Source organism: Clytia hemisphaerica, unplaced genomic scaffold (assembly GCF_902728285.1).
Source record: "Clytia hemisphaerica strain Z4C2 unplaced genomic scaffold, Clytia hemisphaerica genome assembly, whole genome shotgun sequence".
NCBI lineage: Eukaryota > Metazoa > Cnidaria > Hydrozoa > Leptothecata > Clytiidae > Clytia > Clytia hemisphaerica.
Window position 1 is genome coordinate 1,194,592 of NW_027104441.1, and position 72,089 is coordinate 1,266,680.

A 72,089-nucleotide genomic window follows, 5' to 3' on the forward strand; every position below is an offset into this window, starting at 1 on the left:
AAATACACTCATTTTTTATAAGCATAATGTTTATAAGTATACTTTAGGCTCATAGTCGGTAAAGAATAAGTATAATGTTAAGCATACATTCAAGCTGAAATACAAAAAAAGTTCGTGTAACTTTTCTAAAGCTCTGATCTTTTTAGGGTTACTTTTAAAACTGTTAGAGCTTTCTTAGAAGGTTTTCGCACGTGACGCCAAATTACAAAGTTCCGACTTAAAAATTTTCACGAACCTAAAGAAAGTCAACAAATCGAGCATATAAGTAAGCATAAATTAAGGCTTAAAATGAGATTTTCCTAAGCATATTGAGCCTCGACCCGATTTTCCCGTATGCTTATAAAAGAAAAAGAGGGTATCAGTACTCATCAGTAGGGTAAAACTAGCCTGTCTCAGGACGCTCTCAATCAAGCCCTTTTTACGTTCCTATCGAGTCCACTCTTTTCCACTCTAGTTCTATCGATCATAATACCTTATTTAGTTCTCCTGACCTTTACTTTTTCCTGCTTCTTCAGGAGTTTCTGGTGGTTTTGAAGCGGATAGCACAAACAGCAAACATTATGCAAAAGCTTGTAATGAAATTGCTGAAAAGTTTCCAGACGTCCTATTCATTGATTTGTACAAGGAAACTTTGCTGAATGAGGTAAGTTCTATCTTTTGATTATTCTAAGATCTTACAATACACGGGTTGCAAAATTATATCAGTACAGGCAAAACATGTGATTACTCGAAAAAGTTCACATGATTTTATTCCCATTTTACTTGCTTTACAACTTACAGCTGATAACTTTATTAGTGTCAATGAATTTGAACCAATCAGAAATAAATGTCATGTAACATGCACATAAAAATATCGAGTAAAAACGTGATTTGTCTTCAAACTTTAATTTGCAGCCTGTGTACAATTAAAAATTTTTTCAGTTATTGAAAGTGTTGATTTTTGGCGCCATACGACATGTTTTTCGCCAAAACGAGGCCAAAACTTTGGGGGTGTCCTGGAGACTTAAAGTATGGTCTGATTTTGTTGAGAGTTTGTACTTTTGATCATGACAATGCGTTTTGTTTGTTTTTAAAACTTCATTTTTATGTCCTGGGACGATTTTTATTGTCAAAACAAGGAAAGGCTAAAATCTAAGCTTACTTATAGATTCTGAAATTGGAAGCTAGGGCAGTGCGTTTGGTATGTTCTAAAGTGAGAGAGTAGCTGGTTTTGGTCTTGTAACGTTGTCTGTGATTCAATATATTTACCTATTTTCTTGGCTTATCTTTCAATAAACAATGTTTACAATCCTAAAATGATTTCTTTTCTTTCGAATACTTTTACTTTTAGTGCAGTCTAAATGTGCCAAAAGTCATTAACATTGTGCACAAAGGCGTACAAGCATGAGACTTTGCACAATTGTAGTTTAGGGGTCAAAAATGGATTTAAATCTCAGACCCAAAAATTTGGCACTATTTCACTTTACTTGACAAATAACAACATTTTCCTCACTTATCAAACCGATTATTTCAGTTTAGAGATCTTTGAAATGATGCCTTACTTAGCCTTTTCTGTGCCAGTGTAGGCTGCTGGCATCCACTAACGGATTCGTGCTCCTCATAGAGGATGCTTAATAAGCGATATTTTCTTTGTCCAGAGATTTGCCGCCTTTAGCCGATGTACGGCTAAAGACATTTTTAGCTGGCGAGTGTCTACAAAAATAACATTACGTAATGTTTAAATTTTCTGTGAGGCACCAAATCATAGATTGGAAAATATATTTGGATTTCGAAAAAAAAGTAGGCGGAAGGAAGTTTGCTTCTTTTTCTTCCTCCTTTCTTGTTTAATGTGGAGATTTTGTAAAAGATTAGAAATTAGATTTATCAAATGTATCTTCTGTGTGCACCAACAAAATTTTGATTCATAAAACTACATTTTGATGCTTGAATTTGGACTTGTAGGAGTGTATAATTTTTTGCCACACTGGATTCGTTGATCACTTTGGCTCCAGATAATTGTTTTGTCAGTTCTACAGATATGTTGCAGATTATTTCATGGTATTTTAGTTATGTATATACAGTACATTTTGGGGGCTATATTGAATATTTATACATTACTTCTTTATGATTCTACAAAAGGGAGTGTTGTTATTCCCTTGTTAAATGTTAAAACAAACAAAAATCTTTTCTTCAGCTTTGGCATTTCACTTTTCGATACTGTTTGGCCTTTGTGTTTATCTTTTTCATGTACTCAGCTTCAATTCTTTTGAAGAGATTGGAGTGTTTTTGGTTGTTTCCTTTCACTTTTTTGTTCATACTTGTATTTTTGAGTTTCGACCGAAGGGCTGAAGGAAAAGTTTTGATAAATTTACAGACCAGATATCTTATAAAAGCAAAAGTCAAAAATAAATTTACAGACTGTAGAAAATGCGCGCATCAGATTGTTTGTTATCTTTTTTTCTGTTTTGTTTTTCTGGTCTGGGATTCGAATTTCGAATGTAAACATTCTATAAACGTCCGAAACGATCGTTTTTGCGCGCACATCAATGGCAATCAAATTATTAACTCGCCAAAATTCTGTAAAATACATCGAATTAAAAAAAAACCGAACCTGAAAGCGGTTGGTAGGTCATTAAGCAGACCTATACTACCTGGGGTTTTGTAGAGGTCTGCGATTCAGACTAGTGCCAGTGTCGATGTTATTGAAGAAAGCGAAGTCATTCAACCATAATTTTGTCTTAAAGACATTCTGACTTTTTGCACAAAGATGCGTATTAGCAATGCCCAAAACATGGCCTATTCTGATTTTTGAACAAATTTTTTTTCCGGCCGAAAATGCCAGAAATATGCCGGAAATTATTGTTTTTGCAGGTTTTCATTGGACTTTTTCCTCATATTTTTTTATTTTTTTTTTCACACAAAAACATTATTGATAATAATGTCCACCATCAAGCATGATTCAATTGTCGATAGAACTGATTTTTGCATCCGGAACTTTCTATTTTTTCCCTACTACTCTTCCCTCTCCCCCAATCAACAATCAATGATAAAATTTCATGAGTTATGCAATATCGCTAAACGCTATACTTCAGAGCTGATTGTTTTCATTTTTCTCCTTATTGCTATCTAATTTTCATCATCAGGTAGGTCCATTCAGCATCTAGCTTGTTTGTTTGAAATTTACAGTAATGTCTCTTGCTTCATACTCTGTACCCGAGTGTATCTCACGTTTATCGCTTCGGCAATTAATTTTGAAATAAGCCATAAATACTGAAGGTGTTTCATGGCTCAACAAAAAAGAATTTGAAAATTGGTCTGCTCTTTTACCAATTTGGATATCTTCTACTAGCCTCTGCCCTCTAACGATTTCATTTGAACCTTCATTCCTTGTATTCCTCCATCAAACAAGGCACTTATTATAACAAAGAGAAGACTCTAAGCTATTGTTGTAATGGACCTTCTAATTTCTAGTTAGATATGCATACCCAGACGGCACACAACGTCAAAACAACGTCCATGTGACATTCATAACGTCCAAATAACGTTATTTGAACGTTAAAACAACGTCGTGTGCCAGCTGGGTATGAGAGTTTACTGTTTGAATTGGTGAAGATTTCTAGGGCACTTAAAGGGTCAATGGGTACGTACGTTACACTCACATTTTATAAAATATGCTTTGGGACTCGTTCATTTAAAAAGGGTTTATGATTCAAGTCTTATCATCATCTTGTCACGCGTGCACGGGAAGCATTTAGATTAATTTTAACATCCATTGCTGTTAGCGCAACACAGCTTATATAATACAAAACAGTTCTTATACAAAGTTTTCAAAAACTTTAAAATGTGTCAAAGGCTTTCAAAATGTGTATTGTTCCTTTAATATGAAAATTTTTTTCAAGAATGTTATAAATTTTTTATTTGCTAATAGTCGACGAAGTCTTCTTGGTCAAAAGCTCGAACGTGCGTGCTTTCTTTTTTTGAAGCAACGGTAAAATACTTCTATACGATTGTCTATAAACGCGACTGGATGCTCCATAGATAAAAACATTTCCAAGACTGTTCAAATAAATAAAAGAGGACAGAATAAACCATAAATTGCCATGCCAGCATTTGTTGGTGAGATTGGGATTTGCCATAAAGATAATTCTGTAGGTAATAGCTGGTGTCCAGAGTAATATGAAAGTCGCCGTGACATATAAAAAGATAATGTTTCGCTTGTGGTTACGGTTTTTCTCTCTATGCGAACTGACGTCACTTTTCACTTTTCGTACTGTTAGCTTTTTAATGGTTCTCAGATGATAGTACACTTGTGTTAGAATGTAAAAATACACTGATAGATTTGTAATTAATGGTAAAAACACACTTACAACAAGCCGAGATATGTCGAACCATATTTCTATTTCTTCCTTGAAAACAACTTTATAACTGCCGAATATTACGGTTGAGTACATCCAAATAAACACATAACAAAGCAAGATTGTTTTCTTTCTGACCATGTTCGTTTTATACGGGAATCGAACGGTGATAAAGCGCTCAACGCTCATAAGCATTAACACCAAATTAGGGATAGGAAGTATTGCCCTCCATAGATACCTGAATGTGAATATTAACTCTTGGTTCGAACAAGCGGCTACTTCGTACTGCTGTTTGTTGCAAGCGATCAAATCAAAGGCGTCAAACGGTACCAAAATGACGGATACGGTTAAATCAGATATGGCTAAGAGAAGTATCAGTAAGTCTTGATTAGTTTTATAAATTCCGGTTTTTAACATGGCTATACAGATAAAAATGTTGCACAATGTTGATAAGGTTGCCAACAAGGCGAGGAAAGAACCTAATATGATTTCGATGGTTGCTTGAGAACCTCCCGTAGCACAGTTCAAATAAGTGTCGTTAAGAATGTGGATAAATGTTTCGTTAATTCCTGACATCAATCCACTGGTTGTATCATTGTAGTCATTGTAGTACTCTTCTGGCAATGAAATGCCAAATGCTGATTCACCACCTGTTGCTATCGAATATCCATCCATTTTGATTGTTGCTGTTATGTTATAATTTTTCCCTAATGCGTAGATTACAATATATAGAGTTTGATTTTCGATCTTGAAAAGCTCCTTTGAAAGTCCTTTTTTACCAGAAAATACCAAATAAAAGAAACTTACTTAGAAAATAGAGTCTTTTCATTATTCTTGTTGCTATGGTATTAGAGACAGCATCAGATTTTCTGTTCTGTGTGTTTTCTGTTACAGATTGTTTGAAAACTCGTTCCTGTACAGGGCGTACAAAGGCTTTTTACAGTCAACTTTCTCTAATTCGAACGTCTACTATTCGATTCTTTCTGTAATTCAAACTAAAATATTATGGTTTAAATTATTCTCTGTAATTCAAATCCTTCTCTAATTCGAAGAAAATATTTGGAAGATTGAATTAGAGAGAGTTAAAACTGTAATGAAAGGTCTTAAATCTTTAAAAGTTTCAATTTTTTTACGTTTCTTAGATTTCAACGACCATTTAGGTCATTATCGAAACGTTTTCTCTCCATCTATATCTTTATTACCTTCATGGTCCTTCCGCCCAGATATTTTCCATTTGATTTGATTAGAAGTGAACTTTTTGAAGCTTGTAAATAGTTCTTCATTAAAAATTAATAATTCAAAACATTAGTTCAAAAAGAAAACTTAATTCTTTTTCGGAATAAAGTTTGGACAGCTTACTTAATAATCTATTTGAAGTTGATGTGAAAATCAAACAGAAAATGTCACATCTTTTAAACTAAAAAACTTAAGCGATTTGCTTGGATAAAAGGCGGATTTTAAATGAAAGAAATTAATTTTGAAACATTTGATTTAAGAGAAGACACTGTCGTACACGTTTTTTTGTAAGAACATCCAAAATTTTTGAAGCCTTCGGAAGTTCTTAACTTTTTGGGGTTTCAAGCCTAAAGATGCTCTTAATCTCTTAACATGTTATTTAGCTTATTTTTAAGTCCATAAAACCTTAAAATGTTCTTAACTTGTTCTTAACATTTAGGCCGTGTTTCGAAGCCTTATGTTCTTATATAGTTTGTTCTTATAAAAGAAAAACGTGTACTTTAATCAATCAATCAGTTAATCAATTAAAGCAAGCTAAGTAAAGTTTTTCTCGACTTTCTCGAATCTTCATAAACTAGATTGATGATCAAAGAGAATTTTAAACAAAAACAAAAAAGCTAAAATTTCAGAATACTCCTTATCTTTATAATTCCTGATCTTGTTCATAAAGATGTTTTTCAAACATGGTAAAAGATAAAATTGTAAGAAATTCTCATTAAAATTGTAAAATGTTTCTCAGAAGACATTCATCAAACTCTTAGGCTCCAAATAAACGGCCCCCCGCTTGTTAATTTTTCGAAAATTTTCCAACTCCCCAGACCTTATTAGCCCCCCCCCTCATTAATTTTCAAGAATATTTTCAGCTGCCCTAAATAGCCTGATTTTAGCATATATTTACCTTAATTTTTTAGAAGTGCAATTTCCAACCCCCCCGGCAATTAGACCCCTCGTTTATTCGAACCCCCCCCCCCCGCCGTTTATTTGGAACCTAAGAGTACCCCAATAGTTACAATAGGTGGAAAAAGCAAAACACAAACTGATTTCGATCTGACGTTCTGCGAAACGATTGTGTTTAAAAACCAAATAGATATATTGTACGACCGCCTATTTGTTTGCTCTTTTTAAACGTTTTCTTCTTAATTTCTTCTGTAAATCTTGGAAGATATGGAGTTTTTACAAGCTTTTATTTGATTTGGTTGGTCGTCAACCAGTAATAAAAACAATTTTGTTACTTTTTCTAAAGAACGCGTCATTTTTATTACTTCAAATGACCAATTATTAAAGTATCTTATAAAAACTCCATCTGATCATCTGGTAAATCTACCTCGCTCTGAAGATATCTGTTTGCCTAAAATTATTATTACTTTTTCCAATTGTAGGCATATTGTAGACTACGCTATTGTTTTAATTTTCAATTTCAATTTCCAAAAGATACCAAGTATTCGAAAATTGCATTCATCTTAGATTCTAAACAAAACATACCATGCTAATGAAAAAAAGATATTTCAATTTTGAAAATTTTGAATATAATCGATATTTATCAATCATTGTTAAAAATAGACGTAAAAGACGAGTTAACATGTCAATTCTACTTGCCAATAGCTTGCTCTCTGCCGGATAATATTCAAACAAACCCTGAGTGTGAATAAATTTAAAAGCTTAACCTGGCATCATAGGTCAAATTAGTATTTACACATATATCGTTACCATTACATGTTGCATTTTTTCAGAAAATTTTCTGAAAGGAAAAATTTACCACATGATCCCCTTTAAAGTTGTCCTGATAGCGAGTGAGGGAAAGACTGACTTCTATGGGGGATCTGATCCCAGTCAAAGTTTAGCAATGGATACTTCCGGAGGGTTATTTACTGCATCTTGTAATTGTTTATTAATGAAAGTTCATTCGATTTAAGACGCTAAATAGCACTGTTTCTTTCACCCGACCCGATGAGGATGTATTAAATTGTTTTTTTGTAGACGGGCCCTACTACGGGGGACCATGATGGATTACCCTTAGGTGCCTAATAAACCCCCCCCCCCCCTCGCTCGTTAATTTTTTGATTTTTTTCAACCCATTCCCCGGACCTTATTAGAACCCCCCCGTTTACAAATTTTTGAAAATATTTTTAGCTGTCGAAGGAACAGAACAGTCCCTTATTTTGCTCTAATAGTCTATAATTACTTTATTTTTGGAGTGCTTAGAAGTACATTTTCCAGCCCCCTTCCCGGCAATTTTGTCCTCCCCATTTATTTAAGTTTTACGATTTCCAACCCCCCCCCGGTTTATTCCGATCCTCCCCGTTTATTAGGCACCCGAGAGTAAGGGAAATGTGCCTACCTAATCATGGTAAAGGACGAATCTTCAAAATATTACTAAAATATATGTCTTTTTTGACCAAATAAGGCCAAGTGTAAATGGTGAAAAGTTGTCAAAAAGTCGATTTTGTTAGAAAGATGTTGGCATTATTTAGACTATTTTGGTCAAAAATATCCATGAAAGTTTTATGCTCGTCAAACCATATTTTCCGCAAATATACGAATTTCCTATTAGCAAGATCAGAGCAGATTCATGTAAAAAAGTACGAAAAACGTCGAGTAAATCTCTGATTGGCTGAAACATGCAAAGATTACCTCACACTCTGGACATATAAAATATGTTTACGTATGAAATTTGCAGCCAATTTTTATACTCACCGTTTTTCCGTGACTTTTTTACATGAATCTGCTTATAGGAAATTCATGCGTATGTAACCAGAAGTCTCAAAACCCTGTTAAATTTTTGTTTAGAATTGGAAAGATCTTTTTTACGATGGCTTACACTTCAGCGAATCAGGGAACCAATTTGTATTCGAGAAAATCAAAGAAAAAATCGACCCCATTATGGAAAGATTACCAATGGTTTATCCTGACTGGAAAAATATCGATTTCAACAACCGAGAAGCAAGTTTACTATAAAGATTATGTGGCTATTCTACTGTAAGAAAACATTTTTTAACTTGATGTTATAAAATTGGGACTTCTTATCTGTTTTGTTATCATAACTTGGTTCTTTCTTGACAAGAGTTTTAGGCTCACTTTATATTATTGAAACTCTTTGTAGTTTTTTAATCGAAACATGAAATGATTCGGGTAGCCTGATGCTGGACAGATGATCCGAGATCTCGGTACTCTGGACAAGACATTTATCACTAACATTGGAATTACAAAAGAAGCAACTACACAGGTTGAAAAATAAAGTTTGAAGTCAAATCACGTTTTTACTCGAAATTTTTATGTGCTTGTTACATGACTTTTATTTCTGATTGGTTCAAATTTAATGACACTCGTAAAGTTATCAGCTGTAAAGAAAGTAACATGGGAATAAAATCACCGTGAACTTTTTCGAGTAATCACATATTTTGACTGCACTTTTATAATTTTGTAACCCGTGTATTACTAAAGCTTGTTACTTGAGGTGAATGAACTTTTGCCTTTTGGGAAAAGGTTTTCTTGGTTGGATTTATCACATGGAAAGTTTTGGTATCTTTCTGGTTGTTTTTAATACAAACTAGCCAACTTTGGTTGATTCATCTTGGATATAAGTTGTCAAGAATTCGTTTATTATGGGTATAATACAGATTTTACTTTTTAAAAGAAAATTTTTTATCACTTAGGACTTTTTTAGCTCCAGGTCTAATTTCCAGCTCATTTTCTGAGAAATTCTCAAGGCTTGAGTAGCAATCTGGCTGCTAGGAAATTATATGAATATTTTGAAATAACTTATTATAAGAATGTTTTACTCCTGACGCACAAAGATTCTCCAATATCAATTTTATGAAACAAACAACATGGTCTGCTTGCCAAAAGTTTTTGTCAGCTTGTCACGTCCAAATCTTGTTCATGCACAAAGTCATAAGTTTTTTATGCATAAATCGTTGTAGTATTATGGCTGAATAACCAAAGTATATCTTCACCTTGTCTTTCAGAACTGAAATGAATCAATTAAAGTAGTGAAATAGTTAGTGAAACAATGTTTACATGTATATATCCTTAAGTCTGATCGAACGCAAAAACGACTCCGCCGATTGCAAATACTAATAAACCAGCCGAGGCTGGAAGGTCAGCCAATAGAGCTTAGCTAGATAGCTTTAATAAGTGGGTTAACAGATGTACGAGATGCACTGAAACAGAGTAGACTAAATATGTTGAATAATGTACAAAATGTGAAACATTTGATAACTTGATTTAAAATTATGTAAAACAAGCCTGAGAGCTCCTCCAACCCCCCCCCCCCCCACGAGAAGCTCAAAGTATACTTCTCTTTAGCATTGTCCATATAGTACGTACGCAAAGATTTTCCAAATATTTGACACCCTCTCCCCCCTTGTACGCAGAGAGCAATAGAAATGACTTTGTTTAAACAATAGATGTACGCTTTTGCTAAACCCCCTCTCCCCCCCTTCACTGTGTACGTACTATATGGATGGCCCCTCCAGTCTGGGTAAATAAATTTTGTAGTTTAGTACCGTCAAGTTACACAACATGCACACAACCATCTTGAAGACTTTGCTGGTCGCAAATGATAATCGAAGGCAAAACTTAAAATTCATAACTATGCGGGGAAGCTCATTTTTCCCCCGTTTTGCTTTAAACTCGCTTTTGATTGGTCTATGAATTTGGCCGATTGATTTACCGCCTTGGCGGAATAAACACACAACCATAATAAATAAATTCAACAGGGCAGCGGTGTAGCAATTATTTTCAACTGGGAGTCCTCTCTTCTGTGCCAAGCACTGGCAGTGTTTTTTAAACTTTAAAACAATGTTAAATGAAGACCAGATTGATCTGTTTGTTATGGCTGTGCAAGTTGTGACGAGAGTGTGCATGTTGTGTAACTTGACGGCAGCCCGCTTTCTGCAAGTCTGATAAGAGATATCTATAAACTGTTATCGTCATTCATTCCATTCCATCATTCAGTCAAAATGTGCGCCAAGTTTAGAAAAGGTTAGAAAAACACAATCTGCGTCCGGAACTGCGTGAAAAATAGTTTGATCAATTTCAACAAGAACTGTATATATTAATATTAATATAAATGATCAAATTCCAAAGACCATTTGTTATAATTTTGCAAGTCCAATAATAGGAGATGTGATGTCATCATTTGGTTCCCGTCATCTGATTTACGGTCAGCAGGTAGAGCTGGAGAGTAGGAAAGCTTTTCTGCTGCTTTGCTGGATTTCCACTGTCGACCTCTGCACGCTCTGTGTTTACAAGTTTTCAAATCGAAGTAGCGCGCCGCATGCTAATGGAGAGTAAACCGAAAACATCAGTTTATCCACGGTTTCTCAATTTTAAAATTCCCTTTCAACAAGATGTATAGCTGCTTCTTAACAGAAAAATATTTTCGACTGACTGGCCAAACGACTCCCACTTTTTAAAGTAGAAATGATGGGAACCAAACAGTTTTTTGCGATTCGCCTTTATCACAAACACGTCCAAGTCCAAAAAAGCACGATTGCATCCAGTCTTTATATCAAATTTATACAGTAGCTGTACTTTTGTAAACTTTATCAAATTCCAATAACATTATAACACCATCAATCCCCCTAGAGGCAAACAAGAAAAATATGTTTTTATTGCAAAAACTATTAAAAAGCAGCAATAAAAAGTATCAGAAAATTCAACATAAACAAAAACTTGAGCAAACGGCTTTAAAACTTCAAAGGATGTAGAAAAAGAATCCCCTTGATGAAAATCATGTGTTTGATTTGCCGAGTTAAAAGAATAAATGACAGAAATCGAAGCTTGCTACAGATTTACACTGGAAATACTTTGGTACAACACTGACTTATCACATCTGACTTATCGCTTGAGCCGCCATCTTGAAACTACATTATGATCTGTAAAAACAACGCACGCTAAAAGTACCCAAATAGTTAACCCGATCGGAAGAAAGTTTAGAAATCAAAGTGAGATCGGAAAATCGGATTTTCTTTTTTGCCGTCTTATGGTGGAAGAAAATTTTACCTATTTGAATGCTCAGCTTAGGCTGACCAAAAATGCAAATCATAGCATCAGCCCCTCTTATTTTTTTTTTTTTTGGGGGGGGGGGCTAAGAAATATTTTGGCCTTTAAAGAGCCTGGGGGCTAAAATTACCAAAATATTTGGGGGGACCTAGATTGTTGGGGGGAGCCTAGATGATCTGACTGAGACTCTGGGGACTGTTCAGCTAATTTCAAAATATCTCTTATCTCACTATTAAATCAAATATAAAAAAAAAATATTTGTAAACATAAATATTAATACAAGTAAAATTGATTTTTCATTTATCAGTACTGTTCTCGCATATATTTTTTATTGACTTCTCTACAGGGGTGGGAGAACAATGTTTTTGTTTTTTCCCCAAGTGTTTAAGGGGACCTAGCACAAGGCAATTTTTTGGGGGGAGCTAAATTATCGAGGGGACCTTTCTTTGTTGGGGGGACCTAGAAATCTGGCTGAAGCTATGCAAATGGGAAAAGTTTCACATTCTCATAGGACCATTACATTTGAATTATGTTTTTGTCTCCCCGTCTTATTGTCTTTATTCGTATAACCAACATCTATTCTTCTTTTGCTATTATTGCAGAAAATCTTTCGAAACAATTTATGACTTTCTTTGTTAAACTTAATGAATAACAAAGCGTTGACTACCGAGTTAGATAAACCCAACAGTAGTCCAAATAAAAGCCAAAAATCCAGTAATCCTTTCCAATACAATGATTCAGTTTTGTCATAAGCGAAAATGTGAAGTAGATTAAGCCCAATGTAAATGGTATAGAAGACAATCACGGTTAGTAGAATCGCTTTAGTCAGTGAAACAATGTTAACTCGTATATCTTCAAGTCTGTTCGAATGTATCTCTGTACAATGATGGTTTAAGGTTTTCATGGCCATGAAATTGATTATACCCAACACAAAAACTACTATTACACCGATTACAAATACCAAAAGTGCAAATGTTTTATACATATTCAAAACCGTTCCCAAAGTAATGAAACCAGCTATGGACAGGGACCAGCAAATTGCCAATAGAGTCAATAGGTTTATACGTTTTTTAGACATTTTAGTTTTGTATTCTTGCAAATAAGCTATACGAGCATATCTGTCAAATGCAAGAAGCCCGATGTTAAGACATGAATAATTGCCTAAAAATTGGCATAAAAATTGTCCAGAGATTTCTAATGAACAATTTTGACGATTTTTGTATTTGGTCAAAAGCGTGACTCCTACAAGAGGTGTTATAATTGAGAGACAAACATCAGAGATGCTCATATACAACATGATTCTCATCGCTGGAGATTTATATTGTTTTGTTTTCACCAGAGTTGCAATGACCAGAGAATTTGAAATAAAATTTGCCAAACCATTGATTAGTATATTGTATGTTATTAAGAATTTACGTTGAGGAGTTGAGAGAATAAATCTTTGAGACAGAGCAGTTTCACATTGCAACGTCGAATTCATTTCTACCAAATTTTATGTCTGTTCCTTCAATTTGCAATATCCAATATCGTTTCGTCTTGATTTTTTCTCCTTGCACACTCCTTTACTTTAGATAATTTGAGCAATCAGAACACCAAGCTGAGTTTCCAAATTGTATTTTGAATAATAAGGATAAAATCACAAGACAATATCACGTGGATATTGCTTAGCTAATGATGGAAAAAATTAATTTAAAATTATTTCTGTTTTCTTTTATAATGACCTCTCGCTATGTTTTCATTTATTCCTCATTTCCAATTTGTTACTGCAGGCTTATTTACCAAATAAAGGAGGCGAGTATAAAGAAAAATTCGGTTTTAGTGGAATTTAGTACTTTGTGGACCAGTCTGTACGTTGCCGGAAATCATGGATTTTTTTTCATTTCAGGATAACCTTTTAAGTGAACGATATTTGAAAAAAAGAGAAATGAAATACTAACAGGGTGTCTACGTGCCCTTGAAAACCTTGAAATTGAATGGTCAAAGAGGGTACTGTAACTTATTTCGAGCAAATAATTTCAAGAGAAATATCACATAATTCATCACAAACTTTGTTTTTTGAAATTATATTCCTCAATTTTTTTTCTCGAAAAGTAAACAATAATGAGAGTTTCCGCAGTCACAACGGCAATTGCAAGGGAAAACGCGAAAACGTGTGAAATCGCATGTAGGTGTTAAAAAAATCAGCGTTCCTATTGTTGCTTAGACTGGAGTCGTTTATAATGCGTGTAATACTAATAATACCAATACTAATAATAATGATACGGGATTTAGTTTGTTTGGAGTTCGTGCACAAAGGTTTCTAGAAGACTAAAATTGTTCCCTTTATTACTTTTTGCTTTATTTCTACTATGTATGAATTAGTCGTCTAGCTTGCTAGACTAGTTGTTGCTCATTGTTGATTCTGCAATTATTTTTTACAACGACAACGTCTATCATTTTTTTTAAAGTAACGAAAAATGGTAAATCTCAGAGCTGTAATGATCAGAATTATTTTGAAATGTGTTATTGGTAACAAACTTAAAATCAGGATTTCAAAAATTCAATACTTGAAACTTACACATATAACACTAGGAAAAAAGCTTAAAAATGATAAAAAGTTTAAATCTCACGTTGTCTGACAACGCCAAAATGAGTGATTTGCCATCAGGCTTATCTGATATTCTGATGGCGGATTGGCCAATTTCCCATCTGAGAGGAAAGATAGTCGGCCTTTGATGTGCCGCATCCTCAGTCGGGTTCAACAGCCCTTGCCCGTAAACGTAGAAATATTTCAGTTGGACCCGCCAATCCCCGAAAACGAGGGTTGGGTTACCAGACCTCCCGCTGCAAAATTCTTGACGCGGTCTCGCAAAATTCCGTAATGTAAACCTTCCAGATTTTAAAAATTTTCCCAACCTTCAGAGCTTTAGCGTGTCGGATAAAAATTTCACCATCTGGGTGCCAGATAACCATCGGGCACGAGAAGAGAAAACAGCTAATTGGGGTTTACTCAGAGTTTTGACAGCTCAAAGGTGTGCATTTGATGTTTTCACGTTGCCGTTGCAGTTGCTGTTGTGACAGCGGAAACTCTCTAATAGAGCAAGTCCGGGGGGGGGGGGGGCAGTCAGGCAAATTGACCGACGGGTATGTGCGGCGGTTAAGGGTATGTTTTTCAAAATATCAGAAATGCACTGTAAGGGTGTACTTTTGATAAATGCACTGTATGGGTGGAAATTTCAGCAAATCTAGGAAAAATTGCAAATTTTTGCTCGTAAATCTTGATTTTTTTGCTCTAAAAGAGTTAAAAAAAAAAGAAAATGCACCGTAAGGGTATGAATTTCACCGATTTTTTTTCTGCACTTTAAGGGTGTGAGATTCTAAAAGCCTATTTTTTCGCCGCACATACCGTCAGTTGGTAAACCCACTACCCCTCCGGGGAGCAAGTACGCCGGAGACATGCGAAGTAGTGCAACTCTCGTTCAAAAAACAATGAAATTACAATTACAAATCCCTTTCTCTGATAAGCACGGCATGGCCTAAAACCGCCTATGGATATATACGATGGCCCTGAGGTTTCTCTACTTCTGAAAAATGAACTTCAAGAAGGGCAGTAAAAACTAAAAGAAGAGCAACTAGAAACTTTCAGAACTTTTTCATGAAGCAGAGAAACCTCAAGGCCATCGTAGAAAAAGTTTCTTCATTCTCTACACATTATTCTCATTTATACCTGTAACTCTACGCCGACTTTCGGAATTTGTTTTAACCCTCTTGTTGTGCTTACCAAGAATACATAAAATCAGTTTATGACTTGCTTTATTAAATTTGACGAATAGAATCGCATTAACAAGTGAGTTAGTTAAACATAACATTGTTCCAAAATGTAGCGAAAATTCTAGGATATGTCTCCAGCGCAATGATGCAATTGTGTGATAAGCAAAAAGATAGGTCAAACTCACGCTGATGTAAATGGTATAAAATACTGTCACAGTACATAAAATTGCCTTAGTAAGTGCAACCAAGTTTACTCGCATATCTTCAAGACGTGTTGAAAGTATATCTTGTTGATTTAACGTTGATACTGCTTTCACCATAAATATAGCAGATATAGAAACAAGCAGTCCATCAATTGAAAATACCAATACTGCAAATAATTTATACATTTTCAAAATGGTTCCAAGAGCAAAAAGGCCTGGGCCTACTATGGAAACAATGATAACGGTAAATGTCAGCAGATTGATTCGTTTTTTACTCATTTTACTTTTATAATGCTGCAGGTACGTGATTCGAGCATATCTGTCAAACGCTAAAAGCATTATGCTTAAAGCTGATATACGTCCAAAAAATTGAATTGCAAATTGTCCTAACATCTGTACAGTACAGGATTGGCCGTTTTTATAATCGGTTAACAGAGGAACGTAAACAAGAGGTGTTATTATTGAGAGACAAACATCAGAGATGCTCATATAGAGCATGATTCTCATCGCTGGTGATCGATATTGTTTTGTTTTCACTAGAGTCGCAACAACCAGAAGATTCATGACAAAGTTTGCCAAACCATCCATTAGTATGACATAACAGATAAGAAAAGTGCGTTCGCTTTCGGTTAGTAGAAACGTTGTTGACAGTTCTGTTTCACATGCGATGTCAAATGTTATGTTCTGCATTGCATTGTGGTTCGTAGCAGATCTTACACCTCCAGGCTTTTAGGCCTTTTTCTTGGTCTTTAGGCACTGCTATGGGCGGCCACTAGCATGCGATTTATCCGAAGAATTCCAATATTCAAAACAAGAGCAGTGCGCATATCCCGAAGAGTAGAAGTTTTAAGCTCGAAACGAAGGAAGATATGATGCAGATATGATGTAGCCTACAGTAAATCTTGGATGTTTTTCAAATCGATCGGTGTTGTATAACGGAGATTACATGTAAACCTATTTATGATAATTTTCTTTAACCTAGAATTATAAAGCAAGACAAAAGGCTCTAGGCCCCTATAACCTGTCTAGATTGAAAAAAATTATAAATATAACTTTGAGGAAACTTTTTTTAATGAATTTGATATTAGTTGTTGGTTTTTCGTTTCAAATTTTTAATTTCATTATTTAGCAAACATGGGAGGGTGTCATAAATTTTTTCCTTTACGTTAAAAAATAATTAATAAATGCATTATTTTCTTCTTTTCTTTTTCAAAATGATATTCAGTATACATTTATAAGGAACCTTAAGTTGGCTCCGAGCCTGGAGTTCCTTATTTTTCGAGAGAATTTTAGCCTCAAAGTTCCTTATCCAGTTCCTTATTTACTAAGCTGCTAAGATTGGATTTTTTAAGTATGTGAATTATGTATAAGTATAACAATGGACTAAAATGCAAAAAGAGACGTTTATTGAACGTTTTTTCGTCAACATTTTGTCGTTTTGTTATCTTTGTATTTAGGCTTTGTAAATGTGTGCAAATACGTTGGTTATTGGATTGGATGATATTCATCACCTCAGTTTAATAAATCTCAATAACCAATTTTACCTATTGAATATCTGCTTAATGTCCCTCACTGGACCCTCTTCATTTTACCTTATTTCTTTAACCTGGTATTTCATACCTTAGAAATCACATGCCAAAATCATATTCCGACCTGTTAGGACGAAAAGCCCCGGGGGGGGGGTACTACCCTTGTCGACCGACGGGGGTGCTCCGCCGAGGTTCGAAAAATGGACCCTATACGTGGGACTCGAAATTTGCGAAAAAAGTGACCCTGAATGGGACTGAAATTCCAAAATTTTCTCAAATTTTCTACTTTTTCCCCAAATTTTCCAAAAATAGGCACCCTACGAGGGACTGATTTTTCTATTTTGGTGTTTTTGCGACCCTACCAGGGACTCGTGGAGGTTAAAAAAGGTACCCTGACCAGCGGAGCATCCCCGTAACCCATTTTGCCCTAGTACCCCCCCCCCCCCCCGGGCGAAAAGCAAATCTTTTCAGTGTGCAATCAACGCAGAGAAAAGTGCCCATATTAGTTAAGTTCAAAGTTGATCGCATTTTTATTCACGTCGTTGAAAACACAACTTAAAAATTCCATCAACATTTTAAAAAAGAGTCAGCGATCGAGAATCATAACATAAAGGTGTCTGTTATTTCGATTCGTACTAGTAATCGTATGGTTTGGAGTGCAATTAACGATAGGTAATCGTCAGTAAATACATTCGAAAACCTCCTTTTTTTCTTTTGTTTAAAAAGAAAACATTGCAGTGTAATTTTTCTTTGTTTTCAATTAAAAGAAGCTATTGTAACGTAAAATTTCTTTGTTCTTTTTTATATTGAAGAAAAAAATGTCTTTGTTTTTTATTATATAGTAAAAAAAAGTCTCTGACACAGGACTTGGGAGAGAAAAGAATAAGGGGACAAAAGTGTCCCCCCGCCGGAGAGTGTAAAAAGTGGTAATAGTGCAATTAACGATTAATCGCACTCCTCAAAACCAATCAGATTCGAGTAATTTTGCACGGCTGACGATTACATTGAAGTAACACCATAATTAATAGTTTAGTAATTACTGTTATAAATTTGGGAATCATGTAGAAGATTTCTTTTGAAAGAAACCATGAACTTTGCTATAAAGTTTTCTGGGAGATTAGTCAATAATAAACATGCATACTGTCACACAATAATATGGTAATATTTGATCTTCATCATTGATTCTTTTTACAGTGATTAGACTGACACATGCGCAGTAAAACTTCTACGCTTGGTCGTCAGAGGTTAATATTTACTTTAAAAATTCGGCCTCTGATAGGGTAGGGTAGGTATTTCAACTTATGCTGTGTTTGGATATTGAATACCAAAAAGTTAACTCAAACAAATTAATATGACATACCGATTTCAGATTTAATCGATATGTCTAATGAAGGTAGCCAAAATTTTGCAAATAAAACTTAAGCATGTAGTTAAATATGTGTTAAGTGAGCCTTTACTGTAGGACCGTTTTAATATTGGGTTACAGTATTGTTTTTTTTAATCCGAAAGATAGAAAAATTGAGGTTCCTACTTTTCCGCGAGATTTTGAGAATGAAAAATGAGGGGTCAAACAAAAGGTTGAATGAATTTTTCATCACATTTTATTGTAAATTAAACTTTTGTAAACAGCGTGCTCTGTTTTTCAAAGGCTTCGGGTAATTAACGTATTCAAATATCCTAAGTTTTTTTTTTAAATATTTTAAGAAAAAGGACTTTTCCTGTTAAAAAGGTAGATAAGGGTAATAATTGGTTATCGTCTTTTTTTTCATTTTAGCGATATCATTGTAAATCTTTCTTTCGTTATTTTGAAAGAAAAATGTTAACCATTAAATTTTTGAATATCTTTTTCAAGAGGTCGAATAATGAAAAAAAGAAAATTGTGAACATCTTTGAAATCTTGAGGCCTTTCGGGGTTTTCCATTAAAGTCTATGACAATATGAATAACTGTTCAAATGCTTACGCGACCCGATTCACATTATCACCTATACAGCGTACATTTTTAATGTCGTACGCTATTTTAATCAATGGTTTGGCAAACTTTGTCATGAATTTACTGGTTATTGTAACTCTGTGAAAACAAAACAATATAGATCTCCAGCGATGAGAATCATGTTGTATTTGAGTATTTCTGATGTATGTATCTCCTTCACAACACCAATTATCTACATCCTATTATTAACTGCTTTTAAAGATCGCCAAATATGTTGGCTAGAAAATTTAGGTCAATTCTTGAACAATTTCTTTGGTCATGTATCTGCTTTTATAATCGCTTTACTAGCATTCGATCGATATGCCCGAATCAAATATTTACAAGAATACAAGACGAAGATGTGTAAAAAGAATATCAACAGATGCGCTATTCTGGTGATCATAATATCCTTATTTAATGCCAGCTTGGTTAGCTTTGGAACTGTTTTTGGGACATACAAGATATTTTCCTTTACCGTATATCTTATTGATGGAGTGGTAGTTTTTGCAATGGCTGTATTAAACATTTTAGCCGTGAAAGCTCTAAATCAACACTGCGCCGAAACAAATGCAACAAGACTAGAAGATATTCGAGTAAACGTGGTTTCACTCACTAAGAGAATCTTATTCACCGTGGTTGTCTTCTACACGATTTACCTGGTAGTTAATTTACTTCACCTTTTCGTTTATGATAAAACTAGTACATTCTACAATAGAAATTTGCTGGAGTTTTGGTTACTTTTTGGCATATTATTGGGTCTTACGAATTCTGTTATCAATGCAGCAATCTTCATCAAGTTTAACAAAGATAGCCGGCGTTTTCTGGTTATATTATTATGTAACAAGAGAAAAGGAACCGTAGATATTGCTACGTTATAAAAATTGATAACGTCATCAAAAGCTAATCGATTCTCATCTTTTGATATCAACAAAGGGAAAAGCAAACAAAAAGTTAAAACAATAAGCAAAATCCCAGACCAGACAGACAGACAGGATCATGATAAAATTGAACATAGCATTAAAATATCGTTGAAAACCGAAAATTCGGCACGCCTCGTCACCAATACGGCTTTTGCTGACCCTGTATATCCCGTATCCCACCTCGAGAAAACCGTGTAACTAATAGTATAATGTGGACAATAAATGTCGCTTTCACTGATCCAACTTTAACGGTTTGATTTACTTTGTAGCTCTAAAGGTTTTTTTCGCTTTTGGAAAATACATGCAAAGGGACTTCAACGGGATAAATACGTTGCACGATCGTCTCGAGGTGGGATACGGGATATACAGGGATCAGTAAAACCGTATTGGTGCCGATTATATCCTGTATATCCCGTATCCCACCTCGAGAAGACCGTGTAACTAATAGTAAAATACAGAGACAATAAGCGGTGGAGAAATTAAAACTCATCACAGTTTTAAGTATTATCCTATACTTAGTATATCAGCTATTCATTATATAGCAAAGGTATAATTTAATCATGAGTTAATGAGTATAGGTCGTCTGATGAATGGAATTTTTCTCCAAACTAAATAGAGAGTTATGCTTGTAATGGAAACGCAATATTTTCGTGCATTCTTGACCTTAATCTATTTTTTTGTGATTTGCAGCGAAAAATTACCGATTTCTTGAATTGAATCCTGCATAATTCAACGTTAACCGAGCTTCTTGCACCAGTGATCATATATAAACTTTTTGCTTGGTAAGCCATAATTTAGTCAAATTTTGGAGGATTTTTAATTTACAATAAATAAACTATATCTTCATCAAAGAATCAATTGGTCGGACCCAATCTCCAAAAGAAATGATTTGTTTGCTTTGAAACTTGCCAACATTCTTTGCTTATAACTCTTTATGGATCAATGACAAATACATTCATAGGAGGGTGACGCCCTCCAGTGACACCACAGATCTTATCTTTTTAGTACATTGATTTGAAGTTTACGATCCGTTGTTTGGACCTTAATACAGTGGAACCTCTAATTAGCGGACACCATCGGAGAATCGGATTAGTGTCCGCTAATTAGAGGTGTCCGCTAATTAGAGGTGTCCGCCTTTTTGAGGGTTTTGAGTTTCAGGCTCAAATTTCGAAATTAAAGCGTACTAGGGGGTCGCAAACATAAAATTATGGCTTTAGGCATTTCCCTAAAGACATAGGAACATGGAAAGACTCGAGAAAAGTCATTTGAACACAACAAACTACTTTTTTTCAATCGTTCAAGAAAAGTCTAAAAATACACTCTCTTTTTTTATAAGCATACAGTAAATTTCGGCTGAAGCTCACTATGCTCAAGTAAAGCTCAATTTTGAGCCTCGACTTTTGCTTTAACCCTATGCTTGGTAAAAAAATTATGAGGAGGGGGTAAAAATTTTCCCCTCTCTTTAATATTGAGAGAAATGAAGACATTCTATTGTTTTCGAATGTTTACCATATGATTTCGAATCTTTATAGTGTTTTCCGGAATATCCGGACACACCTCGGGCAGGTCTGGGTGCAATCTCAAGTGGTCCGGACCTAGTGCCGATGAGTTACGGCACTTATGGTATACCGACCGATAATAGCCAGTGGCTATCGAAGTCCCGCCCGTTCGGCTATATCTAGTGAGGTAATTTAAGGCTTTCAAGTATATCCATGCTATACTATATAAGAGTAGACTCTAAAGAATTCTTTGGCTGAGCCTCATGGTATGCTTAGCATATGCTTGATTTTTCTGGAAATTTGAGCTTCAGTATGCTTATAAACGTTATGCTTATAAAAAAAAAAATGAGTGACAAAGTCAACTTCAGGTTTGGGAAAGAGCTTGAAGAGATGTAATCGTTACGTCCATTATCTAAAAAGATGCTTGATTGTTTTTTGTTTTTTGTTGTGCCAGTCATTTACTATTTTACTGGCCCAGGAAAGCTTGTCAACTGGATAAAGGAAAAACTGAACCTATGTAAACAAAATTTGGAGAAAAAAAATGCTTGAAATAAATGGTTTAAAATCACTTATTACTTGTATTTTAATGTCTGAAACTATGTTTTCCTCGGTGTCCGCTAATTGGAGGGAAAAAACAGGTTTTTGACCATTCATGTGCAAAAATCTTTGTCCGCTAAATGGAGGTGTCCGCTAATTGAGACTTTTTTATAAGGATTTGACTAGGAAACGGCTGGGGAAAAATGTTTTGTCCGCTAATCAGAGGTTCTACTGCACTCTAACCCCTATATTTCACATTCAAAACGCTTTTGATAAATAAAACTCTCTCCAATTCGATCTTCAAGCGAACAAAAATTTTCTTCGAATTAGAGAAAGATAGTGAGTTCCACTCACTTTGAATTACAGAAATTATTCAAACAATAGAGGTTCAAATTGTAGAAAGTTTTGTTTTTGTTCCGTTTATGATAGGTGTGGTAATAATACTAACATCTTTTCTCAAGCTGACAATTTTGACAAGCTGTTAAAATGATTGCTCAAAGATTATGCATACATATACAATACATTCATTTCTAGGGGGAAGGGGCACACATATAGACCGATCAACGGCATGTGCCACTGCCAGGCTTCCATTTTGAAAGCCAATTTTTGGTGGCAGATGCCGTTATTTAAAAATCGAGTGCCCCCAGGATTCTCTTGCTTAAAATCATCAGTGATCAAAATAGATTTTTAATGAGATGTATGACTGATTATAGACGTCTATACGTGTTTTTTTATAAGCATAACAAAAGCATATGAAGGATCGGGTTGGCAGATTTCCTAAGCACATAACATAAGCATATACGCCAGCGTGAAATAAATTTTAAGTCGTCAATTTTTTTCTGTTCAAAAAAGGTTTGCAATTTGTAGTCAAGTGAAAAAAGAGAAAGACATTCCACGACTAGCCACATTTCACTGTCACTATCAATTGTTTGCAACTTTTCTGAGATTTTGAATTATGAGCATAATAATTCATAAGCATTTTAAAAGCTTAAACATACACAAGCTTGACCAAGAGGCAGACATTTGCTTATAAAAAACATATAATCGGTTAATTATCATTAGTGCAAATTTTGTTAACGTATTATTAATTAGGGCTTGATCGATTTAGATTGCTTAACAGAATGCAGGTTTTATTGTGGGATGAGATGGAGTTTTTTACAAGCTCTTATATTTGATTTGGTTGGTCGTTAACCAGTAATAAAACAAATTTTGTTACTTTTTTTAAAGAACGCGTCATCTTTATTACTTCTCAAATGACCAATTACTAAAGTATCTTATAAAAACTCCATCTCATCTGGATATTGTTTTTTTTCCGTGTATAAATTAGTAGTGGGCTAAGAATGGTGTTTTTCAAAATTTGTGTCAAGGTACTCTTTGAGACCCTAATTATAGATGTAGACAGGAATAAAAGGAATCTTTTGTATATCTTTTTATGAAAAATGTGGGAAGCCCTTTTGAATCCTACCTAAAAAGAACTTTACATAAAGTTTAGAGCAGTGAATATTCATCTATTATGACACAGAACTTGGGCACTCTTTATCTCCTCGTATGTAGTACTTAAACTTATCTTTGAGATCTTGCATGAAAATATGTTTTGGGTATTGAGGGGTGTGCTCTTTTAAGCCTAGGATACGGATCTTAAAATGAACTAAAAATTTTCGATACGACTTTGAAGGCTAAAATTTCACATATGATATTGATAAAAGCTCCTTTCGGACAACAACATGACATTTTCTGCAGTCGAAACCATGGCATTAACAATCCTTCTCCAAAACATCGCTATCCCTCATAACTGGACCAAGATCTTGTTTTGGTATGTCCGTGTCCCTAGAGAGAACATCCGGAAATGAGAGCCTTCTACCCTAAAAGTAGCACTCATAGTAGCACTTTTGGTATATATTTCTATCCTTAGTCGTCAAAGTGGGAGCGTTTAGCCATCCTATGTTAATTCATATAATGAAATAAAAATGTTTTTAATATTGGGGTATTACTTTCTGAACTAGGTTCTTGGATCGCTTGGAGATTAAGGATTAAAGTTAATGTCTTTTCTAATGAAAAGCTCAGGCTGACAGTTTAAGACCAGTTTAAGACCTTACCACAAATAAATCATTCATTTGACATTTGTATGGGTTGATTGTATAATTACAATATTTGAGGCGGTGATTTCTCAACTTTTCTGTGGTTTAAATTAAGCAATTAGAGTGTGCTATTTTTTTCAACATATTCAACATGTTGATTATAATAGACACCTCAAGCTGGTAAAAATTGATTGTTCATAATGAGTATATGATCGGTATGATTTGATCAAAAAATTAATGAGACTTTGGCTAGATTGGAGAATCACATTGGAGGAGTAGGAACGGTTCTTTTTTGTATCGTTAGTTTACTTGACATGTACCGACTTGTGTTAAAAACTGGGAGGTTAGGGGTGTTCAACGTAAACCACCTATCGTACTTGCGCCCCTTAAGGGTCACTTTTCCAAGCTTCTCAAAGTGCACTGTAAAGGGTCAAAATGAGAAAAAGTACATTCTAAGGATGAGGGTGTAAAATTTGGAAAATCTTACCATATTTTACCAAAAAATGGTCAAAAAGTTTCAAAAAAAACGCACCGTATGGGTCCATTTTTCGCCCAAATTTTCTCAATTTTGGCTAAAAATGTTCTCTTCAATGTAAGGGTTCGATTTCAAAGGCCCAATTTTGGGCCGCACGTACGGTCGTTTTTGAATCGAGTGCCCCCTCCCGGGGGTTAAAAAGCCCGCTCATGTGCGTGTAACACTGAGCTTTATCTAGACCCTGGACAAAGTTTCTCAGTCCCGACCAAGAAAAATATTTTGAAGTTGTACCCGCATCGAGTGCGCTAGATCTACTTCGTGATGTAGCGCCGTATTTGTTCTTTAGGTTTTAACACTACAATGGCTTCTTTGTGGGTACCACTTTTAAAAAAACTCCGATCAAATATATGGTGGATATAGCTTGGTCCAAGGTTTATAAAGTTCAGCGAGTGTAAGTGCGTATAAGTGCGCTTGACACATTTTTTAACTTTCTAGTAAGTTTTAAAAACAGTTAGGTGGACTTTAGGCGCATTTAACGCACTTAACCAACACCTTGATTTTTTCTAGGTGTGCTTAAACTTAAAGTAGTAAAGAGGTCTTTGCAGTTGGTGTTAACCCAAAGGCTAAGGTTCCTCTATCAAAAAATTTTAAAATAATATCGGGAATAATAGCTGAAATTTGTTTTCATAAAAGACAAAATAGAGGGTAATCTCTATGGAAAAGGAATGAAGAAATCTACCCGACACCCCTGTCTTACAGCCCTGGTAGAACTTTTTTCCTCAGTGGGGATAAAAATTCCTATTGAAATCCTAATGGGGATAGAAATTCTATTGTTTCAAGGTTGAAAAAACCCAACGGGGATGGTTTTAGAGTACAATTTTTAAACATAGAATTTCGAGTGGGGATGAAATCAAAGTCGATGAAATTCAAGGGTATTTTCCCACCGGGAATTTGCTTACTTTTCCAGTGGAACTGGGGTCCCAGCGGGTCTGTGATACAGGGACGTTACCCTATATACCCATTCAAATGATCTCTTCACGTATCCCATGTTTTATCCATAAAAAAAATCATGACTGGTCAAAGTTACAATTTTCCATATTTTTTCTGCTAGGTTGGATTATTTTTGTTATTTATCCAAGTAAAGTATGGTTATTGAAAGTCAAAAAATATCTTCGACCATGGGTTCGATGAAGAAAAATCAATGCTCTTCCATTATGGAACGTCATCAAAACGATGAAGTCACTTTCGAAGGAATTCTTGAAGCAGCTGAAAGAACCAAAGATATCATACATAATACACCAACAATGACTTGCTCATATTTTGATCATTTGATTGGAGATGATAAAAAATTATTCTTTAAATGTGAAATTTTCCAAAAGACTGGTGCATTTAAGGTAAATTGTTATGACCTGATTTATATTATAAACACGTTGCTAGAAAATGCTAGATGTGATTTTCAAAATGCAAAATCTACGTTTTCCTGTTTTCTAAGGTTTTATTGGCGTTTACTGATGGACGCCAGAGAATATCCTGATTTTGGTATTGTCTGGCGCCTCGTCTGAAACGTGTTTGTAGAAACTAGTCATAGCTTTCACTAAATGCCCCCACAGAAAGGTCATGTCATGCACTTATAAAGCTTTTAATGCTTTAAAAATTAAAGCTTAAAAAATAATTGATTGATTTAATTATTTATTGATTGATTGAAAAAAAAATCATATTCCATTAACAAAATACTTAAAGAATTCATGTAGCTTGACAATTTAATAAAATTCAAGGAAAAGCTGGAAAAGCTTCTCAAAAACATATTTCGAAAATCATGGTATCATTATCTTACTGACTTTCACATCCCCTTGATTGTTTGTTTTTTTTTACAACAATATATGTCATGATCATTCACTAAATAGACCTTTTCCGATAATGGTGCAGACATCTTAGATTGTAGGCAAAATATAGCGGTGAATAAATCAACAAGGTAACCATCAATCAGAAATAGCTTGTTTATTTTTCATTGGCTGCTATATATTTCAACAATTCTCCATTGCTACTTTTACCTAATAAACAATAGTAAGGTGATAAAGATGATACTGCGTATAAAATTTATCAAAAAGTTCTGCGCCATCTGAAATAGAACAATCCTAGTTAAGGCCCGGGCTCCACTTGCGTATGCTGTGATTGCAGTCAAAAGAAAAATAAAGGGATGTCATTGTGGTCCATTCAGACGTACAGTCGAAAAGTTGAAATGTGCCTATTTTTTTTTCAAGTGCATAGTGCCTTCAGGAAACTAGACTTTTCGATTTTTAGCTATATACTCTCACTTTATGGTGTTCCTGTATGACTGTCTGTGTGCCTAGTCTAACCACCGTTAAATACCTTAACTTGGAAAGCTAGAATTGGAGCTATTTCACCAAACCCCTGTAGCGTAAGTTTTTTAGGCTATCACAACTGCATGAAAAAGTTGAACGTGCGCATGCAAAGTTAAACGAATGTAAACAAACTTTTTTCAGGTTTTTAAAATAGATTTACCACACCGAAAAAACAGCGAAAACACTCTAAGTGAGGTAAATCTATTTTGAAGACCAAAAAAAAAACATTGATTGACATTCAACACATTCAACAACTTTTCGATTCAACTTTACTTATGTGTACATTCCACTTTTTTGTACTTTGCTGGTATCTTGTTTTACCAAGTTAAGAAGGACTTTCTCGAGTTACGACCATATGATGGTATTTAAAGCTCAAGAAGCTCTATAAACAATAAAGCTAGTTATTAATATAATAAAATAACAGACAAAGATAAATTACAGTTTGAACAAAAATATCAAATACATTTGAAAACTTGAGCAAACTTCTTTAAAGATTCCAGAAAAAGAAATGAAATAATTGCTGAAATGAACTTCTGACTAAATCACAGTATTTAGTATTCAGTTTCAAAGACAAGAAACAAAATTTGACATACAAAACACTTTTTCCAGTCAATGAATCAGCTCATCATCATAACCAGTCTGCCATTATGTTTGTTTTGATTTGCACAAGTAATATTGTAATTCGTGTTATATGGTGTAATCACTATACTTTTTCTATAATTTGCATTTATAACACTCGCTTCAGCTTTTCAATGTTAAATCAAAACTAATAAAATGTAAAACGCAATAATGGTAATAGCATATAACGTAATATGAAAATAACATTTACCGCTGTATAATTTACCGCCATATTTTTGCGGAACACTTAATTGGCCGGAAAGCCGATTACGACGCACAAACAATTCGCAAAAAATCGAGATTCAAGTCCAATATCTATGCGTGAACTATGAGTGCCTCCTCGTCGCTGCGCTCCTGCGGGGGCAAATATGGTAGACGACATAATTTAAGAGTGTAGGGTATGGCATGGAAAACTGAAGGACACTTTTTTTTCTATTTTGTTAGGCTCATTTTTGCAATTAAGACGCTTTTAATGAGCGCCCCGTCAGCGACCGACTACCCAATTCTCTTCACATGGCATGGGTTGACCCGGGTGAAGGTTCGTTCACTTGCCAAGTGAACTACAGCGTGTTGGAATTGAACCCTCAGTCGCCCGTTCTGCAACCAAGTTCAATGACAACTGTATCACAAACGAACGAGTGACTAGTCTAGCTTTAGCTCTACCAGACATAAAGAACCTCTGTATAGTAGCACGACGCTCTAAACTTGTTATTTTAGATTCGAGGTTCGGCAAATGCTGTCAGAAGGATCATTGAAGAGAGAGGGAAAAAATTTAAGGTACAGTTTTGTATATCCTTGGTGTCTTTGCCTTTGTCTTAGACCTTTGCCTTTCGACGAAGGTTAATAATGACCCTACGTGAGACTCATTTTTGAAGATTTCTGATGGGGTTAAAGGCCCAGTCTCAAAACAGATCATCCATTCTGCGCATAGCACGCTCTGCTTTAAAGGGATACGGTGAATGTGAGCTGGAACAACGGAATACCGGCGTAAAACGGTTTCCTTCATTTTTTAAGCAAAGTTAATAATAGTTAAAGTTAAGCAAAATAGTAATTTCTAAAATTTAATGGAGCCCTATTTCGATGAGAAATAATTATTTCTGGTCGCCAGATCAAGAAATGTCCCAAAAATGTGTTTTATCGGGTATTCCTCGAGATTTTCTCATTAGTTTCTTAGACGCATTTTTATAGTTTTACATATCATCAGTGGTTTTCTGCAGACGGAACTTTCTAGATCTGGACTGAGACGTATCAGACGTCTGAGAAGTCTTCCTTCGTTTTTAAATCATAAATGAGTAAATGGTGTTTTCCCATTGATTTTCTACCGTCATATACATAAGGCAGAAGGTTGGCTAAAGTTTATTGGATAGCGGAAGTTCGCAGTTTCTCACTAAAGGAAACGCGAAAGCCTTTTTTAAAATCTTGTACGGCGAATGAGGAAATTAAAGCGATTTTACCGAAGAAGAGGGAAAATATCGGGATTCTTTCTGAAAATCTGGTACGGTGGCTGCCGTAACTGCCGTTCCCGGTGCGCCATGCCTGATATAAATAGTTTCTAAGATAAAATAACGGGAAAATGCTGAGGAGATCGTGATAAATTTACTTAAACAAGTTCACTTCTTAACTGTTCGTAACACTAACAAAAAAATAAGCTTAAGAATTTTCCTTTTCAAGATGTTATATTCATTCATAATATTTCATTTCTACAATCCAGATTATGTTATATCATTTTTTAACAGTCTGTTCGAACAGCTTAGATGTTATATAGTATCGACTGAAATAAGTTTAACTTGATGTTGTGTTGGCTTTTTTATAGTCAATAGAGAGTCTTGAAGTGATGGAGTATTTCATTCTGCTGAACTAAAAGATACTAAGTTGGCAATGGTCATTCTTCCTCGTTATCTCTTAGCTCGACCTCTCTGTTGTTCTGTGAAGGTTCTTTGGCCAATACTCTTCTTACAGGATGTTGTATTTCTTTATGTCTTGCTATTGAGTTGTAAACTGGTTTATTGTTGTTTCTGGATACGATTTTGTGCTTGATGATCACCGCCCTACTTCATGGTGTTACGTCATTTTTCAATCTATTCTACCTGCCCTTTGATGCTTAATATAAGTATGTCTTTGGAAGACAAGGATGTCGGCTATTAATGATGGTGTGTCAAAGCAACACTTTTCGTATTCGATTTCCTTGTTTTGGTTGTATTTCGAATCTTCTTTCGATGATGTTTTTACGTTTATAGGTTTGAATTCAGAGTTCTCCGTCTCCTAGATGAGCTGTCTTCCACGACTGTAGAGCCTCATCCGCCCTTGCGTTTCATTTTGGAATTCAGCCTCTCCCAGACGGACTGCCCTCCCGGGCTACGGAGCTCCATCTACCCCTTGGTTTGAACTTCCTGTTTACATGCGCATGCGCATGTCCTAAAAATAAAAATCAAGATTAATGTTACATGAATCCTTTTTTTCGAAGTGTATTTTAGACTATTCTTTGTTTTCTTAATACACCTTTTCGACTGTAGTCGCGCCGTCAGGCGCGTGCCACTTTATTATTTAATTACCCTCCCCCCTAAACTCGATCTAACTCGACCTTTTATACACCTTTTTCTATTGTCTATAAGTGCGGCAAAAAACTGGCATGGTTTTAGGGTTGTTACGACGTAAAAAAATGCCTGCGTGGCAATTGGCGGCTACGGTCGAAAAGGTGTATACTAAAGTTTATACTAATGCTTTTCGAGCGGGATATATTATTTCTAAAGAAATCCTGGTAAGAACTTTCAGTTAAGACTGTTAATGTATTTTGTCCTTAGACTGGTAGGCACTGCCTACAATTTCCAAAAGAAATTTGTAATAAAAATAATTTATTCATTTCTTCATTAAACCATAAATACCATCACTCGGTAACTTCAAATTGTCGATTTTTTTATTTCAAATGCGCGTAGATGTACTTGTTTTCTTAACGACTTAGTTTTTTATTCGGATATTATCAAAAAACAGAGCGGTACGGATTGCGGCGCTCCCAGGTCCTGGTACAGGACCAAAAAATTGAGCAATCAATATTATGTGAGATGAGGCGAAATACTTACGGTAGGAAGTCTGAAGCCACCTTTGTTTGTTGTAGCCGCTTGTGATGGTTTGAAAGCAGCTTTATTGCCCTTCTTTGGGCCGCCAAAAACACGGTTGTTGTTTGGCTTTTGGTCCTTGCTTTTTCGTGATCGCTTTTTGAGATCCTAAAAGTAGGAAATACAGGAAATTGGTTCAGCTCTCCCTAATTTGAACTTGATTTAAAAATCTTATTATCATCTAGGGAACAATGGAATATATTTTGTGAAGATTATGTTTTGTGAAATTTTGCTGACGTCATCACTTTTTTGCAAAATTTCGTATTTTGCTGATTTCTGCTGACAACAGCAAAGTTTGAATCTTTTTTTTGCAAAATGATCCTTTTAATGATGTGCAACTTTATTTCAAATTTCATGTTTCTACCATTAACCAAACTGGACTTATTTAAGAAACAAGTTTTGCTGACGTCAGAACATGAGGACGTAAACAATTAGGTAACATCACTACACGGAAACTTCATCATGGTACCCTTCGTATTAAATCATTAGTTTGCTCATTTTCTGCCGGCTAATGCTTTCCAAAAATTATGGTAATTTTCATGTTTTTGAGACATGCCATAACTTACCTGAGTACCATAAATTTTAGTTTTGCTTAATCCAATCGTGAAGATTCAAGATAATGATTTTCATTTCAAACAGGGTTGCAAACTTGTTGATTTTCCATTCTTAATTATGTTTTTCAACGCAAAACTCAAAAACTTTGGTATTATTTTTCCCATAATGGTAACCTTGTCAAGTGCAGTCTAAAAGCAGAGTTTAGCCAGAGGTAGATTATATTCTTTATTACTACTTATACGATAAGAGGTGGAAATTATTTAAATACCTTAGGTAAACCAAAGCCTCCAACATTCAATGGGTTCTTATCCTCGATGTACCAATAAACATTTGCTTGACAACCACTGGAGGTTATTTTGGGTTGCTTGTTGATTGTTTGACAACCACTGGATGTAACTTTGGGTTGCGTCTTGATTGTTTGACAACCACTGGAGGTTGTTTTAGGCTGTGTTTCCATAGTTTGACAACCACTGGATGTAACTTTGGGTTGCTTGTTGATTCTTTGACAACCACTGGAGGTTGTTTTAGGTTGCAGCTGGATAGTTTGACAACCACTGGAGGTAACTTTGTTGGGTTGCATATTGATCGTTTGACAACCACTGGAGGTTGTTTTGGGCTGTGTTTCCATAGTTTGACAACCGCTGGAGGTTGTCTTGGGTTGCAGCTTGATAGTTTGACAACCACTTGAGGTAACTTTGTTGAGTTGCATATTGATCGTTTGACAACCACTGGATGAAATTTTGGGTTGTAATTTGGTTGTTTGACAACCGCTGGATGTAACCTTGGGTTGCTTATTGTTGATTGTTTGACAACCACTGGAGGTTGTATTAAGTTGTGCACCGATTGTTTGACAACCACTGGAGGTTGTTTTAGGTTGCACCTCGATAGTTTGCGATGCTGCGTCTTTACCTTTTCCTCGTTTTGCTTCTCTCTCCATATGTTCGATAATGGTACTGGTGAGAGACTCGTTTTCCGCTCGCAATTCATTGTTTTCTTTCCTCAAAGGAAGGACGGTTTTGTTATGTTCAGCCGCCTTCCTCCTCAGAGCAGAATTTTCAAATTGGAGACAAAGTTGACGCTCCTGAAAATAAGAGTCGGTAAAAAATCAGAGAAGACGCTAACTTATATTAACATGGACCAATGACGATAAATTGAGTAAGTTATATAGTAATGAATTTTCCGATGTAGTTGAGTGATACATAATATTATGCAAGTAGAATAAAGTTGGCTAAACAACGTAATTAGAAAATTTAAGCTAAATTTAAGTTTTCAAGCTATAATAACGCTGTTTGTGCTTTAGTTTGAAATGTAGCAAAGTCATTATTATAAAGTCATCAAACAACGGCAAGATAACAATTTATTCAACTTACGTCCATCGTACGACGGAGGTCGATGTTTAGACGAATAATTTCTTTATCTTTTTCTGAAAGTTTTCCTTCCAGAAAATAAATGGTATCTTGCAATTGCAAGATCGTTTGCTGATAATCTGTCAATGTATGAATATCCATATTAGCCATTATATCACTCATGATAACAATATAATGATACAAGATTCGAGTAAAAATTCTTTACGAACACTTTACTCAAATCTGGAATCCCGAATGAAGAAAACAAATTTCAGATTGTTTTTTCGAATGTTTTTTTTAATTGACGTCAAATATTTTTCTTTTATTTGATATCATTTTTCTTTTCATTGACGTCAATTCTTTCAATTACGAGAGATTACGTATATTAGTATACAGGGTCCTATTGAGTCTGCAAGTCATAAAAAGCTGTATCAAAAACATGTCTGTATTTACTATCCAGAGGATATAGTACCAAATTCAGTTAATCTTATCTGATTTGAAGGAATTTTATAGGTTGTGGCAATATATTTATAGCCCTAATTAGCGTCTGCTCAAGACTTCCCAGTTTCAGACAAAAGACCGGCGTGAAAAGGGCTGGTCTTTACTTCAAACCGTTGTGAAAAGGGCCGTTCTTTACTTCGGACCGGCGTGAAAAGGGCCGGTCTTTACTTCGGACCGGCGCGAAAAAGGGCCGATTAGGTATGGTTGAACGGTTATGAAAAGCTTTCGCTTTCCCTATAGGTTGTAACGCACTCATGTGGGAATGGAGCATTTGGACTTGCTTACTCTGCAATGGTTAATGGTATTCCAAGCACGGTGGTCATCCCAAATAATCAAAGCAAAAAAGAATCAGCTCAAGGATATAAGGCTAAAGTCATACAATGTGAAGAGTCACCCAAGGTAAATATTCAATCAAGCAGATTTTTCGTAACTTGGAAATTGTGTCAGCTTTTGAGAGTTGGTAGAGTAACGTTAGATTCAGATTGGTGTTTTTGATATCAAAATTATGCTTCTTCATTCTTGTCTTTGATTGGAGTCAATATTTTACGTGTATAGGCCATTAATATACCTAATAATTTAAGATGATCCTTTGCATTTTTTCAAGAGGTCTCCAGCCAAACGGCGCAACTTACAGAGACAGAATGGAAAATGGATTCGGAGATTTGAACCGGCACCTCCTGGCCTTTTGTGATGACGGCTGAAACGTCTCGGTCTTTGCTTCTTATTAATAAATGATTTCATTGTTTTAGATGCGCAAAGAAATGGTACGGCGTGTTATTAGTGAAGATCCAATAAATACTGAATATATACCGACAAGTGATCATCCATTTTGTATTGAGGGTGTTGGTTCCATTGGACTTGAAATGTTGGCTCAGGTCAGTTGTGACAATGATACTGTATTTCTCACTTTAAGATTTTTCTCAACTCCTTTGACCTTATTATTCAGTGGCGTATTTAGGAATTTTGCTAAGTAGGTGGACAGGCTATATTGCTTTCATCTCGCGTTTATCATTTTTAATCTAATCGCTATCTGAGTTTTTCTATACAATATTCCACTTTAGTTTATACGTAGTTTGTGTCGCATTCGTACTTTGCAAATTATGAGAAATTTTTTACTCAGCGAATATCTCATGCCTCACGTTTTGAAAACCTTTTTACGCTAATTAACCGCTTGTGGTGTAAAAGATACTGATGTGGAGCAATGTCCGTTTCCCCAAAACAAGAAGCATAGATGAGTTATAGTTGTGTTTATAGGCCTTCATATCCCTAAAATGGTGTCAAATCATTCTAAGATATTAATTTCCGCTCACAATAACAACCAAAAAGCAGGTAAAAAACAAAGTTTTAAAAGAATTTGAAAAATGCTTCATTTTTGCTAAAAAATAACCATTATTAGTTCAACTTAAAGCAGTGACAACTGGTGCTGATGCTTAATACCCTGACGATCAATTCTTAGCAATCGATCCACAAGAATTAAAGCTATAAAATCACAGTTAAGACGTGAAAGTCACTTGGACTTTCACCAAATTTCAGATCAAACTCAAAAGTTAACTGGGTCGCTTCAGCAAATTTCAGCTCTGGAAACTGAGCTTCCCTCAATAAAAACTGTGAAAGATATAAGCTAGGAAAAGTGAATTTAGTATTGTTTTTTTTAATAAACTCGACAGAGAAGCTGTACGTACCCTCATAGCTATTACCCCGACTTTTTCAAAAAATTTGCTAGGTCGTTTCAGCCATTTCTAGCTATGTCTCTCGGCTTCATATTATCTCTAAATGAAAGGCTGCCAGAAATATAAGCAGTCATTTAGAGAAGTTGAGCTCGGTAATAATATGATCCCGATTTGCTAGGGCGGAAGAGGTCAAAAAGGGTGTTTCTAAGTCACTCATGCGGGGCGATATGGGTCGGGCGGTATTAGGTTTTCGGATTATCAAAATAAGAGCTTCTAAATAGTGAAAGGTTAATTCGCAAAACATTAGGGAGGTAAAACTGCGGAGATAAATGTTAGTCTATGTTTTAACTGCCGCAAGCATAAAATTGATAAAGTTGTCATGTATCAACTTTATCAATTTTATGCTTGCGGCAGTTAAAACAATAAAAAAAGAATAAGAAAGCCTGTTTCACAATTTTTCATATTCTTCAATTTCTTGGAACTATGTCATTTGACCTACTTGACCTACCCTAAATACGTCTCTGTTATTGAAATCCTTTGTGTTGATTACTGTCGAAAGAATTAACTCACTCGTGAAATCAGTTTAATTCGTTGTAGACTCGATATCGGTTACGCTTCATTTTTATTATTGTTCACCCCTCCCCTCCGTCGTGGAGGAGGGGGTCGTGTAATTGGACAGTGATCCTGATGGATTTACTCTGTTCTGTTTCAATTTTTCACTCTGTCGAAGTAGAGGGAACTGACTTTAATAGCCTTGTGGACGAAAATTCTCGGCCTTGTTAGATGTTTTCGGAGTCTGATAACGAGAGCTCTAGCAAGTGTTCCTATGCCCGTCTCGTCCGAGTGATCCCACCGGGACAGTTTTGTAAAATCCGTTAAAATTAACACCGAAAGTTTCGATTTCATATCTGTTTACGTTTGCTATAGATAGTTAATGGAATCAATTTTTATTATTTCAGAATCCAGAACTAGATGCTATTCTCGTGGCGTGCTGCTTTGGTTCATTAATCTCTGGAATAGCTAAAGCATGCAAATCTGTGAAACCCGATATTAAAATTTTTGCAGTTGAGCCTGAACGAGCGAATGATATTGCGATGTCTTTTGAAAAAGGAGAAAGAGTAGAGCTTACAGGTAAGCGTATTCTTTCCTGATTGAAAACCATTGATTTCAAAGACCTGAAGGGCTGGATTTGAAAATTATTGAATAGGAAATTAAGCAACTTATACGCATGTGATTCTCACACAGACGCCAGATTGAAAGTAAAATCCATCGCTACATTTTGGAAAATATGTTGTGAGAAAACAAAGAAAGCGCTAGTTTCAATCTGTCATTTTCTTGCTTGAAGATTTCTCTCTAGCCCCCTTGAAGCTAAACTCAATGAACAAAAACGTGAGGAGGGTGTGCGGGTAATTAGTCAAAAAAGGTACGGGGATCGTTTTATTACCTTTCCCAGTGCCTGATGTGAGAACAATTAGGAGAAAGTTAGAAAACTTGGAGATTAGCGGTGTCACTCCCGCCCGTTAGGGACACCTTTTTCAAATTATATTTGTAAACGATACTGATGTAGACGATAACAATTTCTTCCAACTGTACTTTTTTATAATGAAGATATTTTTACAAAAGAGAGCTAATGCATCCAAAGGGAAACTGTTCAGAAAAATAACATCTACAAAATTATTTTTCTCCAGAAACACCCGACACAATTTGTGACGCACTGAAGTATAGTGTAGGTGTCCAAACATGGCCCATAATTAACGAATATGTTGAACCAGATGTCCTTCTCGTCTCAGAAGAAGAAATCAAGAAAGCAATGTTTATGATCTTCCAGCGTATGAAACTTGTTGTGGAGCCGTCGGCGGCTGTGGTGTTAGCGGCTGCACTTTCTGATCAATTTCGTGGTCTTAGTAAAGGGTTGAAGAATATTGGTTTAGTTCTATGTGGAGGAAATGCAGACTTAGAGAATTTACCTTGGTGATATTCCTAAGTATTGCTGATCCAAATAATGTCTGTCACGCGTTTTTTTATGAAAACAAAGTATATAAGAACATAAGGCTTCGATGGCCAAAATATTAAGAATATGTTACTAACGTAACATTTTAAGACTTTGCGGACTCTAAAACGCCAAATTTATTATTAAAAGATATGATGCTTTTTTGTTAATTTATTGTCACTTTATGTTTACAAGAGCCTCCTGGGCTCCTCTCCAGCGGTTTGCCTGATAGCGTGGTTTTCTCTTTATGCGTGATCGCGTGTGCGAAAATTTCTCCCCAAAAATTATCAAGTTATGACAAATATTATGTCTAAGATCCTTCTCTGAGTCTGTAGCCAAGTCATTTTTGAATCTTTTGATTCTCTATTGGAATCAATCGACCTACGCTAAATTAACACCTTACCAGACATTTGCATTTCCCTAGTTATATTCAAATTTAATTTTTTTTTCTATACATTGCACGTATATACTGTATAACATTTTCAGCTGAAAAGCATAGCATAGTGTACATTTTGGAAATCTAAATATACAATATACAATTATTCCTATGTAGTTATTTTGAAATTACTATGTACTAGTAGGTCTGACGTCTCATGTGACGTAAATCGCGGATTTATAAGCCAATGATTTCAATTAACTTGATTAATTTTTTCTAGTGTTCCCTCTCAAATTTGGCATGATAATACACTTTTTCGACCGTAGTCGCGCGGTCAGGCGCGTGCCACTTAATCATTTAATCATCCACCTAAACTCGATCCAATTCTTTTTTGACATATCTTCTATTGTCTATAGGTGCGAAAAAAAAACTGGGACGGTTTTAGTGGATTAAAGCGGACAAAAAAATGCCCACGCGACATTTGGCAGCTACGGTCAAAAAGGTGTATAGGACAAATATTCACCAATAATTTTGTTGATAATATGAAATGAGAAGAAGGCTATAAGGTATTTTTCCAGAGGTTCACGTCTCAAATTAGTTCAAGTTTATGTTATAAAGTTAAGAGTCGGATGTATGCAATCCAACTTTTGTATCTGTAAGGGTTATAGTTTGGAGTTTGTTTTGCTTTTGAATATGATTGCTATACATGCTTTCTAGACACACATATAAGTCTCCATACACCCGTGAGAAATTTCAGTTTATTGTTATGGAGACGATTCCCGCCTTTAAGACCTTGGCGCGTGTCCTTTAAAATATATAGTTGAATCATTTCCCTTACAATGTATTTACGTCAAAAGGATGTCCTCTTCCCACTAAAACTTTTAAATCACTTTGCGTGGGAGTGTATTTTTTCCCAAGTCTATGCTTTAAGGGGGATCCTAATTTGCTCCATCTTTGGGGCTTTATTGAAATTCGGAAGTGGTGCATATATGGCTTGCATATAAGATTGTGTAGGTGTACAGATGGAAAATTTCATTTATATTACTTTAAAAACTTTAGCATCGCTATTGCAGCTCCCTCAGATCTTTTAGCATTCTGATGTCTCCGGCTGAAGTAAAAAAGAGCTTTTTGATTACTTTGTGATCATTTCCTTGAAAAGATAAAAGCAGTTTTTTTTGAATTGGTATAACTGTCAAAAATTCTAAAGCTTGTCATTGGCAAGTCGGGAAGTCATTTTACTTTTTGCTAATTATCATGTTTTTATGAAATAGCGGGTTCCTTAAGCCGACCATGGCTATTGTTGGGATGAACAATATACATGCTCTCAAATGCAATGTTCTTAAATTGGTTTTCTACGCAGGTTTCTTTCTTTCCTGATAACGTATTTAGACACCTTTCCAGCTAGGTAAGATGTTTTGATCCAGGATATAACGGTTGAGAAAGACTATACGATTTCTACAGGATCTTTGTTTGGTAATTAATGGTTTTTTTAATCTTTATCCTCGAATGACTTTATTTAATCTAGCCTGGATATCCAAGCTCAAAATTTTAGAAAAAATAAGTTTTACCTCAGCCAGACAAAGTTCTAAATTTATAGAGCTTGGTTCACCTAGAAATCAGGTGAAACCCTGTTGACGGATTTTCCTACATGAATCCCATGGCTGCAAATGAATATATGCACATAATGACATGCATAATTTCAAGATGGTACCCCAGCAGTGATAAATCAATTTAGAATGGCAGCCTTGACCATAAAATATAGACAGTGTGGTGGAAATTCTGTTAGACAGAAAGTGATAAGTAATTGAAAAGAAAACAACCAGAACATCTAAACATCTTCCCTGCCATTATTGTTATTTTTACTTGGATGCGTGGTCAAACACGCAAGGGAGATAAATTAGGTATTCTATTGTTATTTGCTTCGAAAAAGAAAAATCAGGGAGATTTGCAAAGCAGCGTACGTGCCTTGCTGATCGCCTGCGCGGTCCATCCAAATACTTAGGCGAACACTTCAAGTCGGCTCGCATAATTTCGGGTCAAGCTGGAGTTTTTACAAGTTCTTTGATGACTCTGTTGGTCGTTAAATGTTGAGACAAACGATTTTATTACTATTTCTAAAGAACGCGTCATCCCTATTGTTTAAAAATAACCAATCAGTTAAGCATCTTGTAAAAACTCCAAGGCTCTAATTTCTTATGCGCGCACCACCATTCAGATCTCTGATTCGCTTGGACCAACCAATCAGAACCGCATAATCATGCTCAGATGAGAATGCAGACCATCTAGGTAAACTAGACCGTAAACATAAGAAATATCAAAATCAAGAAAAAAGTTTACGAGCTGGATATCCAGGCTATATTGAATCAACCTTTGAGAAGTTCTTATGATTTACAAAATATATAAAAGTACCGTGAGTATCATAGTGTAAGCAAGGGTTTATTATACACTGGATATACAAGTCACCGATTTTTGCCGATTTCTCATGTTCTAGCTATGTCCGCAGTAATGATATTATTGTTCACTCTCCTTCCCTGATTAAATTAATTTTGGAAACATTTTTATTGCATTTCTTATCGAAAATCACTCATCCAATTCCCAAAAGAGACTTTGAAACTTTCCTGTAAGAGTCAGATTCTTCTACTTAATGCTAATCTTACGTCGTTATGACGTTTCAAGCTGTGAGAAAGATGCAAAAGACGTGTTGTGTATAAGAAATTGAATATTGACACTGGAAATTTTCGAACTTCAACCTCAAAAAAACCACCTTGCCACCACGTGCCTTCAAAAGACCACAGTGGAGCCAAGACACTCAAATCTTATTTATGTTAATACTGAGGTTAAGCATACCTGGATTATCACGACGATGGATGAAAAATGTGATAGGCTAGTGAAGATAAGAAATTTGATTGGTTGAAACTCACTAGCCTGTTAAATTTTCGTTCGTCGTCCTGATTTTACCGATTTATTTAACTTCACTAATTTCAGCTCTTCATGGAACAGTTCAGCCTGGATATCCAGACCGTAAACTATTTCACCGTCTAGTTCTTTTAAGATCATGTTTCTGGTTTACAGTGTGGTCCAAGTAAATCCTCTGCAGGGATATCTGTCCCTGCATATGCGAGTGTATCTAATTGGTCAGTACGCGCCCAGTCACTGAGCAGAATTTTCGCGGGGTTTTCGATATTTTTCGATGAGCGCGCTTAATTTACAGTATGGAAAAAGCTGACATTGCAAAAAAAAGAAAACAAATGAAAATGAAAACACAGGTTCATTTCTCAACAAAATGGCTGGTGGAAAGGAAGGAGCCTTTGTGAATGTGGCTGATGTTTGGATGTAGTTTAAGTAGTTTTGAAAGGCTTTTGAGTTTGTGAAAGAGGTTTTATGGTAAATAATTATGTGTGTCTTCCTGTCTGTCTGTCTGTTTCCAAAGTTTTGATAATTGATTTTGAGTTTTGAGACTCTAAAATAACTTTGTATGTTGAGGTAAGACTTTTTTTTCTGAAATTTTATGTCTGGATACCCAGGCTAAGAACAGTTTTGGAAAGATATTTCCAATTGAAAATTTCGTGTCACTATAAGCATTTTGTCTGAATTTCTTGTCTAATGATGATTTTGTCACCAGATTTCACAAATGTATCCAGCTTGGTATGCTAGCCTTACTTTCAAACTTTTTTATCTGGAAATGTACAAAAAGAAAGAGCTAGAAAACTGACTAGACTGGTAAACATTTTTAAAAATCAGACACATTCGAGCCGCCATGACAGTTGTCCTTTGCGGACAAAGCTAGAACATCAATTGTTTTCTGAAACAATGGAAATGCAATGATCGCTCTCCACCGTTTTATGAGTCGTTTATCCAGTTTATAAATCTTTGGTGTATGCATTTACATAAACGATCCTATCGTCTACACATTATCATTAAAAAAAGGAATAATTTAGGAGGTGGGATAAATTTGAAAACGCGGAGTTCAGTTTGGGGCGGAGGTGTTTACAGTGTCTTGTTTCAAAACTCTACCGCCACTATTTTTCCTGTAAACCGCCCTGACACCCTGACTCTGCGTATTATACTTTCCCGCGTTTAATAATCCTCTAAACAGACGATAGCATGGTCTAACATTTACACTGTGACGACAAATCAGGATTCTATTTAGCGAATATAGTACAAACAATTATGGCAATTGTCCAGGATTATGGATGAATTTCGTACCAATCAAATCACAAATAAAAAAACATTAAAAAGTTATAATTCGAACTCAATTATTGGCCTCCTCAGCTGAAGATTCGTAAAAAGAATTGCTTTCTTTATTTTGAATATTTCCCCAATTCGAAGAAAGTTTTTGACCCCTTGAAGATCGAATTAGACATCCCTTTTTCACAGACCCACTGGAAAAATTAAATAAGTAAATAAAAAAAAATATATTCAACTATTAATTTTTTGTCGCCGCTGAAAATAATTAGATAAGCAAATCCTCACTGCAAAATATTGTGCTATCTTTCCACCCCACTGAATTTTCTGGCTAGAAAACAATGCAATTCAAATCCTCGGCCATTAAAAACATAGGAATATCAATCCCATCGAGTTTTGGTTCGTCATTTTTACCCCACTGGCTGATAAATTCTGGTCTGTGAGAAAGGGGTGTAATTAGAGAAAGTCACAGTTTGATTCCAGAGATGCAATGCTCATGGTAATATAAAAGGCATTTCAAAATACATCTCATTCGGTCAGCCCTTGAAGATCGAATTAGAGAAAGTCAACAATAATTCTTGTTGTCCTTCCTCACAGTTTGATTCCAGAGATGCAATGCTCATGGTAATATAAAAGGCATTTCAAAATACATCTCATTCGGTCAGCCCTTGAAGATCGAATTAGAGAAAGTCAACAATAATTCTTGTTGTCCGTCCTCACAGTTTGATTTCAAAGATGCAATGCTCATGGTAATATAAAAGGCATTTCAAAATACATCTCAGCTTGTCATAAATGAAACATACAAAAAAATGCAAGAACACAGCTTTCAGTCCAATGAGGAGGATGCCAATGGGGAGGATGCCAATGGGGAGGATGCAAACATGCGTACCTTTTAAAGGTGTTTTTTTTCACTTTTTTGTGAAAATTCTCTCTACAAGAGTCACTTCTTTTGCAGTTTAGTCTTTCCTATAAGAGTCCTTGAAATCGTACCCTTTACAGTGCAAAGAAAACTTTGCAAAATTTGAGCAAAGATTTGAGCGAAAAATCGACTCTTACGGTGAATTTTCTTCAAAATGTTTTACCATTACCAGATTACCAGATTTTCGGAATTTTTCACCCTTATGGTGCAAATTTTCTCATCTTTGCTGGTTTCAACCTTTACAGTGCACTTTGGGGAGCTTGGATGATATACCCTAAGGGTAGCACGTATGTATGTATATATTTACCTTGAGTGACCCCCGGACCTATATATCTCCGTCAAAGATACTTACAAATATCTATCTGCCCCTCATTATTTTTCCAACCAATAGAGGTGTTTGAAAATCTCAGTTTGAATTAGATTATCTTAATTAATTGCTGTTAATACCCAGTTGAACTGGGCTCTTCTTCTATACGCCCAGCGCGTATTATTAAACTCATTACACGAATGTTACATAACATCTAAATTTTGTCAGCGTAATATTAGATTTTGAAAAACACTCCATTTCTTACCCAGAGCCACTTGCATCACTTTTTGATTTTACTGACAGATGTGTTACCATATCTCTTCTGTAGAGACAAGTATACCAGGGGAAATTGAATTACTGACGAATTACCATTTACCCTTGTCTCGTCCCAGCGCCCTGTTGAAAAACTTTCACCATGTGGAAATGAGAATTTCACCCAGAAATTCAATGGGAGTTTAAATTCAATTGTCATTAAGCCAAAAATAGCCAGTTGGATGGTTTATTTTTTTGGGGGGGGGGGCAATTGTCAAATCTTTTTTAACAGGTATCAAATTGTTATGAAATATCCCAATGGAGGTTTGGATTTGAGTGTTTTTTAATCACCGGGATGGTAAGGATGCGGTTTTGTGCCCAAAAACGATGTATAAAACCAGGGAAATTTGATCATATCTCAATCTCGTTCAAAGACCACTTTTTGATCCCAACCCAGCTGGCACACAACATTGTTTCAACGTTAATCTAACGTTAAATGGACGTTGTAAACGTTAGATAAACGTTGAAACAACGTTGTGTGCGAGCTGGGAATGATGTAGTCTAGCAAGCTAGACGACTAATTCAGACATATTAGAAATAAAGCAAAAAAGTAAATTTTAGTCGTCTAGAAACCTTTGTGCACTAACTCCAAACAAAAAAAAAGTGTCAATATCGCAATTAAAATTTTTTCCCGCTCAAAAAAAGTTCTTGAAAATAAAATGTGTATGGATTTGTGTGTTAAAAATGTTTCATTTGAGTTGATTTTATTTTGAGAGTTTTGTTGTTGCTTGATAAATTGTTTTTTCGCTACGCAAGTTTCTGCGTAGCTAGGCCCGGTATCTATAAGACTGGAACACCGGATTCTTCCAGTCGTTTATACAAACTAAATCCCGTATCATTATTTGTGTTTATTATTAGTATTACATGCATTATAAACGACTCCAGTCTAGGAATGATGACGTACACTTTCGTGAGCGCTTTTCAGAATATCATAAAAAAAGTGAACTATAAAGAACTGCCTTCGAGTTTCGATCATATTTATATTACGGGATGTAATGATTAATATTTGATATTACCATAAAGCTACCTCATTTATAGCTATTGAGTTGCCATTTAGTTTAGTTATCAAGTCAACTATTTTTTAAGCCCTGAGGCACATTAGACATGTTTGGCTTTTGTAGTCATAGAAACATCTAATCTGCCACTAAAAGGTGACTTAAGTGTCTTTCATATATTCAAAATAAACACATTATACACAGCTTAAAGTTTTATATAGGAATATTAAAAACAGTATTAATAATGTAGGCGACTCATGGTTGGAACCTGATTAGAAATATCAAAACAACTTAATTTTTCTTTTGATTTTTTAATATCCTCGTAATAGTGTCGTTGACATGTTTACGAGTTTTCCCGCCCCCGGAAATTCTTCAGCGTCTTAAGTTGAAACTTTTGTTTTCCGATGCCTTGTCTTCATCAATATGTTCCGAGGCTTTGGATAACCTTGTATCACAAACAAACTCAGTAAGGACAGAATGAAAAATCAACCAAAAGTCAACGTCGCACCCGATGATGAGAAAAATGCCCTAAATATTAATTCCTATATTCACGATTTTGACATTATTGTGTGTTAAATTTTTATGAAACTCGAAACCATACTAGAGCGTCATAAATCGCTCGGTTTATTCATGGAGTTATCTCTGCATTATATCCATGGTTTATTGAAAGTTTGATTAATAGAAATACTTGAGTAATAAGAAATAACCTAAATAGATGACCGTATTTTCTTGCGCGCACGGTAAACCTATTAAAGACGTTTGGAATACCATCTGAGCGAAATAGTCAATCCTATAACAAATAAGTCGAACCTGTATGGTCTCGGAACCTATCGTCATTTCCAGTCTACTACTAGCATCGACGCTACTAGCGATACACAGGCCTTGTGTATCGAGATAGCTGAAGGAAGAAATTTTGGCCGAAAAAATTAAAGTTGCCAAATTAAGTTGCCGTCAATTTTAAGTTTTTCATTTTATGTTCTTTTATATCTGATTTACACAATTTACAATTTGTGTTTTTACCTTGATTTTGTAATGGACTTTAAAAATCCGTCATCCGCCAAATTAGATTCCCGCCAAAATTTCTTCCTTTAAGGTAGCATACTCGTCAGTTAGCACATGGGTTCAGTTATGGACAGAAAACTATCGCGATCTGATCTCAGGTTATCAGGCGGAGTAAACCGTATCATCAATCTGTAAACGAAATTTTTTGCCAATAACATAATGTAACAATAAAATGACAATGACTCATGAGTTTTGAATTATGTTCAAAACCATAGGACTGTCCCACTTTCAATCTGTTTTTAGATTTTCCAGTGGATGAAGGATGGTTCACAAAATTCAAAAACATGACATTCTTTTTATTTTCAAAACCTGGAAATTTTATCCAAACAGATGAATTTTTATCAAAGTAATGAAAGCCAAACAAATTCCAGAAATTTCACTCTCATAATTCGAGCATATGGCTAATACAAAATTGTCCCAAAATCGGAGTATTAGAAAATCAGCTCGAGTTGAGTTTATTCTCCTATGTCAAGTTTATTCTCCTATGTCGAGTTTATTCTGCTATGTCGAGTTTATTCTCCTATGTCGAATTTATTTTCCTATGTCGAGTTTATTCTCATATGTCGAGTTTATTCTCTTATCCTCCTGTCGAGTTTATTCTCCTATGAAAAAACTAGTTGGTTCTCGCTACGCTAATTCAAACTAGAACAGAAAGTATAATTCTCTCAAATTATAGAACATTCTTTTCTACTATAGAAAGCTTTCCGATAAAAGAAGTTCAAATAAGCGAGAGTCCAATGTACAGCCAACCCAAAGGAGCGATATTTCACTCTCTGGGGAACATCAGGGATCTTTCATCGCCTAGAAACTCTCTCCGACGATCAAATGAGACAGCGGTATATAAAGTCAACATTCCATGAGTGGGATCAAATTGAAAGTAACTAAGAGACACCGAGTTATATTTTTAGAAATGAGGAAGTTAAGAAGGAAGTAGATACCAAATTGGTAACACCAGAATTGATGTGAACGTCTAAATTTCTAAAGGTCAAGATTGTTTCAAACGTCTTTTATAAGAACAAATCATTCAAGAACATATGACTTCGATGGGTAAAATATTAAGGATAAGTTACGAACATTTTAAGGCTTTGCAGACTCTAAAACAACCGATTTCAGGTTGCACAAAAACACTCAACAAAATAATGGAAATAAGAATAATTTAAGCCTCAAAAATTTTGGAAGCTCTTATAAAATAATGTGTGGTAAATATACGGGTTTCCTTTTGCTGAAAGCTTCCCTAAAAACTCTCATAAAGTGAATCACAAATATCTCCATCTCCAAGACAATAGTAAAGATTTTATTGAGAATCTTTATTACCTCATATCTAGAAATCAAATCTTACCATATGTTTATCTATAATTAGCATTTAAGCTATTTAATTCTTAAATTAGCATCTATTATGCTTATTAATAGATTTGTTTTGATTAAGTGATATGAATGTGATGCTTTTATCTCATGTCCGTCAATTTTAAAAAGATAGATCTTACTGTGCGATAATTTTCTGTTGGAATGTGTCAACGTACATGCTCGTATCAGTGACCCAGTGATAACTCCTTTAAAATGAGCAAAATTTCTTGAAAGTCACTTAATTCCAATGAGCATCTTTAGATAATTTGCGGCTGGCTAGCCGAGTCGATAGAGCATTCGCCTTACAATCCAAGGATTGTGGGTTCGATCCCTGGCCACCACCTACTCAGCGAATGAGGAGCTTAGATTAGGTTACCTGATCTATACAACAAGCTACTAGGAGCCGAGAGTAAGTGTGGCGCTCCATATCAGCATTCGACCTTCCAGGTCCAGCACAATTAGAAACGGGGATTGATTCCCTCACTCCCGGCTCCGCCAACAAGCTTCCGATGAATTTACTTACTTACTTAACCGATTAAAAGCCATTATAGCTTAAAATTTTCATAGAGTTTACAATTTTCAAATTCACGTACACACTCTAACTAATAGGTGCCGATCTCCTTCAAGAAATGACTAGATGTAGCTGTAGCAGGGCACAGAGACAGGGGTCATCGAATTGTTGTTTTAAAACCTTGACATTTCTGAAAAAACTTATAAATCAAAAATTGGATGGTATCTGAAAAATTTTATAAATTTTATTCAAAATTTGGAATTTTCAAATTAGATTAAGATATTGACGTCAAACTAAATGGGATCGTTAATGTCTTTTCAAAAATGATGACATTGTACCACGGCAAATAACGATGTAAGATTGGAGAATGTCAAAACTAGCTCATTTATCTTTAAAAATAATTTTCCTAATCGATTGGGCTATTAAGTTACAAACTTGAGCGTAGGTATTTATAGTGTGTAAAGGTTGTAGATTCAGCCCTCAGCTGAATATTATCGACTTAATATTATCGAATAGTAGCAAATAAAATGATACATAAGTTTGTGTTGTCCTTAAGGGCGCCTCTTTTGTACTTTCCAAATCCCACTTTGGGTGGTAAAATCTAATTCTTGTTGCCTAAGAGTCACAAAAGCAACAAGAATACTGAGAAAATATAGATTTTATGTACCTTGAAAGGTAAAATTCAGGGAAAAGCCCCGATAAGTGTCCCAGAATTCCAAAATTTCCTGCTCTTTTCCCTGATTTGTGACCCTGAAATCTTTTGGAATTTTCGGATGGCACCTCCCCGTATACTGGCAAACGCGGGTGTTTTTAAAAGTAGACTTTCTCATTGCAAAACCTTAAGAAAATGCTCTAACTCACAACTTATCTAAAAAGATTTTAAGCAACAATTCGCCTGCTCTGTGTAAGATGAGTAACTTTCATCAAACTACCGAGAGAACAGGAAATCACGGTGTGCGCTACATAATCACTTTCTTACTGAGCCACATCAAAACTGCGACAATCCTCTATGTATTGATTTATATTTTGCACTAATGTATGATTGTGCACTTTATGCGACTTTATATGTAAAAAGTATTGCCAGTGTTTTTCCTCGCTTTGCCATTTTCTGTTTTGAGCTTTCTCAACCCCTGGAGGGTGTCATATATACTGGGCCTATATTAGAATTTTACTTTCTTTTTATTTCATTTTTAAGCTAATTTCAACCCTTTGGAGGTCGGCTTTATATAACCTGATAACAGCTGTTCATAATTTTCTTACGCACACGGTAAACCTCTAAAGGCGCTTGAAAATTATACATCTGAGGAAAATAGTCCTCCCGCGGAAAATTTTACAACAAGAATCTTGTTGTGCGCCAGAAAGTCAAAAACTGATACGGCGCCCTATTCATAAACACAATCACGCAACTTTGTTGTCATCCCTAGTCCTTTTAGACGAACGCGTTCCTTACAATTTCGAGATTGCATATTCGTCAGATTGTATGTTTTCACCTTTCAATATACCCTTTAGAGCTTCAGTGTGGCTTAACTGTGGCTTAACTCTTCGAGACAAAACTAACACTAGCTTAACCCTGTCAAATTTTGTTCTTATCTCTATAGGATGAACACAAACAAAATTCTTGGCAATGATTTCCATTTCATCAACATGATGGCGTCAATGGTATATATCTTCCGTCTTCCCACAGCTAAAAATGGTAAAGGCAGATTCCTAAACCCCTTAACCTTCGAATAATAGGGGATTAATTCATATGGGGTAAACATAAACATTCGAGAATCATCAAAAAACAACAACATACAAAAAAAGCAAATATTTTGGCAACATTTCAAGCGCTCTTAGGAATCGCCTAAAAAGGATTTAAGCCCATCTTATTCAGTATTTATCAGTATTTAGAACTATATCACAAAATCTAATTTTCTAAATCCCCTGTATGCGTCAGGGAGACTTCAGAATCTATTTATGGTTTTTCATTAATGATAATCAATATTTGTGCTATATTTAGAAATATCTTCAGAAACACTTGTTTGTACACAATGTTCTTAATAAGGGTGGCAGGAATGGTAATTTGAAGCACCTCGCTGCTCGTTTCTAATGATTGCCTTAACCACCAATTTCCGTTCTGCAGAGTAATCCGATTATAACCCACAATGCTTCACATCATTTTGATTACGTCGGAAAAGAAATTCCATATTTAGAAATTAAAAACAACATTTTGTTCAGACAGAAATATTCAAAAATGGCGAATTGATTTTCAGCTTCGGTTTAAAGCAATGGCCTTAAATAGGTTCGAATTGGAGGTATTTTGTATAAGGATAGATTCATTGAAAATAAAGATTTCTTAAAAGAAATATTTCGAACCACCAATAAGAACAATTCTACGTTAATATTCTTTGCGATATTCCACTAAACCAAAACGAGCTGAGAATATCTACTCTCGATTACTTATTGTTTGAAAATGTGTACCCAACTATTATTCTGATAGCACTGACCAAATGTAACAAACCTATCATTAAAATCATTGTCATTGACTGTATCAGAAAGAAACTCCCCCTCACCCTACCTGGTAGAGTAAACCTCCAAAAATCTGAAAAACACAGATTCTTCCGTAAAATTTCGGAGTTTGTCCTTCCGAAAATTATCTTCTCGACACGAGAATATTACAGTTTCGGAAATACCCAAATCTGCTCTTATGGTTCAAGATTGCAAATTGTTTACAAAAGGAGCTAACCACAACCAATTCCTTCAAGATATATATTTTAAAAGAACATTAGCCTAAAGTTTCATGATTCTAATAAAAAAAGCATTTATTTGTCAAACCTTAAAGCTTGCTATTGCTATAAAAACGAATTGATGCCATTGAAAAGGCCTGGGAAAATCAACACGAGACTTCAAGATTTTCACAGGGAACTTAAATACATTTCTAAGGTATTACACTGTGTAGGGAGTCGCGTGTGAAAATTCAAGTATCTTTTTTGATACCGAATAATGATAATTCAAGTCATAAAAACAAAACCGTCACTCAACTATAAAGGCAATGTCCGCTTATACAATTTTTTTTATAAGAACATCCAACATTTTTGAAGCCTTAGGATGTTCTTAATCTTTTTGAGTTTTAAGCTTAAAAATGTTTTTAAAACGTGTTCTTAATTTCAATATTTTGTGAGTCTTTTGGTCAATTTCCCTAAAAAATTGGGTGCTTTAGAGTCCTCAAAGCCTAAAAATGTTCTTACCTTGTTCTTAGGATTTTTGCCATCGAAGTTTTATGTTCTTATGTAGTTTGCTCTTATAAAAAAACTTAAACACCTAAGAAGAGCGAGCGAAAAAAATACCAAGGTATTTAATATTCATTATAAAAAGCTATTCAAAATTCAATAGCTAATTATCAAAAAGCAATTTCGCATTACCATTTAATTACATGAAAATAGTTGAGGTCTAATCAGTGTCTCATTCAAAGACGGGGGTTTTGTTGATATCCAGTCCTCTTAATTGAGATTACAATCTGATTTTGACCAATGGATCCTTTAATCTAATTCAGTACATCTCTGTAACGTCATTTTGATGTTCGTAAACATTATAATAATACTCATTCGTATTCTTTTGTTTAATGAAAGCAATTAACTCATTAACTGCGATTTACTGTGGACATTACTATAAGGCAACAGGGCCGACATACTGAGTTTTATAAGCTATTCTTTCATAACCGATCCTACACTTATTATCCAAGGACAAACCCCCTGGAATGAATTTTACTTGTTTTGCTGACTTCTTTTTTAATCATGTTCATTTTATGCTTTTCTATATATTATATCAGAAATCTTATATAGATAGATTTGTGAAGGAATTTTGAGTCAGTTGATATTTATGACCAATACAGTCAAGTGCTATCTGAGAGGGTTTTTTCCAGACATTATCAACAACTTAATTGAGAGACACACGAAGACATAAAGTTCTCAAATCTATATCACGAACGTCACGCAAATATGGCTAGCAGATCACGCAAAAATAGCCGTAACTTGAATTTAAACGTACGTAAAAGCAGTTACGTATTTGAATATCGTATCACATTTTTGGGAGCAGAACGAGTTGGCAAATCAGCTATCATTAATCAATTTGTTGAAAAAGACTTTTTACGACACTACCAACCGACGGCTGAAGATCATCTAACGCACGTCGTAGAACATCGTGGAAACATGTGCGTTTGCTTATTGGTTGACACAGCAGGAAGTGATGACTTCCCAGCTATGCGTAAATTATCGGTAACCAAAGGCAACGCTTTTATTGTCACCTACTCGATTAATGATAGGAAATCATACGAACGTGCCAAGAAATTCATAGACGAGATTAAAGAAGTCAAAGAAAAAAGCGCTGAAGTTAAAATCGTGCTCGTCGGAAATAAAAATGACTTAGAATCTGATCGTCAAGTTCCATACACAGAGGCATTAAGCTTTGCAGCTAATCTACACGAAGGAAATGTTATTACAGCTTTTGTTGAATCGAGTGCTAAAGATTATGAAAGCGTCACTGAGATTATTCAAAAACTTTTAAATATGTTTATACCACCACCGCCTCTAATTGAAGTACCTGTTTTAAAAGACGATAAGCGAAAATTAAGTTTATCGAAAAAACTACGAGCAAGTTATCGGCGAACGAGTGCTAAACAAACATTAAACCGACAATTGTCGGCACCTGTTAGTATAGACACGAACAATAATAATGAAAGTTTTAGTGACTCAGAAGTGACCCCTGTAACACCGATGTCTCCCGAATCCAATCGAATTATCACAAGTCAAAAACGTGGACGCGCCGATAGTACACCGATCGTCAAAGTCCCGCAATTACTTTTCGAGCAGAGTTCATCTCCCGAATCAACGAGTACACCGAAACATTCCCGACGATTAGCTTCCCGCCGAACATCGTCACCTTTACACCCGATGTGTATACAAGAAATTGGTGATCCTGTTCTGATTAGCCATTCATTGACACTGAATGGATATGCTCTACCACTTCAAAAAACCCGTTCAAATAGTACCAGATCGGACAGTAGCAATGACAGTGGAGTCAGCGATGATTGTTCACCGGAAATGCCTAAGAAATTCAATGCTGGTCGCCGTGCCTCACTACCGGTACATAACACACAACCCCTTTACGCCCATGGTGGGCGTAGGGCGTCAATATCAGAGAAAATGAAAGGCATGTTCCGAAAGAAATCATCAAGTGAATTGATGTGATTCCTTTCATGACTAAGTATATTTTTTCAATAGAATTTATTTAAAAACGAAAATTTATAATGTACATATTTAGTAGATTTGCAGGTGGAAATTTATTGAAATCAAATTATTTATTGTATAACTGTAGAAGAAAAATATCTCATGAAAAATATTGTTAACAAAGCTAAATTTTATTCTTTTTTTTCCATTTCTTACTAAAACTAAAGAGAAAATACCAGCCTGGTTGGTTAATACTGATTGGAATAGCAGATTAAGTTTTCATGTATCGTCGCTTAGACGACTGGTCTAGAAGGAACCCAAATTATCCAAAATAATCCCGATTTTATTTAGTTCCAGGATGTTTTTCAAAAAGCTTTTTTGAGTTTTCTCTATAATATACTGCCGAAGTGGTATAATTTCAATTATCTTGTACTAAGGCATGATCTGAAGCTTGATTCTTATCTTCTAAACATTTATAATGCTTTATATTAAGTTATCAGATCGATAAGCTTTGCCAACATTTTTTGTTGATTAATGTCTATGCTGGATTAATATCTCCATGCCTTTTTGATTAAATTTATATTAATTTTGTTTTTGTTTTGTGTTATTGATAAATCTTGTTGTCTTGTGTCCTTTTTGAACGGAAGTTGTTTCCACAAAGCTAACATACAAATTTTTATTATAGGCCCGGCAGAACAACCATAAAGGTGGGGAGGCTGAAGGCTCAAATGAGATAAAATTTGCTAGGAATTTGAGGAAAAAATCTTATTTGCTCAAAAGTGGGGAGGCTAAAGTCTCCCCAGTCTCTCCGCTTCTGCGGGGCCTGTATAAACGTTAACCTGAAATGTTTGGGTGTTGTAAACGTTGGATATACGCCAAAAACAAACTAGTAACAAGAAAGACTGAGTAGTGTGAATCAGCACTTTTTGCCAGTACCCACTATACTTCTCGAAGTAGGGTCTTCATTATAAATCACAATTTTCAACTCGAATAACCTTAAAGAAAATTAATTTCAAGATATAGATAAGCTCCAGTAATGAAAAGAATCTTGCTTTAAAAGCTTTTAGAAGTTCGTTTAAATGCAATTGTTTCATTATTCCACTTTATAGGGCCTAAAGGTTAGAGTTCTTCAACATCATGGCCATTTTTACCAGAACTCGCTTTAATCGCAAAGAAAAAGAGGGTCGTAAAATTAGCCGGCTTTCTACTGACATTAATCAAAATATATCATCGAATATATTAAAAGCTCTCAGCTAAATTTTATGAAGAGAGAATATGTGATATTTTTGCTCATCATCTCTGATAGGGCTTTGATGGTAATTTCGGCAGCTCTTTTTCCTCTAAGAAATACCTATCCCAGATGGCACACGACGCTGCTTCGACGCTCATAAGACGCTTTTCGGAATTTAAGATCCAGCCATTATTTGGACATTTACCTGGATAATAGTTATAAAAACTTCAGTCGAGCTCAGTGAGACAGAGACCTGTACCAAGTTACTCTGACACCCTTCTCACAGACCCAGATATGAGTCTTTCAGCCATTTAGAGTAAAAATAACGGATTGAAACTGGATGGAAATTACCCTTGCCATTTTTTCATGGCTGAGGATTTGGATTTTATTGTTATCAGAAAATTCAGTCGGGATGGAAAAAAAGAACAATATTTTGCAATGATGATTTGTTTATTTGATTATTCTCTGCGGAGACAAAAATAGATGGAATGTAATTTTCCACAGAGGAAGATATTTTAGCCAACTTTTCCAAAAGGAGGTTGTCCCAACGGGTCTGTGAGAAAGGGTGTACTCGGATAATCTGCAACCATACCAGTGCAATATTTCAGACACAAGTTCTTATTCTGTAGCGACAAACTTTTTCATAACATTTTAATTAGTGCAGACGACTTGTGGAATTTCCTTATGAAGATTATTCTAAAGCAGAACCAATATTTTATGTCATCACAAAATGTTTTCATATCATTATTATGAAATATGCCTGATTCAGCAGTTTTTAACCGACATTCTACATGTATGTGTGACAGGTGGATACTACTTAAAATCATGAATGTACTTTCAGTGGCTAATCCCTGGATAATTTACATATTTTGCTATGCAGTATTTTGCTCGACCAATATGGTTTTAAAATCTTCAGTACACGTTTTTTTATATGAACGTCCAAAATTTCAAAAGCCTTTGAATGTTCTTAACTTTTTATGTGCGTTTGGGCCTTAATGTGTTCTCAAGATGTTTTTATTTTCACCATTTTGTGAGTATTTTTGTGTAATTTCTTTAGAAATTGGGTCATTTAGTGTCCATAAAATTTTCAAAAGTTCTTGACTTGTTCTTTATATTTTTTCCATTAGTTCATTTTTTATTAAAAAAACGTGTATATTTAGAAGGACCCGCCAAAGACTGCGAATCGTACGAGAAAGCCGTGAAAATATTTGGAGGAAATGTTTCTTAATACACCTTTTTCGACCGTAGCCACAAATTGCCGCGTGGGCATTTTTTTCGTCCGTTTCACTACCCTAAAAAAACTTCATTTGATTGTAGGGTGTCAGTTGATTATTCCGCTGGAAACTATTCCTCGGAATATCTCCCACGTGATATTCGATTAGTTATGTAAAGTTTATCAAAATATTTCAAAAGGCACTTTCAAAAGCATCACTAAACACATTGTATAAATTCCAGTCACAGTATCATTGACGTCGTTAGAATTCCAATCCTTCTAAAATTTATATTCTCACTAACTATTCCATGTATGTATGACTTACACGTTTTTTATAAGAACAAACTATATAAGTAGAACAACATAAAACTTGGATGGCCAAAATATTAAGAAGAAGTTAAAAACACTTATAGGTTTTGCTGACTCTAAAACACCCAATTACTTAAAAATATGCACAAAAATATTCCCAAAATGTTGAAAATAAGAACATTTTAGGAACAATTTTAGGCTTAAAACTCATAAAGTTAAGGACATCCGAAGGTTTCAAAAATTTTGAAAGATGATAACACACTAATAGCTTAAGAACAAAAGGCATGATTTATTAGGCGTAGTAAAGTATCATATTGAGCACTGTTAAGCCTCCTCTGCTAACCCCTGTCGCGATAAGCGTGGCTCATGAAAACATGTTTTGATTTAATACTTTGTTTGTTAGTTTTCATAGTCATAATTGTACTTTGAAATTTCAGTTTGAACTACACGTTTTTTATAAGAACAAAGTATATAAGAACATAAGGCTTTACAGACTTAAAAACCCTCAAAATGGTCAAAATAAGAACATTTTAAGAACATTTCTAGGCTTGAAACTGAGAAAGTTAAGAACATCCGAAGGCTTTAAAAATTTTGGATATTCTTATAAAAAACGTGTATCTGTTTTGCCTTTTAAAGGATAAGCTTAAAATGGTTTCCTCCTACAGCGATATATGTCATATATTCAAATCATCAAATATTTCTTATTGTTATTTGACCTGTAAAAATTTGAGCGTGTTATCAGATGGGTATTAAATATTTTCAAGACTTCACGTTAAACTCATCGTTGTTTTTAAAAACACTGTCATATTTGATAAAGTATCCAGCCCCGGGGAGGGGGTCCTAGGGTTGGCGGATGAGGGGTATGTGCGGACGGGACCTCCGAAAACTGACTCTTGCAGAAAAAGTACCTCTTAGAAAGATTCCTTTTGAAAAATGTTCTTCGATTTTTAAAAAGAGTTTTGCAACGGTCACAATTACATCATCTCTCTTGATTGTTCTCACTATTTTTTAAATCTTTGAAAAAAAAAATTTGTTCTTGCGAACTAAAATGTTCTTTCAAATCAATACGAGGTCACTTATTTACTAAATCGGGCCAAAAAGCTTGGAAGCGATGTTTGATAATTCTGAGCAGTTGAAGGTTCAAAGAATTATTATGAAGCGCAAAACCTCGAAAAATCCAATTTTACTACAATTCAGTTTTTCATAGTCCCAAGTAATATAAACAAACAGAGCTCATAATTGAGGTTTCATAATACTTGAAAAGTATCTTTTTACTCAACCAATATCTTTTAAACTTAAAAATTGGAGACATTAAGTTTCCTGAGTTTTAACATTTTCTAAATTCCACAACTAGATGCAAAACTTGACTTTGGAAAATCTGAAATTGTAACATGTGGCTTTTAATTGAAAGTTAAAGTAGTTGGATTATATTCATGTTAAAAATACTTATAATATAGCCCTTATAAGGGAATTTAGATGCATTGCTCGAAAGACAGTAAGTTTTAAGAACTCTATTCTTACACTCCCTTCTCACAGACCCACTGGACCCCCTTCCCACTGGACCCCCTTTCCACTGTACCCCCTTCCCACTGGAAAAAAGTGTCCAAAATATCATTCCAAGTGGAAAATTATACTCTTATTTTTGTCCTCGCTGAAATCAGATGAGTAAATCAAAGTATTACCCTATTTTTCTATCTCCTCTAATATTCTGGTTCGAAAACAATGGAATTCAAATCCTCAGTTATTAAAATGAATATCAATCAATATCGAGTTTTGGTCCGTTATTTTTATCCCCACTGGTTGACAAACTCCCTTAGGGGTGAATTTTTATAGGATATTATACATAATTCCAAAAGCCATATCAAGGGATAAATTCCATACTATACCATTGAATGTTTTATGATCTCTAAACAAGTCAGTCGGATTACGAGACGGGTATGTGCCGCATGACTTCCGTCTCCGGAACCTAAGCAAGTGAATAAAAAGAAGGGGAAAATTTTATGAATTATGCTACCCTTACTGGGATACAGATTTATTTACCAAATTTTGATCTACCTGTGGGAAAAAATTGAAATTTTCCTATTTCCCGATCTTTATCGGGACACTTGCATTTAATGTTCTAATCTCGCCAACCGTTGCAGGGGCTGCATGATTCCATAAAGGCGCCCTTAAGGGCGGAAAATGCTCTCATATACTCTCGCATCCCTCCCCCAATCTTTTGAAACAGATTGTTTAATCAAACACTAAATCCTTAAATCCTAACTAGTTTTCAACAAACATTCAAATTGGCTACACCACATGTGGATGACAAGCTCTAACAAGATCTTTTTTTTAAGCTCTTGCTAAGTCTGCTAAGTTAATACAAGTCCAAAAGGACTAACCATTAATCTCACTTAGCATTCCCAAAATATATACTGCTGATGTCATAGCTATTCTATCATCACCGGCTAAGCTTAAGCAGCGCTAAGTAGCTTTTTAAAATGTCTCAATTGGTTCAAGGCTGAGACAAGTATTGCAAGCTTTAACGGAGACAGTCTGTCAAATTATTAAATTGGGTAATCCAATTTCAATTTTCTTCCGTTTTTCATTCCCATCCATTGATCTATTGTTTTATAATAGTTTTTATAGAAATAAGACTGTTTTACCCGTCAAAGAAGAAAAGGAAAGAATAAACTTTGCTAGTGACGTTGACATGGGTCCTGTCCTGGGATGTTTGTCTATCCTACTCGGAGGGGGGGGGGTACTTGTACAAGCAAAAGGTACAGGTATATGCCAGCCTCAAGGGTGCCTTTTTGGAACCTGGAAGTCTCTTCAAGGCTCGGAAAAACGGAACATTGAATCCCAATCCCACTAAACGTCGGAAAATACGAAAATTTTAACTTTTTTTCCCTAGTAAGATCAAAATTTGGTCAAATTAGAACAAATCGGGGTCGTTAAATTCACTAGATTTTCCTTTTTTTTTCTCTATTTTTAGTCCTGCTAAAAAGTGAGTCTTTAGAGTTGTAAGTCTGGCGACATATACCCGTCACTTGCAACCCTGGTACCCCCTGGGCTATTTGACAACCATAGACAGAAATGTTTGAGAAAACACTAGAAAGTTACTATTTAGAAAAAAAGATCCCCCTTTCTCCCGACTGCAATCTTCAGTGTGTATGGCCATCCCACCGTTTATTGAATGCATGGAGGAAGGGGGAAATAGCTGGGAATGTATTTTTCCCCCGCTGTAATATCAATGGGAAATTATAATCACTTGTGGTTTTAGTTTACGCATGCGCATTATATGTGATGTAGAACATTTATATAACATTACGCAATGGTTTCTTCCAAATATGGTAATACGAGATTTTGCATTGAACTGAATGATAGATAACCGAACAGACAGAATCTGTTCTCTTCGCCGACACCGATGTTTCCTCCTTCTTGTCACAAAAAGTGTATAACCTTTGATTTAGTAGGCTGTTTTACTTTCTATAAAAAACTCCAAAGAAACTGAAATGGTAAAATTTCTTTAAAAATTGGGGTTTGGAAAAATATCTAAAAAATCTGACTGAGCACGTTTCCTTGATATTTAAGGTCGAAACTTAAATCTAAATCAAGAACCTTATCCATAAAATCAATCAATGATAAAGATATAAATACTTCATATCGCACGAAAGCAGCCACGTGTCTTAATAATGAAGCGTAAATTACTGATAAAAGTAATTATACCAATTAATTTATATCCATATTTACTGTACGTCGTACCAAGACCATTGAGTTTCAAGCCGAAGGCTAGAGGTCAATCTCCTTGGTAGGATTTGAAGCCAACAAATCCTACCAAAGTTGCGCGGCCTTGAGCGACCCGCCTGGTTTTTACACAAATGACAGATTGAAACTAAAATTTACCGCTTCATTTGGAAAAATATATCCCTCGAAAACAAAGGAATTGCTAGATTCAATCCGTCATCAAAAATACGGCGCATATTTTAAGGCTTCAATTTTTCTTGCCTGAGAAAGGTTAGAGATTGACCTCTAGCCCTTCGGGCTTGAAACTCAATGACCAAGACCCTATAATTTACAGTTTAGAATATCAATAAATATCATTAAGTTGAAAGCATGGCACTATAATATACCGTGAAAAGCACAGCTCAAAATCATATATTTACGCTGTGCCGACGAATCGAGATTCTATTCATCGCGCAATCAGCGAAGACAAAAGTAACCATAACGACCATCCAAGATCTTGGATGAGCGTCATAGTCGATATTTTTATTCCCGTCGTTGAAACACAACTTACGAAAAGTCATCAATGCTTTGTAAAAAGAGTCAGTGATAGAGAATCATAATATAAAGTTTGTCTATTATTTCGATTCAATTAAAGTGACATTTCCATAATTAAAAGTTTAGTAATTACTGTTATACATTTGGGGATCATGTAAAAGATTTCTTTCGAAATAAACTCATTTCAACTACACTTGGAGGTTTCTGGGGAATTCGTAAATAGTAAACTGCATACTCATACAGTCTGCTAGACATTAATATGGTAATATTTGCTCTTCATCTTTGATTTTTTCTACAGTGATTAGATTGACACATGCGCGATAAAATTTCTATTATTTGTCTTCAGAGGTTACTATTTTCTTTGAAAACTTAACCTCTGATACTCAGGGTAACTAGAATAAGCTTTCTATTTCTTTATCCGCTCCATCTACACACGCCTCTGTTGACAAACCTATCGAGCTCCCAACTTCCCAACAAAAACTGATACAAGTTCAATTACAATTGTTATCCCTATTGAGCCGGGGGCGTATGGGGGTCGCCGACACCGATTAACACGCTCCGTCAACACCGACAAGGAAAAAATGCTCGTTTGATTCCGAAAAATATTGTTACTTTTTCTTCAAACACCGACAGAAAACGGCTAATAAATACCGTCAAACGTCAAACCGTCACACGAGTGAGTCTCTCCCTATTGAAAATGAAATGGTCAATGCTTCCTCACCAAAGCATCTTTACTGGCTTGTTCAAAATAATAAACTTCACCACCATTGAAGTTTTTTATGGACACCTTTAAAGAAAGTGAAAATGTTTCATCAGGGGACGGACACAGTGATGTGATTGAAAATTAAAGTAATCTTGACTTGCACTTATGATGGATTGTCCGTAAATTACAATCTAAAAGACCGCCTTTAATCCTACTAGATTTTCTTGATTTTTTTCTTCATTTTTTGGAAAACGCTACCACATCCAAAAAAGTACCCTGACTAGCCTATATGTGAGTATTTCCCTAGGGAGAAATTAGCACACTTAAGCCTTTATTTGATCTTTTTTCCTCATAAACATAAGGGCTCTGACCATAGTGAATTTTTCATAATTGCCGTGTTTAAAATGTGTTTTCTGACTGATGTAACCAACAAAACTATGACATATTATACATTTCCTGTTAGACAAACTATTCCTGAATCTGAAAATTCAAAAATTGCATTGAAAAAATTTGATGAAGAAGAAAATGAAGACTTTTGCGAGGAAGAGTATTTCAACTTTGAAGAGCTTAGTTTCGGTGAAGAAAAAACATTTTGAAAAAATTTTCACAGTAAATGGTGTATCTTTTACCGAACAATAAAAATTTTTGCGGAAAATTTTTGTAAATGCTTCTTTGTCTCGAAATCTTCAAAATAGTGTTTTTTTCATCAATTTTTCATCTGTATTTTGCTTAAAAAACAGTCATAACTTTTGACACATATTTTTAGAAAAATTTTCTACAAAATTTAAAATAGTTCAATTCTTTGCGGACAGTGTAAAGAAATTTTGAAACAAAAAAGTTAATTACCCATTAAAACTAAGAACTTTTTGTAAAAGAGGGTGATGCAAGGGGGCCCCCCAACGGTTTGCGTGAATGCGTGAATCTGCCCTGTTTTTTGCGTGAACGTGTGAATTTTTCCTTTTCGCAAAGGTGCGCACCTATTCCAAATTCAAGGGATGCCAGGTGAAGGTGTACAAAAAAATCAGCAACTTTCAAATTCTCTATTTTATAAGACGATTCATGATTTAGATGCGCTTTCTAGCAATCTAGACACCTTAAATTTCATGTATTGGCCCTCGAGTCTTAAAAATAACTCTAATTTGCCCCCTTGAAAGTGTTTGTTTAAGATAAAACCATGGTTATGCATGGAGAGTGATCCAGGGCCAGGGCCAGGGTCAGCCAGGGCCAGAGTCACTGGGGGCAGGAGGTGGCCATGACTTCACCACGTTTTTGCAAATAAAAAGAAACTTATTTCAAAGAAATTTTTATCCATGATGTAGACTTTCGATAACCTGATTTCTTGGCAAAATTAGTCTGAAATGGAGTCGTATCAAACCCTAGTCGTATTTAAGCACATCAGAGGGTTAAAATAGAAATTTTCTCCTGTCGGTGCAAAACATGGTTGCGCCTCCTTAGTCACTATGTTTTCGGCCCCTCCACGTTAGGAAATTAATTCGCGAGCCCTGATTAAAACCTTTCTTTTTAATTTTTTTTGATCGCTTCGCTCGCAACAAATGTTCATTCTTTTAGCTCATTTTACAAGCTATCAAGCGATCTTACCTTGCCTCTAACGAATTTAGACTACATTCTCTTTCAATGGTGTTAAAGAGAGCATTTTTAGCCAAACGCGAGTGACAGAAATGCAAAAATTTCCTCTCTGCGTAAACCATGGTTGCGCCTCCTTACCCCTGTATACTGTGTCATACTCGAGTTTGTTTGACCTATTTTTGATAATGTTTAAGCTATTTTTTGTACAAAAATTCGCCTGCGGCGCAAATCTTTTCACTTACTATCGCGATACGTTAACTGCAGAAGCTTCACCTTTTCTAAACGATCGTGACAAGTTAGAAGAATCAAATATTTTGCGTGATGGCATGTGATTAAAGTTGAAAAATTACGTAACGCTTTCTATTTCGGGGCTTCTTATGACGCTACCAAACACGGTGTTTTATAGTCAGGTCTACAGGAAAAAATCACTACTGAGTTAAGTTTTTCTCAAGTGCATGACCTATGATCCGGTCGAATAATATCTCGAGTACAGCTTTGTCATACTTTTTTATGCAAATCGAAGGTTTTACTCCATAATGGCGGAAATTACGTAAACTACGTAACTTAGCGAAATGTGCAAGACCTCTATTTTTGAAATTTTCCCCGATTTTTTCCGAAAATCTCCCCGATTTCCCAAAAAATTGGGTTTGCGTGAATTTCGAGAAAAACTTGCGTGAATGCGTGAATTGCGAAAAATTTTTGCGTGAATGCGTGAAATTTGGGTCCGCTGGGGGGGCCTCATGCAACATATTATTAACATCTTTTTAAAGTTCATAACGTCATTTTTGCAATTAAATTCTTAATTACTCTTAAGGGATTCGATTAAAAAGCAATTTATAAATGCAATTCTTTGTTAAAAGTGTTAAGGAACCTGAAATATAACTTTTATGTTCAAATACCAAAATCAATTTTTGGACTATGGTCAGAGCCCTTAATGGGGATGAAGCGCTGGGCTTCCATTACACAGGTTGCAAAAATAAAGTTAGACTAGAGTCTACTTTTGGCTGAACTTTGCTTTTTGATAATTTTTTATGACGCTGAGTCCAGTGAAGTAGACTAGGAGCATTTGGCGAGGTCACCATTTTGAAAAAGAATGTTAAAAATCTAAATAACAATAAAACTACTTAGAGTTGAAAAATTTAATCAAAAATGAGAAACAAACACGATGAACAGATTTGCAATCCCTTATTTTCAAATAAAAACATTGCTTCATACTGTTTTTACCTTCCAAAAACAACTAAAATCTGGCGGACTGTTTTACAGTCCGCCTAAGCAAAAGCATATTACCATATACTACCGGGCCACTTAATTGCGCCATCCAGTCTATAAAAAAAGCTTTAAGTGGACCCTGGGCTAAAATAAAGTTTGAGTAAAATCACGCTTTTGCTCGAAACTTTTATGTGCTCGTTACATGACCTTTATTTCTGATTGGTTCGAATTTATTAATACTAATAAAGTAATTAAATTTGAGTTGTAATCCAAGTACCATCACGTAGACTCTTTCGAGTAATCACATGTTTTGACTGCATTGCTATAATTTTGCAACCCGTATATTGCTGACGGGTGCGTTTTTTGTAAAAGTCGCCGGCTAAAAAAAGGTTCTCGGATCATCGCATTTTCATATCCTTTTCTTTAGAGTTACCGAACAGAATGGATTATCTGTTGCAATCAGAACCCGGGGGGGGGGGCACTCAAGGTAAAAGACCTACCATACGTGTGGCCCTTAAGGATTCCTTTTCCAAGCTTCCCAAAGTAAGGGTCAAAATTAGCAAATATGAGAAAAGTGCACTCTAAGAGTGTAAAAATATTGAAAATCTGAAAATTTGCCTAAAAATGATCAAGAATCTTCAGGAAAGTGCGCTGTGATTTTTCGCCCAAATTTACTCAAATTTGGCTGATTTCGAAGGCCTAGTTCTGGGCTGCACGTATAGCCATTTTTGAATCGAGTGCCTCCCCCCCCACCCGGGATCAGAATCTTTTTTTTAAGGTTAATATTTCGGACTTGCAAAAAGAGTATCACTATTGAGGTATAACTACTAAAAACTTTTTTTTTTACCTAAGCACCAGCCTTTTTGAAGGGTTATGTGAAAGCTGGGAAGAATTTTAGAATGTCAAGGTCAGGTTTTAAGCCTGTATGACTTGTATTTTAAAAAGAACATAGAGGTTGGATGTATTTTAAGAGTCATTACGTCGCATCACGTCAATCGTCTATTTCATGGGAGCTCAGTCTCATCTGTTTGAAACGAGGTTTTAATCCTTCTTTTGATGTTTTCTCCGCCCCTGAAGTACAAAATAACTTTCTCACAGATTTTATTAAAAACCATTTCGTCGTTCGTATTTTCAGCTCCCGAATTTCTGACTGTTTTTAACGTATACTTGTAATTTAGTCTGGCGCCTATGAGAACCTTAGATGATTCCCCTGTTGGCAGACTGGGCTTTTCCCTGTATATGTATCTCCTTTTCTCAAAATACCCACTCTAGGGTAATGGTGGCGTGTTGAAGTCGTAGGACGAATGAATCATTAAGAGAGTGCATTTAGATGTATATACCGAGTTTATCGTTCTACATCTGCAATTTGAGCTTTACTAAGCTCATTTGACGTCAATCGATACTTCGATTATCAGCCGGATTGAGAGAGAACGATATGTGAGTGAGGGTGTAGAGATTCTATCACCATTTTCCCTAACATTCTGCCTGGAAGAGCTTGGGATTCAGATGGTTCTAATTTCAGTATCCCTAAGAGTTAACAAAAAAGTCTCTAAGAAATCCTGATTTTTCCCTCAGAGGGCCAAATTTCGACGATAATTTCCGATAAGGGTCCTAAGGTTTCCAAATTTTTTAATTTCGTACTATACGTCATCTGGCAAACCTAATGTCCCTTCCTCCGGGGTCTTGGGTATATATGACACCCAATGACCACGACATCTTCAGTTTCACTTTTAAGTAAAGAGCTTAAAAACTAAACGATTTTAAATGCATCCATACATCTCCGCCTTATGTCTTTATTCAAGCTTTATAACGAGATCAGAAGTTCTTTATATATTTTGTCTTGAAATAAATATGACCTTGCTTGTCAAACCACACTAAAGAAAGGTCTATTGGGTCTACACTCAGGTATGGGCTTTTATGTTTTCAAATACAATGATTATAATATAGAATTATTATCTGACGCAAGTAGATTTCAAATATTTAGGCTATATTTGAAATCAAAGCTTCTTTTTAAAGATACCTTGGATAAAATTGATTTGTTGTCATAGAAATGAAATAACAGAAACGTAGCATGAGTAAGCACGTACTACATACCTCCAAAAAACCATAGTAGGTAATCCACACCACGCTGAATAACTTTTGAACGTGCGCACCACAAAAAAAGGTAATTGAAGAGGGGCAAGCACTAAGATTTTTAACTTCTGTTTGATTCTGATTGATACAGTGCTAAAACCTTATGATCCTCTATCACTGACTCTAGGTGCTTTTACACTACGCTAGATAGATAAGTGGTTCTCATCAACGGTCCTTTTCATAAATTTCTAAGAGTTGTAAAAAATATACAATGAAGATTCGTGCTTAACATCAGATTTTGATCGCTTCATATCAGCATTCCAGATTTAACATCGAAAATTAGTCATTAAACCTTTTGTTCTCCAAGAGAGGGGTAGACCAATTAAGCGTAAAAGGCAGCATAAATAAATTGGTTGCCATAAAAGTAGCAGAATGTGCAGTGGGATTCTTTTGTAAAAAATTGGTCATATGGGAAAATAGATAGAGTTGAAGAGCAAACTTTCATCTGTATTGATTTGAAACAAAAGACGAGGAATCTTGTCACAGAAAATGTTCATTAGAAGGCTGTAATTATAAATCCCTTGATATGCGAGTTGATGATTTTTAATAAAATTTCTTCAAATTCAAAGGGTTGTAAACGCTTTGACAACTGTTTTGGGAGTCAGTAATGCTTTCTTATCAATTTTCTTTGTTTCATCTAATCGATTTTCGCCAGACAGTCTCAGTGAAAAACCACCCTCTTTTTAAAAATCATTGATGATATCTTTAAGTTGTGTTTTCAACGACGGGAATAAAAATATCAGCTTAGAGCTACATCCAACATCTTCGATGGTCGTCATGGTTACTTTTCTCTGCGTTGATTGCGCGCTGAATACAATCTGGATTGGTCGGCACAGCGTCTATATACGATTTCGACCTGTGCTTTTCACGGTAAAAGCAGCGTGTACTTCAGCATACTAGCTAGCCAAGTTATTACCGGTTTTGAAACAAACACGAATTTTTGGCTCTATTAACTTACGCGGCGATGGTTTTAATAAAGGAATTTTAAACCCCGGGAGGGGGAGGGGCACTGACCTTAACGGCTGACGGGGACATACCGCTGGATTTTGAAAAGTTGGACCCAATCAGATATATGAATTTTAAGTGAATTTGGGAAATTATACCATTTTTACTATAAAAATTGGTAAAAATGACCTAAAAGTAGACGAAAAAAACAAAGAATTTCTAATTTTGACCCTGAATATTGTTCAAAATAACAAAAGTCGACTTTGTCAGACACAATATATCTTGAAGATTAGTAAACTAGAACCCTGTCGGATATCTTGAGTGCCTTAAAAAAGGATCTTGGCCAGCAGCACGTCTCGTACCCAATTTTGCATAAGTGTCCCCCGGGGTTTTGTATTTTTCAATTCCTGTGTGTAACAAGTCAAGCACTGTTCGTTGAATAAGATTTATACTATGGGAACTTCTCTCTCGTCAAGCTTTAAATCTCATCGCAAGTTTTCCCTTATCACTAGATCTATCTTATTGGATGAAGTTTTTCACATGGGGTAAATTAATTTGAGACTGATTGAATCAGTTGACTAAAAAAACTATAGAAGACGTAAAGCCTGAGAGAGTGAATTTTTTAAAGATAAAATCATCGACGATAAAATATACTTGGTCACATTTTTCATGCAGACACGCGATCTATCGTGACTTTTGGAACAATACAGAAAGTTTGAAAAGTATCCTGAAAAATAGAAAGTGTATCGAAAAGGTTACCCAGCGGGAAATAAAAAGTGTATTTCTCTTTCAAATCAAAGGGTTCTCTTTCTATCTTTCTGAAAATTTCGACGGCGGTGCAGCTCTGGGATTTGATTTTTCCAACGTGTTGTTGCTATATCTATAATCCATTTTCAGACTACTGTAGTGCTTTCATATGCTAGGTATAATTAATAATTAGCTTTAATGTGAGTTGTTTTCTAATTGAAGGAATACATCAGCAGGGCATTAGGATCGAGATACCTTTTGTAGATAAATATTGATATTGGTATTACTTACTTTGACACTAAAGAATCCGTAATTTAAAAACTCATGTATGTAGATTATGTTTAGAAAAAAACGAAATCAAAATTCAGACGTTTAGACTTTTAGATGAACAGCCAACTATTCTTATAGGTAAGTAAACTAGAGAGTTGGACAACTTTCTCATTGGAAATCAACTTGGTTAGCTCTTGGTCGATCTTAACAAGTCACCGAGATATGAGGTGTCTAGGGCATTACATACAGGGTTTACACTTTTAAGCTTTTACCAACGAAAACCCCCCTTCTCACACACCCGGTAGGATTTTCTCATCCAGTGGGGGTAAAAATAACGGACTGAAACTCAGTGTTGATATCTTTTTTTGGCTGGGAATTTAAATTCTTTTGTTTTCAAGTCAGAAATTTCAGTGGGGGGGGGGGATACGAGAAATTACATCCCTGCCTTACAGCCCCGGTGGAACTTCATTTGAAATGAAATATTGCATCACAAAATATTTTAAGACAAGTTTTTAGTTTTCAAGATATCAAAAACCTAATGAATACTCTCTCATTTAAGAATCCTCAAATAAACAATGAGAAAAATTCTAACCTCATAATTCAAAAAATAGAAACCCTGCTGTTAGTAACCAATCTTAAAAAAGGGTACCTGTTTGAAACAGACCAATCAGAAACAAGCTATGAATAATTCAAGTTTGAAGTGAACAGTAAAGATCCTGTTAGATATTGCTTTATTATCCATCCCTTTCATTCATTATATTCAAAATTCACCATGGAGTACACATCAAAACAAATCTAATTTTAGAAAATGAGATATCAAAAATTAATCAAGAAGAAATTTTTTTTCTCACTTTTTCGCTGAATATGTAAAAAATTTCAATCCTTTTCTTTCGTTAACAGTTTGAAGTACGGGCGACAAGACTTCAAATTGATTATTAGCGAAAAAGAACGAAGAAGAACAAGATAGGAAGAGGTGAGCGAGAATCAACAAAGAAAAGGAGAAAAAGTTAATCAACAAACCAGCCATGGCAAAACATCACAAGATCACAGTGATCGTAGTCCTCCTCTTTACCTTTCTGTTCGCAGCATGCAATGTCTACAAACTTTTAACACAAACTGAAGAAGACATCAAACAGTTCATGTGTCACCATGTCAAACATGACGACCACAAGGATATGTTACGCCGGCAGAAACATCACCGTACCGAAGCTGTCCGATCACACACCATCGATGAAGAAGATGAATCATTCGAAGACAAAGTTCGAGATGGTTTGGACAAGAAAATCAAGGAATCTCACTACCAGCACAAATTGAAAGCTGAGCATCGATGTCGACATCATATCACAGTTGACCAGATCCGTGGAATGAAGTTCCTATCCAAACTTGGTATCATTTTCTCCTTGGTATCCATTGTAGCAACATTGATCGCCTTTGGATCCATCAGATCTGTTGAAACACCAAATGCACGTTTCTTCTTGATCCCATACATCTTTGCACACACCTTGTTGATTGCTTTTGAAATCTACGCTTGCATCCGTACCCAGGAATTGGTCCACAAATTACCAGTCCTTTACATCGTCATGGTGGTTGTATCCTCCATCATGCTTATCTCTTTCATTTCATTGGTCAAGATTTATTACAATGCATTATCCAAAGCTGGCCGCAAAGGCGGATCCGTCCCCAAAGCAAAAGAAGCATTTGATTACGCGATCATGCCTGAGGAAAAAGACGCATCAGAAGCCTGAACAATGATGATGAAAACACCAAAATAACATTGTTGCTTTTTTCCACGCCATTCTTAATATAAACCAGGTGCCAGTAAATTTTGGATATAAAGGGCTTTAAATCAGCTTTTCTTTAGCTGTTTTTTTTGGAATTTGAGAGTGTGATTGTTCTTAATTTGTTCTTAAAGATTTTCTTCTGATTGTTTAAACTGATAAAAACCGTAGTCTCAACACTGATCTGCTAATGTTAGATAAACGTTTTAGTGGTAGAATTTAGCTCGGTATGAATACAAACCCAAGAATTTTAGTATTCCAATCCCTTTGAATTTCGCACTGATCGCACTTTTCTATTAAATGTGTATGACAAAGCACTTTAAGTGCAATTTATTTAATTTAAACTTTATAAATCATTTTATATTCTTCATAGCACTGAAAAATAAATTTAAAAAACTTAGTTCTTGGAGATTTGCATATTATTTAAGAAGGATTTATATTCGTAAAAATAAAATTTCAACTGTACTCTTTCAAACTGTATCGAACTTTTTGTATTTTCTAAAAATGCTTTCAATTAAAAGTTAATGCCAAACATTTTATAATTCCATTTGAAAAGAGTTCCTTTTACTGTTGTCTGAGTAAACGATGTCAAAAAATCGAGTCTCCTTCAAAATTATTTTTGAGCAAACCAAAAAATTGAATTTTTGAAAAAAGATTTAGTCACGATAAATCCGGGGGGGGTACTTAGGCAAATGGAGGGTACGGTATGTGCCGTCATTAAGGGTACCTTTTTTGGACTTCCAAAGTCCCGCTAAGGGTCGGAAAAATCAAAAAATCAAATTTCAGTCCCACTAAGGGTCGGAAAAATAGGAAAATTTCAACTTTTTACCCCCTGAAAGATCGAAATTTAGTCAAAATTGGTCAAATTTGTCCCGCTAAGGGTCGTAAAATTCCCAAAATTTCCTTTATTTTCTCCTTTTTAGTCCCCGTAAGTGTCCAAAGTACGAAAGTCGGGCGGCACCCCCCCCCGTCAGCTCGCAACCCTAGTACCCCCCCCCCCCCCCCCCCCCCCCCCCCGGGGCGATAATTTAAGAAGATATTACACATATTATTTGATATCCGGTAATAATCCTATATTATATTATGTACATAATTTTTTCCTGTATTATACATTTTGATGACATCAAAAGTCAAAATATTACCTTTTCAATAACATATAATCATACACTATTTACATTTTTGTTCCTTCGTTTCATATTTTGGATAATGAATAATTTTGCTGAAATATGGGTCAGAGGGGTTGGGTTGACTGGCGTAGGGTAAGTGGCAGGCACGACGGAAGCTTTTTATATCTGGTACGGCGAATGAGGAAATTTAAGCGATTTTATAGCGATTTGACCGACGAAGAGGAAAACTTCGGGTATTTTTGTGAAAATCTGGTACGGCGGCCGCCGTACCTGCCGTACCCGTTGCGTCGTGCCTGGTAAGTGGAAATAGACGAATATAGAATTTACCGTTAAAGTCTATCCGGGGCCCAACAAATCTAAATGGTTACCGGGTATGTGCGAGCCATAACCTTTTCAGACTGAAAATAGCTGATCATATTCACCTGAAGCAAACCGGGTCTGAAATAACAAAATTAGGTCATTAACCTAAGAATGCTGTAAGAATAATTTAGAACGTCCATCATAAGATGAAAAAACACCATTCTTATAAAAAAAAAGTGTAGTTATTTTCCCTTACAGTTCTTGCATCGAATGTTACAGCCTCTAGAAGGTAGGTCGTTGAAGTCGAAAACCCTCGTTTTTTGCTGTTTTTTTTACTCCGGACCAGAGACCGACTCACTGCTGCAAACCAAGGTTTACGCTTCGTGCTTTTTGCTTTAATTAAAACCTGGGTTTGCGCTTTGTAAACCTAGGTTTGTGGGTTTAGGGTTTTTAATTTAGGTTTACATGACTAATCAATCAATGCTCATTCTTCCCTGAACCTATTGTTCTCGTATTTCTGAACATTTCACACTTCAGCGCCCATCCAGTCTATCAAAAAGGCTATAAGTGGCCCCTGGGCGGGCTAACATTTCATCCAAGGTATTATTATGTTAACATTGGCCAATCAGATTGCCTGTCACATCCACAGATATCTAAGCCCGAAGGGCTAGATTTGCAGCTTTAAGCTTTCTCCAGCAAAAAAAAGTGAAGCTAAAATTTGACTTTTTAAATTTCGTGCCGATGGATAGGATCTAGCATTTTGATTGTTTTCGGAGCGCGATATCAAAAAAATTAGGCGGCAAACGCTATTTCACATCTCTCAAACCGGTGAAATTGCATATTTTAGTCACGTGACTCTGGTAGGAAATCCTTCCAAAGATGAGCTTCACTTTTTGAACAAAGCTGCAAATCTAGCCCTTCGGGCTTTACAGATATCTGTGGTCACATCCAGTCTCTTCTTCGTTCTTATGACTATGAGTTCATCTGGTCAAACAACAATTAACAACAATGTTAGAGGACGACTATATGCTATTGTTCAAAACAACTCACGTAGTCAAACCACAAACCTAGGGTTACATAAAGCACAAGTTTTAAAGTATTACGAAAGAACCTAGGTTTGCGATATTTTTGTGCATTTGGGCTTCCATATTATTTTGAGCTTCCATCCGTGGGTACTAGAAAGTGTTGGCGAATGAGGGGTATGTGCAGACGGGACCTCCACCGAAAACCGACCCTTACCTTAGACTGATTTTTGCGGAAAAGGTGACCCTTAGCTTTCGCCTTGTTAGAGAGACTTTTTTTAAAGATTTTCTTCGATTTTTGAAAAAAATCTTACCCTTAGAGAGACTTTTTACAATTTTTTTCTCGAAGTCGACATCAAAAAAGTTTCCTAAAAGTCGTGAAAAATATGTACCATCACCCATTTTTGCCTAAGTACCACACCGCTTAGCCTATACTAGACGTCGCGGCTTTTTTCTACGCTGTAACGTCTATTCCACTTTGCGACTTTTTCGAATGTTTTGAGCCCAGGTTTTCTAAGGTTTTCGGGCTCTAAACATTCGATTTTTTGACGTCACTTTAAACGTTTGAAGTTCCTGCAGTATCAGGAAAATTGATAACAATGAATTGGAAATGTTGGATTGAATGTTGGATTCATTTGCGTCGGCCTTAAGAAACTACCGTGAGTATCACAGCGCGAAAATATTGGTCTTCAGAGGTTGATATTTTCTCTTTGAAAACTTGACCTCTGATCTGATAAAAAAATAGCCGTGACATGACGTCTAGTATAGGCTAGACCGGCTTTTACTACAGGTTCCGCTCTATACTATAACCGGCAGTTTTTGCATCTGTCGTATTTATGTTTCTAGTCTCGATTGTTAAATGAAACTGCTTCTAAATAATTGAGTCAAAGATTTGAGTAATCGAGAACATTCTAAACAAGCTTTATTAAAATGGTACCTTAGCTGTGGGTCACTAAAAATTGCTTGAGCATGAGAAGCTCTTCATAATATTCAATGTCCAAAACTTTCCAAACTTTTGATCTTGTGGAGTTATTTTTATATTTTGAATCGTCGGGTAAGCATTCCATTGTTTTGTTTTGTGAATTGCAAAGATCAATTTTAGACTAGCCGTATTGTACAAGGGTTGCAAAGCAATCCAGACTCATATCCTGCCTCCTCTCACTTAGTCAGTCAGTCTATAAACTAAACTCCTATATCAGGATTAGATTAGAAACTAGGCTAGCTTACCTCTTTTATCTTTTCCTTTACAACAATACAATGCTGACAAGTAGTTGACACAACACATGTGTACATGTACATTGACAAGTAATCCCTGCCTGAATGAAGCTTATATCATTATATGAGATG

At 35.4% G+C, this 72,089-nt stretch overlaps 4 protein-coding genes across 5 annotated transcripts in view; 3 read left to right on the forward strand and 1 right to left on the reverse strand.

Moving 5' to 3' along the window:
• The window catches only part of LOC136820858 (isoamyl acetate-hydrolyzing esterase 1 homolog), an 18,547-nt gene extending 9,820 nt beyond the window's left edge, over positions 1-8,727 (forward strand). The window contains exons 4-5 of the mRNA XM_067077096.1: positions 516-643; positions 8,358-8,727. Coding sequence (XP_066933197.1) covers positions 516-643; positions 8,358-8,525 — 296 coding nt within the window. The 3' untranslated portion in view covers positions 8,526-8,727. The remainder of the gene's footprint in view (positions 1-515; positions 644-8,357) is intronic.
• Positions 8,728-25,648: 16,921 nt separating this feature from the next.
• On the forward strand, positions 25,649-36,984 carry LOC136820851 (serine racemase-like). Its single transcript, XM_067077088.1, has 6 exons — positions 25,649-25,931; positions 28,236-28,295; positions 33,274-33,432; positions 33,783-33,908; positions 35,663-35,834; positions 36,392-36,984. Exons 1-6 carry the CDS (start codon positions 25,683-25,685, stop codon positions 36,676-36,678), a joined length of 1,053 nt encoding a protein of 350 aa, XP_066933189.1. The 5' UTR covers positions 25,649-25,682; the 3' UTR covers positions 36,679-36,984.
• Positions 29,234-32,773, reverse strand: LOC136820849 (Kruppel-like factor 18). Of its 2 annotated transcripts, XM_067077086.1 has the most exons (4): positions 32,557-32,773; positions 31,455-32,267; positions 30,596-30,739; positions 29,234-29,933 (listed from the first exon to the last, which is right to left on the reverse strand). In XM_067077086.1, the coding sequence occupies exons 1-4, from the start codon at positions 32,713-32,715 to the stop codon at positions 29,913-29,915; spliced, it is 1,137 nt and encodes a 378-aa protein (XP_066933187.1). In that variant the 5' UTR covers positions 32,716-32,773; the 3' UTR covers positions 29,234-29,912. The 2 variants fall into 2 exon arrangements, with proteins under 2 accessions (XP_066933187.1, XP_066933188.1); XM_067077087.1 differs by lacking the exon at positions 30,596-30,739.
• Positions 36,985-50,544: 13,560 nt separating the features above from the next.
• LOC136820938 (uncharacterized) lies at positions 50,545-52,087 on the forward strand. The gene has a single exon (XM_067077172.1). It carries the CDS (start codon positions 50,682-50,684, stop codon positions 51,927-51,929), a length of 1,248 nt encoding a protein of 415 aa, XP_066933273.1. The 5' UTR covers positions 50,545-50,681; the 3' UTR covers positions 51,930-52,087.
• Positions 52,088-72,089: the final 20,002 nt, after the last annotated feature.

Bases quoted from the DNA above. Each gene is read 5' to 3' on its own strand.
- LOC136820849 (XM_067077086.1), bottom strand. From the start codon at position 32,715: ATGAGTGATATAATGGCTAATATGGATATTCATACATTGACAGATTAT. The intron at 30,740-31,454 runs GTATTTAAATAA...TCCTACTTTTAG, and splicing joins GAGGCTTTGGTTTACCTAAG to GATCTCAAAAAGCGATCACG. The intron at 29,934-30,595 runs GTAAGTATTTCG...TTTTATTTTTAG, and splicing joins GTGGCTTCAGACTTCCTACC to GACATGCGCATGCGCATGTA.
- LOC136820851 (XM_067077088.1), top strand. From the start codon at position 25,683: ATGGTTATTGAAAGTCAAAAAATATCTTCGACCATGGGTTCGATGAAG. The intron at 33,909-35,662 runs GTCAGTTGTGAC...TTATTATTTCAG, and splicing joins GACTTGAAATGTTGGCTCAG to AATCCAGAACTAGATGCTAT. The intron at 35,835-36,391 runs GTAAGCGTATTC...ATTTTTCTCCAG, and splicing joins AGAAAGAGTAGAGCTTACAG to AAACACCCGACACAATTTGT.
- LOC136820938 (XM_067077172.1), top strand. From the start codon at position 50,682: ATGGCTAGCAGATCACGCAAAAATAGCCGTAACTTGAATTTAAACGTA.